At 37.6% G+C, this 72,089-nt stretch overlaps 1 pseudogene; it reads left to right on the forward strand.

Annotated features, from left to right (window-relative positions):
* Positions 1 to 23,040: 23,040 nt before the first annotated feature.
* LOC127667107 (proline and serine-rich protein 3-like) lies at positions 23,041 to 29,297 on the forward strand (annotated as a pseudogene).
* The last annotated feature ends 42,792 nt before the right edge of the window (positions 29,298 to 72,089 follow it).

Raw genomic sequence — 72,089 nt, forward strand, 5'->3', positions numbered from 1 at the left:
AACAGATTTTCAGATTTAGTTTGAGGCCAAGCAGAGCAATTCAATCGGAAGCTGAGATAAGTCAGTATGAATCAGTCAGCTCTGAGAAGAGTTTGGGCCAGAAGGGCTGAATTGAAACAGCCAGCCAGAGCTAGAAAGAACTAGAAAGGGTGAGTTTATTTAGTCGTAAGCCTCTGAGAAGACAAACCACCAGGCAAATAAAAGATACTTTTACATTCTATAATGCTGTTCCTTTGTTATTTTTTTAATTTTTATTGGTAATTTTATTTATTTACATTTCAAATGCTATCACCCTTCCCAGTTTCCCTCCACAAGCCCCCTATGCCCTCCACTATCCCTGCCTCTATGAAGGTGCTCCCCCACCTGCCCACACACTCCTGCCTCAGCACCCCAGCCAAGCCTCCACAGGACCAAGGGGCTCCCCTCCCAGTGATGCCTGTATATCCAGCCAGTCCTCTGCTGTATATCCAGCTAAAGCCATGGGTACCACCTGTGTATTCTTTGGTTGGTGGTTTAATCCCGGAAAGCTTTGGGTGTTCTGGTTAGTTGATATTGTTGTTCTTCCTATGAGGTTTACAAAGCCCTTCAATTCCTACATTGTTATTTTTAATACTTAATCAAATAAATGAACAAAACAAGTATTCATAAAACAATGTCTTAGCTATTTTCATGTACCTTCAATATTGTCTTTTTTCTTCAGTTTTGCCACATCATAGTGCAAGAAGATCTCTCTATTTACATTCAGAATCAATCCGAAGTATTCTTCTAAAACATTATCACTGATCATAAGATACTCTAATTAAAAGTACATTAATATATTTATATATTTTCAAAAGGTTTACATAACTATCCTTAATCCTGGTTAATGCCTGTTTATATCCTTATCTCCTTGAGCTGTTGAGACTTACTCTCTCATGTACTCATTTCTAATTCTTGTCTCAAAACATGATGTGTGCATTTGATGTCAAACCTCTGTTCAAACACTCATTAATAAAACCCTCTCAACTCTCACATTCCTCAAATTAAAGCACACAGATCTTTTTCTGCTTCTCATCTTCATGGATACAGGGGCTTTTATTTCCTGAATTGTCTCTCAGGGTGTGCCTTTTCAATATCACAAAATATGTTGGAAGTAAAAAGTACTTTGACACTTCCAGAGGAGCCTGCTATACCACTCCTAGGCATATACCCAAAGTATTCCCTGGCATGCAATAAGGACACATGCTCCACTATGTTCATAGCAGCCCTGTTTATAATAGTCAGAATCTGGAAAGAACCCAGGTGTCCCTCAATGGAGGAATTGATACAAAAAATGTGGTATACTTACACAATGGAGTACTATTCAGCCATCAGAAACAATGAATTCATGAAATTCTTAGACAAATGGATAGAACTGGAGAATATCATACTAAGTGAGGCAACCCAGACTCAATCATGGTATGCACTCACTGATAAGCCTAGAAACATGGAATACCCAAGACATAATCCACATATTAAATGATGTTCAAGAGGAACGGAGGACTGGCCCCTGGTTCTGGAAAGACTCAGTGCAGCAGTATAGGGGAATACCAGAACAGGGAAGTAGGAAGGGGTGGATGGGGGAATAGGGGAAGGGAAGAGGGCTTATGGGACTTTTGGAGAGTGGGAAGCCAGAAAAGGGGAAATCATTTGAAATGTAAATAAAAAAATATATCGAATAAATAAAAAAATAAAATAAAAAATATTTTGTGACTATAGAGGGATAAGATCTGGACATAGCTTCTTAGACTGTTCTGAGGCAGTACGCCAAACAAAATAAAACAAATCTACCAATATAAATACCCCTAATCTCCCTAATGAACTCCTGTAACAGAAGGACAAAGACAATAGTTTCTCATTTCTTATTGTTACCATATATCTACTGTGCTATTCATATATAAAGATGATGGCTTTTTAAAATTAATTTAATTTTTACAATCCAGATTTTATTTCCATCCCCTGCCCATCTGCCCTCTGATTGTTCCATATCCAATACCTCCTCCCTACCCCTGTCTCCAAGGGTATGTTTCCACGCCCCACAGTCTACCCCATCTGACCTCTAAACTCCCTGGGTCCTCCAGTCTCTTGAGGGTTAGGTGCATCATCTCTGATTGAACACAGACCCTACAGTCCTCTGCTGTATATGTGTTGGGGCCTTATATCAGTACATGCTGCTTGTTTGGTGGTCCAGTGTTTGAGAGATTGGTGGTCCAATTAATCTCGATGGTCCAGATTAATTGAGATTGCTGGTCCTCCTAGAGGATCACCCTCCTTCTCAGCTTCTTTCAGCCTTTCAGGAGGGGCCAGCTGTGTTTGTCCATTGGTTGGGTGCAAATATCTGCATCTGACCCTTTGAGCTGTTTGTTGGGCCTTCTGGTGTGTGCTCATGCTAGGTCCCTTTTTGTGAGTACTCCATAGCCTCGGTAATAGTGTCAGGTCTTGTAGCCTCCCCGTGAGCAGAATCCCACTTTGGGCCTGTCGCTGGACCTTCTTTTCCTCAGGCTCCCCTCCATTTCCATCCCTGTAGCTCTTTCAGACAGGAACAATTATGGGTCAGAGTTTTGACTGTGGGATGGCAACCCTCTCCCTCATTTGATGCCCTGTCTTTCTGCTGAAGGTGGGCATCTTAGGGCATTTTTCTAAGGTCCTTCCCTTTGAGTCCTGAGAGTCTCTCCCTCCAAGGTCTCTGGTGCATTCTGGAGGTCCCCCCCCCAAACCTCCTACATCCTGGAGGTTGCCTGTTTCCATTCTTTCTGCTGGCCCTCAGGCTTCAGTTCTTTTCCCTCACCCAATACCAGATCAGGTTCCCCTCTCCCCTCCCACAGCCCCCTGTCCACTTTCCCTCCCAAATCCCTCCCTCCCTCCCCACTTGTGATTGCTTTCTTCTCCCTCCCTGTTGGAACTTAAGCATCCTTACTTGGGCCTTTCAGATTGTTGAACTGTTTGAGTTCTGTGGACAGTATCTTGGGTATTCTGTACTTTTTGGTTTTTGCTACTATCCACTTATTAGTGAGCTCATACCATGCATGCCCTTCTGGGTCTGAGTTACCTCGCTCAAGGTGATATTTTCTAGATCCATCCAGTTGCCTAAGAATTTCATGAAGTCATTGTTTTTAATAGCTGATTAGTATTCCATTGTGTAAATGAAACATATTATCTGTTTTCATTCTTCTGTTGTGTGACATCTGGGTTGTTTTCCGCTTCTGACTATCACAAATAAGGCCTCTATGAACATAGTGAAACAGGAGCTCCTGTCACATGGTGGGGCACCTTTGGGGTATATTCACAAGAGTGGTATTGGTGCGTCTTCAGGTAAATCTATTCCAATTTTCTGAGAATCTCCAGACTGATTTCCAGAGTATTTATACAAGTTTGCATTCCCACCAGCAATGGAGAGAGCTCTTGTTTGTCCATCATAAGAGGATGGCTTTTATTCAGTGCTAATTTAGAGTAGACACTTCTAGGTAAGAAGAAGAGCGATCAAACACCACTGAATAAAGCAGACTTACTCTTAGATAAAAGATATTAAGTCTTAGTCTTCCTTCTTTTATCCAGCATTTTTGAAAATATATTTCATACATTAATTTATTAAACAAAATGAGAGTTTTTATTATATTTTATATGACACAGTTATTTTTTAAATTGCAAACCAATAATTTTGTAAAGGTAATATTTGGACAAAAAATCACATAACTCAAAATTTCCAGACATTACAGTGTAAGAAACAATATATACATGGTTCCTTTCTGGAGACTAGGTTGAGATTACTAAGGCACTCCTTAGTGTTTTATGCTTAATGTTTCACTTCATTAATTGTTTTACGCATGGTGACATCCTTTCCCTGTAAGTTAGGTTTTCTGTAATACCTGTTACTTTCATATTGTTCATGGGTCCATTCTGTTTTGCTTTTATATTAAACACCAAATTCAGCTAAAAAAAAATGCTAAGCATTTTCATTTATTTTAATGTTCCTAGAGAAAGTTGGTGTTCTAAAGTATAAATATTTCTGTCTATAAACTGGCTACTTTAATACTTTATGTGTTTATACCTTCTTCATGAAGTTTTAGCAGATATGCTAATCTGCAACACAGCTACGCATTTTATATCCTGATATATTTGGCTTTCTATTAAAATGTAGACTTTAAGTCATGAATTGTTTTATTATAGCAATAAAACATCATAATCTTTGATCAGATGACTGTACATATAACCTATTGAAAATCCCAAAGTATGCAAGAGAGACAAGCTTGCAAGACAAGACAATAAAATCCTTTAAATCAGGATACAAAAAAAAAATAAGGTTTGTGAGAAAGGAATCCACATGAAAAAATTTAAATAATAACCAATTTATCTTTTTCTAAATCATCATGAAGTAGAAGAGCAAAGAAAGAATAGAGTAAAGCTGTACATATATATATATATATATATATATATATACATACATATGTATTTGTGTGTGTGTGTGTGTGTGTATTGGAAGTAATATGTACTTTGTGTACACACAGAAAGAGAACTTCAGATAGTTTATTGCCTATCTTCTCAATTACATATTTTGAAAGTTTATTTAGATTTTCTGATTAAGCTCTATAGTAGTCTTTACATAACATTGAATTCTTTAAAAAAAGTAAACATAAAAACATATTTCAATAGAATCCATACATTCACAGCTTTCTCATTTCTTAGATTCTACAAATTAATAACATTTACAAAGGGTTTCAGTCTTTTGTTTATTGTTGCCACAACTCAACTCTATTGGTTAGTTTGACATCAGATTCTTATATGTCAAGCAGTTTGGACTGATATTTAAATGTCTACATATAAAATGGTTTATTAACAACAGACACAGCTTTCTTGTTGTTTAGGGGGCTCTGACCTCAAAGACCAAGCCTCGGTAACTTTAGTCCTTCTTGATTCATAAGTGGCAACTTCTGTGTTCCAAGGTGAATAGGGCTAACAAGTTCTCTTAATATTTTTTAAGCTCTATAATTCAACATTTCATCTATTCACTTCCAAATGGCCTCAGAGTATCACACTAGGGAAATTAGAGTTCACCATACAAATACTAGGACAACACAATCATTTGTGCCATTAATGGAGCCATAAGAGATGTATAGATAAATTATCATGATTCTTGCAATTGTTTTTACAAACCTTAATTTTTATATGTATGAAGTTTGCCAATTAATGCTGTTTTAAAAATATTTTCAATCATTCAATAACAGAAAAGCCTTTTTAGCTTGTAGTTATATAGATATAGACCATAGTTTGGAACCTGATCAATATCTACAGACAGGCTCCTTGTGTAGATATTTCCAAAGTAGAATAATGATCTCTGTTCATTACAACCATTTCAATAATGAGAATTGTGTTCGTTTTTTCTTTCAGTTTGAAGAAGGTATTTCATTTAAATTAATTGAAGCCTTAATTGTTTTTTTATTCGATATAATTTTTATTTACATTTTCAAATGATTTCCCCTTTTCTAGCCCCCCCACTCCCCAAAAGTCCCATAAGCCCTCTTCTCTCCCCCCTGTCCTCCCACCCACACCTTCCCACTTCCCCATTTTGGTTTTGCCGAATACTGCTTCACTGAGTCTTTCCAGAAAAAGGGGCCACTCCTCCTTTCTTCTTGTACCTCATTTGATGTGTGGATTATGTTTAGGTATTCCAGTATTCTAGGTTAATATCCACTTATTAGTGAGTGCATACCATGATTCACCTTTTGAGTCTGGGTTACCTCACTTAGTATGATGAGTCTCTAGCTCCATCCATTTGCCTAAGAATTCATGAATTCATTGTTTCTAATGGCTGAATAGTACTCCATTGTGTATATATACCACATTTTTTTGCATCCACTCTTTTGTTGAGGGGATAACTGGGTTCTTTCCAGCTTCTGGCAATTATAAATAGGGCTGTATGAACATAGTAGAGCATGTATCCTTATTACATGGTGAGGAATCCTCTGGGTATGATGCTCAGGAGTGGTATAGCAGGATCTTCTGGAAGTGACGTGACCAGTTTTTCGGAGGAAACGCCTGACTGATTTCCAGAGTGGGATTGTACCAATTTGCAACCCCACCAGCAGTGGAGGAGTGTTCCTCTTTCTCCACACCCTCTCCAACACCTGCTGTCTCCTGAATTTTTAATCTTAGCCATTCTGACTGGTAAGGTGAAATCTCAGGGTTGTTTTGATTTGCATTTCCCTAATGACTAAGGAAGTTGAGCATTATTAAGATGCTTCTCCACCAAGAGGAACACTCCTGAACTGCTGGTGGGGTTGCAAATTGGTACAACCACTCTGGAAATCAGTCTGGCGGTTCCTCCAAAAACTGGGCACCTCACTTCCAGAAGATCCTGCTATACCACTCCTGGGCATATACCCAGAGGATTCCCCATCATGTAATAAGGATACTTGCTGAACTATGTTCATAGCAGCCCTATTTATAATTGCCAGATGCTGGAAAGAACCCAGGTATCCCTCAACAAAAGAGTGGATGCAAAAAATGTGGTATATCTACACAATGGAATACTATTCAGCCATTAGAAAAAATGAATTCATGAAATTCTTAGGCAAATGGATGGAGCTAGAGAACATCATACTAAGTGATGTAACCCAGACTCAAAAGGTGAATCATGGTATGCACTCACTAATAAGTGGATATTAACCTAGAAAAACTGGAATACCCAAAACATAACCCACACATCAAATGAGGTACAAGAAGAAAGGAGGAGTGGGCCCCTTGTTCTGGAAAGACTCAGTGAAGCAGTATTCAGCAAAACCAGAACGGGGAAGTGGGAAGGGGCGAATGGGAGGACAGGGGAAGAGAAAGAGGCTTATGGGACTTTCGGGGAGTGGGGGGCTAGAAAAGGGGAAATCATTTGAAATGTAAATAAAAAATTATATTGAATAAAAAAAAAAAAAAAAAAAAAAAAAAAGATGCGACCATTGAGAGAGAAGGCTGCGGTGGCGGCGGCGGTAGCAGTGGGCTGCTCCAGCTGAAGGGCCATCAGCGGTGGAACCAAGGCGACACAGGGTCCAGTTAGGCCCTGCGCCCACGACCACTGACCTTCGCTGACCAGCCGGGCGGCAAGCAACTGCGGTTCTGCGGAGCCTTTCGCTGCACGGAAGCCACTTCAGAACTCAGCTGCACGCCAGTCAGGAGAGACTCACCGCCATCTTGATCCCGGGCTCCAGAGATCGGTCAGACTGAGGTACACAAACATAATCCTAGGCCCAACACCGCAGGGGTCGGAGCCAGACGGGCGTTGGCCTGCACCCAGGCCCTGGGCTGTTCGAGTGGCCATCGGGGCGCCAACCCAGCCAGGAGTTTTTTTTTTTGCCCCGGCCGGTGCACGCGCCGCCATTTTGCCTACAGGAGCCAGAGTGCTCGGGAGGGCAGAGACTGCTAACAAGCGTAGCCTGAGGCTAACAAAACGGGGGTCTAGGCCCCAAAAGGCACAGGACTGACCCCAAGAACTGGGCGGCTGGGTGGGTCATCTGTGTGTCAACCAGCCCAGGAGGTTATTAGCACAACAGACTCTCCCGGTGCTTTCGCGGAGCGCGGACGCGCACGCCCGCCATCCGGGTCACCTGGCGGACCCAAATAACAGACATAGCCCTAGGGGAACTTTGCTCGGACCTTGGCCTCCCAGGCGTTTGCCTGGACTCAGGGCCCAGGCGACAAGGCTAACCTAGTGTGCGCCAGCCCGGTTGGGGAAATCGGCTGCCCAGCGGAGTGAGCGGAGCACAGGGGAGATCACAGCAACATACACCTTCGGAGCTCCCTGGGGGTGCACACGGGTTCCACCTGGTCCACAGACACAATCTGGGGCAAGGCCTCAGGCAGAAGCCCCCAGCCCAACTCTCTCCGCTTCAGATCAGCCTGGGTGGCCGCCACATCTCCAGGTCCCTCAAGAGGCTAGTGGGGGCTTCCGGGCGGCCAGCTGGGAGAAGTCGGTGTGCTCCAATAAATCCTGCGGGCCCCAGCGGGAGCCTTCAGGTGCCTGCTTCGGGATCTGAACAGCCTGGACAACAGCACCCTGTCTATAGGCAGTGCAGAGTGTAAGCTGTGCACCAGAGGCCAACGGGGAAGGGGCAGCTTGCACTGGTGAGTCCAGCACTGACAAGACCAAGTAACACCAGTGAGAGCTAGATGGCAAAAGGCAAACGCAGAAACGTCACTAACAGAAATCAAGGCAATATGGCAACATCTGAACCAAATTCTCCTCTACCAGCAAGTCCTGGATACCCCATCACACCAGTAAAACAAGATTTGGATTTAAAATCACTGGTCATGATGCTGGTACAGGAACACATGAAGGGCATTGAGGAGAAAATGGATCAAAAGTTAGAAGCCCTTGCAAGGGAAACACAAAAATCATTGAAAGAAATCCAGGAGAATACAAAAGCCAACAAGGAGGAAATGCAAAAAACACTTAAAGAAATACAGGAGAACTTTGCTCAACAGGCTGAGGTCATGAAAGACGAAACACATAAATCTCTTAAAGAAATACAGGAGAACTTTGGTCAACAGGCTGAGCTCATGAAAGAGGAAACACAAAAATCTCTTAAAGAATTACAGGAAAACACAAACATGCAAGGGAAGGAGCTAAGCAAAACCATCCAGGATCTAAAATCAGAAGTAGAAACAACTAAGAAAACTCAAAGGGAGACAACTTTGGAGATAGAAAGCCTTGGGAAGAAATCAGGGGACAGAGATGCAAATATCAACAACAGAATACAAGAGATAGAAGAAAGAATCTCAGATGCTGAAGATTCCATAGAAACCATGGACTCAACAGTTAAAGAAAATGCAAAGTGCAAAAAGCTTGTAACCCAAAATATCCAGGAAATCCAGGACACAATGAGAAGACCAAACCTAAGGATTATAGGCATAGATGAGAGTGAAGATTTACAACTTAAAGGGCCAGCAAATATCTTCAATAAAATTATGGAAGAAAACTTCCCTAACCTAAAGAGAGAGATGCCCATGAATATACAAGAAGCCTACAGAACTCCAAACAGACTGGACCAGAACAGAAATACTTCCCGTCACATAATAATCAAAACACCAAATGTTCTAAACAAAGAAAGAATACTAAAGGCAGTAAGAGAAAAAGGCCAAGTAACATATAAAGGAAGACCTATCAGAATCACAGCAGACTTTTCACCTGAGACTATGAAGGCTAGAAGGTCCTGGGCAGATCTCATGCAGACTCTAAGAGAACACAAATGCCAACCAAAACTACTATATCCAGCAAAACTCTCAATCACCATAGATGGAGAAACTAAGATATTTCACGACAAAACCAAGTTCACCCAATATCTATCCACAAACCCAGCCCTAAAAAGGATAATAGGAGGACAACACCAATACAAGGAGGGAAACTCCACCCTGAAAAAAGCAAGATAGTAACCTTTCATCAAACCCAAAAGAAGTTAAGCAATCAAATTAAAAAAATAACGTCAAAAATGATAGGAAGTAACAATCACTATTCCTTAATATCTCTTAACATCAATGGACTCAATGCCCCAATAAAAAGACACAGACTAACTGACTGGATACGTAAACAGGACCCTACATTTTGCTGCTTACAGGAAACACACCTCAGGGTCAAAGACAAACACTACCTTAGAGTAAAAGGCTGGAAGACAATTTTACAAGCAAATGGTCTCAGGAAACAAGCTGGAGTAGCCATTTTAATATCAGATAAAATTGACTTTCAACCCAAAGTCATCAAAAGAGACTCTGAGGGACACTTCTTGCTGGTCAAAGGAAAAATACAACAAGAAGAACTCTCAATCCTGAACATCTATGCTCCAAATGCAAGGGCACCCTCTTTCATAAAAGAAACTCTATTAAAACTCAAAGCACACATTACACCTAACACAATAATTGTGGGTGACTTCAACACTGCACTTTCCTCAATGGACCGATCAGGAAAACAGAAACTAAACAAGGACACAATGAAACTAATTGAAGCTTTGGACCAATTAGACTTAACTGATATATATAGAACATTCTATCCTAAAACAAAAGAATATACCTTTTTTTCAGCACCTCATGGTACCTTCTCCAAAATCGACCATATAATTGGTCACAAGACAGACCTCAACAAATATAAAAAGATAGAACTAATCCCATGCCTCCTATCTGATCACTATGGAATAAAAGTGGTCTTCAATAGCAACAGAAACAACAGAAAACCCACATACACGTGGAAATTGAACAATACTCTACTCAATGACACCTTGGTCAAGGAAGAAATAAAGAAAGAAATTAAAGACTTTTTAGAACACAATGAAAATGAAAACACAACATACCCAAATCTATGGGACACAATGAAAGCAGTGCTAAGAGGAAAACTCATAGCCCTGAGTGCCTCCAAAAAGAAAATGGAGAGAGCATACATTACCAACTTAATGACACACCTGAAAGCCCTAGAACAAAAAGAAGCTATTTCACCCAGGAGGAGTAGAAGGCAGGAAATCATCAAACTCAGGGCCGAAATCAATCAAGTAGAAACAAAGAGAACCATACAAAAAATCAACAAAACTAGGAGCTGGTTCTTTGAGAAAATCAACAAGATAGATAAACCCTTAGCCAGACTGACCAAAGGGCACAGAGAAAGTATCCAAATTAACAAACTTAGAAATGAAAAGGGAGACATAACAACGGAAACTGAGGAAATCCAAAAAATCATCAGATCCTACTACAAGAGCCTGTACTCAACACAACTGGAGAATCTGGAGGAAATGGACAATTTCCTTGACAGATACCAAATACCAAAATTAAATCAGGACCAACTAGACCATCTAAACAGTCCCATAAAGCCTAAAGAAATAGAAGGAGTCATAGAAAGTCTTCCAACCAAAAAAAGCACAGGACCAGATGGTTTCAGTGCAGAATTCTACCAGACCTTCAAAGAAGAGTTAACACCAATACTCTTCAAACTATTCCACAAAATAGAAACAGAAGGAACACTACCCAATTCCTTCTACGAAGCCACAATTACGCTGATACCAAAGCCACACAAAGATCCAACAAAGAAAGAGAACTTCAGACCAATTTCCCTTATGAACATCGATGCAAAAATACTCAACAAAATTCTTGCCAACCGAATCCAAGAACACATCAAAACGATCATCCACCATGATCAAGTAGGCTTTATTCCGGGAATGCAGGGTTGGTTCAATATACGGAAATCCATCAATACAATCCACTACATAAACAAACTCAAAGAACAAAACCACATGGTCATTTCATTGGATGCTGAAAAAGCATTTGACAAAATTCAGCATCCTTTCATGCTTAAAGTCTTGGAGAGAACAGGAATTCAAGGCCCATACCTAAACATAGTAAAAGCAATATACAGCAAACCGGTAGCCAGCATCAAACTAAACGGAGAGAAACTTGAAGCAATCCCACTGAAATCAGGGACCAGACAAGGCTGCCCCCTTTCTCCTTATCTTTTCAATATTGTACTTGAGGTACTAGCTCGGGCAATTCGACAACATAAGGAGGTCAAAGGGATACAAATTGGAAAGGAGGAAGTCAAACTATCATTATTTGCAGACGACATGATCGTCTACCTAAGTGACCCAAAGAACTCCACTAGAGAGCTCCTACAGCTGATAAACAACTTCAGCAAAGTGGCAGGTTACAAAATCAACTCAAGCAAATCAGTGGCCTTCCTATACTCAAAGGATAAACAGGCTGAGAAAGAAATTAGGGAAATGACCCCCTTCACAATAGCCACAAACAGTATAAAGTATCTTGGGGTGACTCTTACCAAACATGCGAAAGATCTGTATGGCAAGAACTTCAAGACTCTGAAGAAGGAAATGGAAGAAGACCTCAAAAAATGGGAAAACCTCCCATGCTCATGGATCGGTAGAATCAATATAGTTAAAATGGCCATTTTGCCTAAAGCACTATACAGATTCAATGCAATACCCATCAAAATCCCAACTCAATTCTTCACAGAGTTAGAAAGAGCAATTATCAAATTCATCTGGAACAACAAAAAACCCAGGATAGCTAAAACTATTCTCAGCAACAAAAGAAAATCTGGGGGAATCAGTATCCCTGACCTCAAGCAATACTACAGAGCAATAGTGTTAAAAACTGCATGGTATTGGTACAGTGACAGGCAGGAGGATCAATGGAACAGGATTGAAGATCCAGAAATGAACCCACACACCTATGGCCACTTGATCCTCGACAAAGAGGCTGAAAACATCCAATGGAAAAAAGATAGCCTTTTCAACAAATGGTGCTGGTTCAACTGGAGGTCAGCATGCAGAAGAATGCGAATTGATCCATCCTTGTCTCCTTGTACTAAGCTCAAATCCAAATGGATCAAGGACCTCCACATAAAGCCAGACACTCTGAAGCTAATAGAAAAGAAACTGGGGAAGACCCTTGAGGACATCGGTACAGGGAGAAAGTTTCTGAACAGAACACCAATAGCGTATGCTCTAAGAGCAAGAATTGACAAATGGGACCTCATAAGGTTACAGAGTTTCTGTAAGGCAAAGGACACCATCAAGAGGACAGATCGGCAACCAACAAATTGGGAAAAGATCTTCACCAATCCTACATCAGATAGAGGGCTAATATCCAATATATATAAAGAACTCAAGAAGTTAGACTCCAGAAAACCGAACAACCCTATTAAAAAATGGGGTACAGAGTTAAACAAAGAATTCTCACCTGAAGAACTTCGGATGGCGGAGAAGCATCTTAAAAAATGCTCCACTTCATTAGTCATTAGGGAAATGCAAATCAAAACAACCCTAAGATTTCATCTTACACCAGTCAGAATGGCTAAGATTAAAAATTCAGGAGACAGCAGGTGTTGGAGAGGGTGCGGAGAAAGAGGAACACTCCTCCACTGCTGGTGGGGTTGCAAATTGGTACAACCACTCTGGAAAGCAGTCTGGCGGTTCCTCCGAAAACTGGGCACCTCACTTCCAGAAGATCCTGCTATACCACTCCTGGGCATATACCCAGAGGATTCCCCACCATGTAATAAGGATACATGCTCTACTATGTTCATAGCAGCCCTATTTATAATTGCCAGATGCTGGAAAGAACCCAGGTATCCCTCAACAGAAGAGTGGATACAAAAAATGTGGTATATCTACACAATGGAGTACTATTCAGCCATTAGAAACAATGAATTCATGAAATTCTTAGGCAAATGGATGGAGCTAGAGAACATCATACTAAGTGAGGTAACCCAGACTCAAAAGGTGAATCATGGTATGCACTCACTAATAAGTGGTTATTAACCTAGAAAACTGGAATACCCAAAACATAATCCACACATCAAATGAGATACAAGAAGAAAGCAGGAGTGGTCCCTGGTTCTGGAAAGACTCAGTGAAACAGTATTTGGCAAAACCAGAACGGGGAACTGGGAAGGGGTGGGAGGGAGGACAGGGGAAGAGAAGGGGGCTTACGGGACTTTCGGGGAGGGGGGGGGCTAGAAAAGGGGAAATCATTTGAAATGTAAATAAATTATATCAAATAAAAAAAAATAAAGATAATATAAAATTAAAAAAAAAAAAAAAAAAAAAAAAGATGCTTCTCCACCATCCGAAGTACTTAAGGTGAGAATTCTTTGTTTAACTCTGTACCCCATTTTTTAATAGGGTTGTTTGGTTTTCTGGAGTCTAACTTCTTGAGTTCTTTATATATATTGGATAGTAGCCCTCTATCAGATGTAGGATTGGTGAAGATCTTTTCCCAATTTGTTGGTTGCCGATTTATCCTCTAGATGGTGCCTTACAGAAACTTTGTAATTTTATGAGGTCCCATTTGTCAATTCTTGATCTTAGAGCATACGGTATTGGTATTCTGTTCAGAATACCAATGCCTGTACCGATGTCCTCAAGGGTCTTCCGTAGCTTCAGAGTGTCTGGCTTTATGTGGAGGTCCTTGATCCATTTGGATTTGAGCTTAGTACAAGGAGACAAGGATGGAACAATTCGCATTCTTCAGCATGCAGACCTGCAGTTGAACCAGCACCATTTGTTGAAAAGGCTATCTTTTTTTCCATTGGATGTTTTCAGCCTGTTTGTCGAGGATCAAGTGGCCATAGGAGTGTGGGTTCATTTCTGGATTTTCAATCGTGTTCCATTGATCCTCCTGCCTGTCACTGTACCAATACCATGCAGTTTTTAACACTATTGCTCTGTAGTATTGCTTGAGGTCAGGGATAATGATACCTCCAGACTTTCTTTTGTTGATGAGAATAGTTTTAGCTATCCTGGGTTTTTGTTATTCCAGATGAATTTGATAATTGCTCTTTCTAACTCTGTGAAGAATTGAGTTTGGGTTTTGATGGGTATTGCATTGAATCTGTATATTGATTTTGGCAAAATGGCCATTTTAACTATATTGATTCTACCGATCCATGAGCATGGGAGGTTTTCTCATTTTTTGAGGTCTTCTTCCATTTCCTTCTTCAGAGTCTTGAAGTTCTTGTCATACAGATATTTCACATGTTTGGTAAGAGTCACCCCAAGATACTTTATACTGTTTGTGGCTATTGTGAAGAGGGTCATTTCCCTAATTTCTTTCTCAGCCTGCTTGTCCTTTGAGTATAGGAAGGCCACTGATTTGCTTGAGTTGATTTTATAACCTGCCACTTTGCTGAAGTTGTTTATCAGCTGTAGGAGTTCCCTAGTGGAGTTTTTTGGGTCCCTTAGGTAGACTATCATGTCATCTGTAAATAATGATAGTTTGAATTCTTCCTTTCCAATTTGTATCCTCTTGACCTCCTTATGTTGTCAAATTGCCCAAGCTAGTAGCTCAAGTACAATATTGAAAAGATAAGGAGAAAGGGGGCAGCCCTTTCTAATCAGTCTAGTCCCTGATTTTAGTGGGATTGCTTCAAATTTCTCTCCATTTAATTTGATGCTGGCTACTGGTTTGCTGTATATTGCTTTTACTATGTTTAGGTATGGGCCTTGAATTCCTGTTCTTTCCAAGACTTTAAACATGACAGGATGCTGAATTTTGTCAAATGCTTTTTCAGCATCCAATGAAATGACCATGTGGTTTTTTTCTTTGAGTTTGTTTATGTAGTGGATTGTATTGATGGATTTCCGTATATTGAACCAACCCTGCATTCCTGGGATAAAGCCTATTTGTTCATGGTGTATGATCGTTTTGATGTGTTCTTGGATTCGGTTGGCAAGAATTTTATTGAGTATTTTTGCATAGATGTTCATAAGGGAAACTGGTCTGAAGTTCTCTTTCTTTGTTGGATCTTTGTGTGGTTTTGGTATCAGCGTAATTGTGGCTTCGTAGAAGGAATTGGGTAGTGTTCCTTCTGTTTCTATTTTGTAGAATAGTTTGAAGAGTATTGGTGTTAACTCTTCTTTGAAGGTCTGATAGAATTCTGCACTGAAACCATCTGGTCCTGTGCTTTTTTTGGTTGGAAGACTTTCTATGACTCCTTCTATTTCTTTAGGCATTATGGGACTGTTTAAATGATCTATTTGGTCATGATTTAATTTTGGTGTTTGGTATCTGTCAAGGAAATTGTCCATTTCCTCCAGATTCTCCAGTTGTTTTGAGTACAGGCTCTTGTAGTAGGATCTGATGATTTTATGGATTTCCTCAGTTTCCGTTGTTATATCTCCCTTTTCATTTCTAAGTTTGTTAATTTGGATACTTTCTCTGTGCCCTTTGGTCAGTCTGGCTAGGGGTTTATCTATCTTGTTGATTGTATCAAAGAACCAGCTCCTGGTTTTGTTGATTCTTTGTATGGTTCTCTTTGTTTCTACTTGATTGATTTCAGCCCTGAGTTTGATGATTTCCTGCCTTCTACTCCTCCTGGGTGAAATAGCTTCTTTTTGTTCCAGGGCTTTCAGGTGTGTCATTAAGCTGGTAATGTATGCTCTCTCCATTTTCTTTTTGGAGGCACTCAGGGCTATGAGTTTTCCTCTTAGCACTGCTTTCTTTCATTGTGTCCCATAGATTTGGGTATGTTGTGTCTTCATTTTCATTGTGTTCTAAAAAGTCTTTAATTTCTTTATTTCTTCCTTGAGCAAGGTATCATTGAGTAGAATATTGTTCAGTTTCTACGTGTATGTGGGTTTTCTGTTGTTTTTGTTGCTATTGAAGACCACTTTTACTCCATAGTGATCTGATAGGAGGCATGGGATTAGTTTGATCTTCTTATATTTGTTGAGGTCTGTCTTGTGACCAATTACATGGTCGATTTTGGAGAAGGTACCATGAGGTGCTGAGAAAAAGGTATATTCTTTTGCTTTAGGATAGAATGTTATATATATATATATATATATCTGTTAAATCTAATTGGACCAAAGCTTCAATTAGTTTCATTGTGTCCCTGTTTAGTTTCTGTTTTCCTGATCGGTCCATTGAGGAAAGTGCGGTGTTGAAGTCACCCACAATTATTGTGTTAGATGCAATGTGTGCTTTGAGCTTTAATGAAGTTTCTTTTACGAAAGAGGGTGCCCTTGCATTTGGAGCATAGATGTTCAGGATTGAGAGTTCTTCTTGCTGTATTTTTCCTTTGACCAGCAAGAAGTGTCCCTCAGAGTCTCTTTTGATGACTTTGGGTTGAAAGTCAATTTTATCTGATATTAAAATGGCTACTCCAGCTTGTTTCCTGAGACCATTTGCTTGTAAAATTGTCTTGCAGCCTTTTACTCTAAGGTAGTGTTTGTCTTTGACCCTGAGGTGTGTTTCCTGTAAGCAGCAAAATGTAGGGTCCTGTTTATGTATCCAGTCAGTTAGTCTATGTCTTTTTATTGGGGCATTGAGTCCATTGATGTTAAGAGATATTAAGGAATAGTGATTGTTACTTCCTATCATTTTTGACGTTATTTTTTAAATTTGATTGCTTAACTTCTTTTTGGTTTGATGAAAGGTTACTATCTTGCTTTTTCCTGGGTGAAGTTTCCCTCCTTGTATTAGTGTTTTCCACCTATTATCCTTTGTAGGGCTGGGTTTGTGGATAGATATTGGGTAAACTTGGTTTTGTCATGGAATATCTTAGTTTCTCCATCTACGGCGATTGAGAGTTTTGCTGGATATAGTAGTTTTGGCTGGCATTTGTGTTCTCTTCATAGTCTCAAGTGAAAAGTCTGCTGTGATTTTGATAGGTCTTTCTTTATATGTTACTTGGCCTTTTCTCTTACTGTCTTTAATATTTTTTCTTTGTTTAATACATTTGGTGTTTTGATTATTATGTGACAGGAAGTATTTCTGTTATGGTCCAGTCTGTTTGGAGTTCTGTAGGCTTCTCGTATATTCATGGGCATCTCTCTCTTTAGGTTAGGGAAGTTTTCTTCCATAATTTTATTGAAGATACTTGCTGGCCCTTTAAGTTGTAAATCTTCACTCTCATCTATGCCTATAATCCTTAGGTTTGGTCTTCTCATTGTGTCCTAGATTTCCTGGATATTTTGGGTTACAAGCTTTTTGCATTTTCTTTAACTGTTGAGTCCATGGTTTCTATGGTATCTTCAGCATCTGAGATTCTTCCTTCTATCTCTTGTATTCTGTTGTTGATATTTGCATCTATGTCCCCTGATTTCTTCCCAAGGCTTTCTATCTCCAAAGTTGTCTCCCTTTGAGTTTTCTTAGTTGTTTCTACTTCTGATTTTAGATGCTGGATGGTTTTGCTTAGCTCCTTTACTTGCTTGTTTGTGCTTTCCTGTAATTCTTTAAGAGATTTTTGTGTTTCCTCTTTCATGACCTCAGCCTGTTGACCAAAGTTCTCCTGTATTTCTTTAAGTGATCTTTGCGTTTCCTCCTTATTGGCTTTTGTATTCTCCTGGATTTCTTTCAATGATTTTTGTGTTTCCCTTGCAAGGGCTTCTAACTTTTGATCCATTTTCTCCTGAATTTCTTTAAGTATGTTTGTCATGTGTTCCTGTACCAGCATCATGACCAGTGATTTTAAATCAGAATCTTGTTTTACTGGTGTCATGTGGTATCCAGGACATGCTGGTAAAGGAGAATTGGGTTCAGATGTTGCCATATTGCCTTGATTTCTGTTAGTGATGTTCCTGCATTTGCCTTTTGCCATCTAGTTCTCACTGCTGTTAGTTGGTCTTGTCAATGCTGGACTCACCAGTGCAAGCTGCCCCTTCCCAGGTGGCCTCTGGTGCACAGCTTACCTCCTGCACTGCCTGGAGTCAGGGTGCTGTTGCCCAGGCTGTTCAGATTAGGAAGCAGACACCTGAAGGCTCCTGCTGGGGCCTGCTGGATTCACCGGAGCACACTGACTTCTCCCCGCTGGCTGCCCGGAAGCCCTTCTTGCTTCTTGCAGGACCTGGAGATGTGGTGTTGTAGCCCAGGCTGATCTGGATCCGGAAGCTGAGAGATCTGAGTGCTCCTACTAGAGGCCTCAGGACTGGAACCTAAGCTCCTTGCCACAGGAGCGAGCTGTGCTGTGAGTTCCCAGACTGCCTCTGGGTGCACACCAGGTCTCCCTCACTTCCTGGAGACTGAGTGCTGTGGCCCAGGCTGTTCAGATCCCAAAGCAGGCACCTGAAGGCTCCTGCTGGGGCCGGCTAGATTCACCAGAGCACACCGACTTCTCCCTGCTGGCCGCCTGGAAGCCCCTCTTGCCTCTTGCAGGACCTGGAGATGTGGTTTTGCCGCCCAGAAGCCTTAATTGTTTAAGCAGTTATTTTGTGTTTTGGAAGTCCATGACATTTTACTGAGTTTGTTTCAAGAACGTTTGTCATATTGTCCCTCAGTAGTTTGTATTTACTATGTTGTGTACCATTTTTACTTTAAAGAAATTTTCATGACTCTGTCTAATATCATAGTAGTGTGGACATGTTTAGAAAGTTTATATCATGTTTCATTAAATTCAGTTGTATTATTATCTTTCTTTTCCTAAAACTTTCTACATCAAAGTCTTATAATAAACACAAGCCCAGGTAACAACATTTACCAGTTCCTATGATGAAACAAGAAATTGGTATGCAAATTTTGATTTGAAAACTTCTGTTATAACATCCAACAAATACTTAGAGGTTAATAGCAAATTATTAAAATATGTCAAACTAAGGTTTGTGATTGGAAAATAATTGCATCTAATAAACATTGTAAACTAAATCTTTCTTGAGAATAGAATAGTCTCAAGCATTCTAGTCTTGGGTGTCTAGTATAATAACCATGACCTTGACATACATTCTTCAACAATTATTTTGTTTGAAAACAGGATGTTTTAATATAGATATATTGTTAAGGATATTTATTAAAAGTATGAAATATTGCATTTTACATAGTATAGGTAATTAAACATTTTGAGGAACGCTTTCTTGGATTATCACGCAGTTGTTTTCTTATGATGCCATCTGGATATATATTTTGAGAAGAAACTTTAAGGAGTAATGACAGTTGGAAGAAATTCTACTGGACGTTACTAATTTTATAGTCTTCCTCTGAAAATGTGCTACTGATGATCAAAAACTGATAAGTTCTCCAACAAATTAAAAATATTTCAGAGTTACATTTAAATGGTATAATGGTATATATATATAAAACAATTTAGATTTTTACATGCCTAGCATGCTTGTTATTAAAATTTAAACTAATATTGAGTATGTATTTTATTCAATGAGGCCTATCTACTCAGAAATCATGGTTGCTTTCATGCACATATCCCTTAGTAAAGTCTGCCCGTTCTTTATTTTCTCCCAGTCTCAGATACACATAAGACCCTGATCCAGAGATAACTAAGAATATCTTACAGCTTTCAATGCCAATCTATTTATTCATATTTGAATAAATGCAGCATTTATTCATATTGCCCCAGATCACGCAGCCTCTGCTTCAAGGAGAAATGGATGGCTATTTTGTTCAGCTTCTCTTCTTCCCCAACACTCAATGTGATCATCTTCAATATATTAATTTAATTGTCTAATTGGTGGGATGATAGATTCTCTAGAGAGTCACATCTCAGACATACTGTCTACTTGTGCTACATAACTGCTTTCACACTGTCTGATTCTTAGCATAGGTTGCAAATTTTAGGTTCCAAAAAGGGCTCCTGAATACTTATCTTACTAATTCTTACATTTGTTTTCTCCCAGATATATGAAATGAGAAAGCAATACTGATATCCATATTTCTTACTGACTTTAATTTTCATCCTTTTTTCTGTTAAATCATTTGGTAATGCTGAAGACAGCATCCACATGTCTTCTCTTTATCTTTATTACTTCATTATGTGGCAATTTTGGTTTAATAACTAAGTTTCATTCGCAGGTAATGTCATCTATCTCGGTGTCCATGTAATACCTTCCCTAATTTTCTTTGGTTCTGTAGATAACTTTTAGGATATATTTATGATGCATATTTTTACTAAGAATCTGTGAACATTTTTCTAAGAATGTTGGTTCAACTGAACAGTACAAAATTGGAACACTGAAAACAATATATTTTAACAATATCTGTCATGTTGCCTCAAATACATTAATGAGGATAACTTAGGTAATCATGGGTTATTATAGGATTATGGGTTATTTGAAGCTTGCCGCACCATCAAATTACCCACCCCAGAGTAGTGATAATTTCAAAGGAGAAGCATTGTAGCCCCCTTGCCCATTTCAAGTATCCAGCCACAAAAATATCTTTTCCCTAGTGTACTCCTTATATAATATTTATATGGGTAGCTTGAATATTGTAGAAATTCGAGTATCCCTAATCTTGTACATTGTTTGAGTTTTCTTATTTGTGTCTTCTAAGAGGTTTGTGGTTTGCCACTGTTAAAAGTCTTGGTCTCCATGACCAAGGCAAACATTTAATTGGGGACGACTTATATGTCCAGGGGTTCAGTCCCCAATTAAATGCATCCTGGCAGGAAGCGTGGTGGGCTTCATACAGACATGGTGCTGGAGAAGGAGCTGAGAGCCCCATACCCTGATCTGATCACGGCCAGGAGGAAGGTGTTCTCCACATTTTCCACAGCTTGAACATCAGGAGTTCTCCAACTCTGCCGATACAGTGACATACTTCCACCAAAAAGTCCACGTCCACAGTAACACCACTTCCCATGGGCCAAACATATTCAAACCACCACCCTTAGCCTGGCAAGGTTTACTACCTTCCTGAGTATTAGGATTCTCCTTCCTATCCTCAGTAAAAAATAGTCTAATTTGAAGGAAATAACTACAAAAGAGCCAATTCATGTATGACTGTACTTTATATTAGCTTCATATCATGCAATCATTAACACCTTGGGATCAATGTGTAGATTATTTTTGAATATAATTATCATTTATAAATAGATTCAATTGCTGCTTAGAGGAAGAATCAAATCTGTTCTAATGCACCATTTTAATCAGTAAAATTAGCTGACAAATTGCATGCATTTGCCAATTTTAGGCATGACTTATTTCAGCAAAAGTTTATAATGCTTAATAAAATTATTACCCAGTCAGCATTGTAGAGTATTCATTTACAAAATGTTACAACTTGATTTTCAGATCTGCCTAATAAATGGTTCTTTTAAGCATTATTTCTATTGATAATAGCTTTCAGATTTCTAAAAGATCCACATTTTAATATATTTGTTCATTTACCAAAGTAGATTTAAATAATTTTTACTTTACACTTCTGTTCTGTTGACCATGCTATATAATTCAATCACTGTTACTACTAACATAAAATACCACTAAGGATTTTTTTTATAAACATGACAAGTTATAGTAAGACGGCAATATGAATAGGCTAAGAGTTATACATAAAAGTAGGCATAGTTTTGTGTCCAAAATATTTTTCTTGTGGAGTTTGTTTACATTTAGCTATGAATTTGTTGTATATATATATATATATATATAGATGGAGAGAGAGAGAGAGAGAGAGAGAGAGAGAGAGAGAGAGAGAGAGAGAGAGCATAAATTTCTCTGTGTGGTTATAGGGATCAAAAGAAGCTCGTGAGATTTCTAGGCAATTGTTTTACAACTAAGTAATACCCCAAAACTCGGACTCATTTACTTTTATAATCCATTTAATAGCCCAACATTCTTTGCTTTTCTAATTCTACTCACATGAGAAAACATTTTCGTATGGACAAACAAAACCAAACACGGTCTAGGCAGTTCAGAGCTATTACTGACAAAATCATGTATGCTTAGGGTTTACAATATGATGTTTAGTCATACTGATTTATTATGATGAAATTAATAATCAAGCTAGCTAATATGTTTCACATCATGCTTAAGTTTCATAATACTATTTAAGATTTAGTCTATAAGCAAAATATATCATTAGTTCCTGAGAGTCATCAAACATTGTTTCATCTTCCTATAGTTACATATGATATACCTTGGGAGTGTCTTTTCCTTTTTATTTTTTAATAATTATTTTATTTATTTACATTCCAAATGTTGCCCCCGTTCATAGCCACAACTCCATGAGTCTTTACCTTCCTCCCTCACCCCACTGCTTCTGAGAGGGTGCTCCCCCACCCACAGGCTCACCCCTACTTCACCCTGCTAGCATCCCTTTCTCTGGATAATCAAGTTTCTACAGGATTAGTTGCATCCTTCCTTACTGAGGCTAGACTAGGCTGTCCTCTGCTACATACATAGTGGGGACTAACCAGAGAGTTCTATTTTTAGCACAGATTTATTACATACTTGTCTATTTCAGACATGAATTATTTCATTGAATATTTATTGACTTGATGACAAGTAACCAATAAGTCACTAGGGATTTAGCCTTATGTGTTATTTTAGTGAATTCAATCTCATTAGAGTGCTTTGAATATCATGGACATATTCTCATAGACATATTTCCACATGGTTTAAACAAAACAAAGCATCTCAATTTTCTGAGACAATGTTCTCAAAATGTTAGTAGGTGTTTTCGCAATAAATGTTATTTTTCATGAAACCATTATGGGCAGGAACTGGTGGAAGTGATGATAACTATAACTGTTGTTACAGCTTTGTCATGCCGTAACAAGTGCAATATTTAAAAAAAAAATAAATGACTGCATGAGAAGTCACACAGATGGCTGACCAGGTGGCTCAGCAGATAAAAGCACTTAAGACAAACCTAGATGCACTTCTCAAACATCAGCTCCTAGACGTTTGGAGAAGTGAGCTGACTCCTGCAAGTTGTCTGAACTATGTACATATGTTGTGGCATGTGCTCTATTCCTACCATGAAGCAAGCAAGCAAAAACAAGTAAATAAATGCACTTTTAAAAGAAAAAGAAAAAATAAGCTGGACGGCGGTGGCACACGCCTTTAATCCCAGCACTTGGAATGCAGAGGCAGGCAGATTTCTGAGTTCGAGGCCAGCCTGGTCTGCAGAGTCAGTTGCAGGACAGCCAGGGCTATACAGATAAAAGCTGTCTCGAAAAACCAAAATAGTAGTAATAATAATAATAATAGTTGTAGTAGTAGTAATTAAAAATCGAAGGTAGGAGCAGATCCATTCTGTGAAGGAGCTCAGCTGCCACTAAGGTCGCTGTAACTGCCAACACACTGACTATTTTCATCTCCCAAGACAACCCCTTTGGAAATGTTCCCCCAGGTGGACAACCCTTTGGGCCATTAAGAAGCCAGAACTGGAGCCACAAGCTCCCAGGGCCACAGCAGCCAGTTACTCTGAGCTGTCTGAGGAGGCCTGGCCATCCTATTCAGGGAACCCTTCCCTACCCAGTACCACTGAGGGACAAAGTACCTCCACCCCTCACCTTAATTAACATTCAGTAGTAACTCAGTAGTAGCCAAGTACATGAACAGGTTCCGTCAAGCTCAACCCAAGATGTGAGAGGACCACCAGCTTACCAGCCTGACCCCAGTTGACTTCTGATGGATACGGCCTGTGTTAGACTTGAGACCTTGCAGCAGGAGCTACTGAACCTACAAGAGGATTTGCCGTGACAACTCCATCTTTCATTGCCATGTCCAACATATAAGAGGTTTCTGCGCTGGAAATCAGTCTGGCGGTTCCTCCGAAAACTGGGCACCTCACTCCCAGAAGATCCTGCTATACCACTCCTGGGCATATACCCAGAGGATTCCCCACCATGTAATAAGGATACATGCTCTACTATGTTCATAGCAGCCCTATTTATAATTGCCAGATGCTGGAAAGAACCCAGGTATCCCTCAACAGAAGAGTGGATGCAAAAAATGTGGTATATCTACACAATGGAGTACTATTCAGCCATTAGAAACAAGGAATGCTTTTTTCCATTGGATGTTTTCAGCTTCTTGTCGAGGATCAAGTGGCGATAGGTGTGCGGGTTCATTTCTGGATCTTCAATCCTGTTCCATTGATCCTCCTGCCTGTCACTGTACCAATACCCCATGCAGTTTTTAACACTATTGCTCTGTAGTATTGCTTGAGGTCAGGGATACTGATTCCCCCAGACTTTCTTTTGTTGCTGAGAATAGTTTTAGCTATCCTGGGTTTTTTGTTGTTCCAAATGAATTTGATAATTGCTCTTTCTAACTCTGTGAAGAATTGAGTTGGGATTTTGATGGGTATTGCATTGAATCTGTAATTGCTTTTGGCAAAATGGCCATTTTAACTATATTGATTCTACCGATCCATGAGCATGGGAGGTTTTCCCATTTTTTGAGGTCTTCTTCCATTTCCTTCTTCAGAGTCTTGAAGTTCTTGTCATACAGATCTTTCACATGTTTGGTAAGAGTCACCCCAAGATACCTTATACTGTTTGTGGCTATTATGAAGGGGGTCATTTCAACAAATGATGCTGGTTCAACTTGAGGTCAGCATGCAGAAAAATGCAAATTGATCCATCCTTGTCTCCTTGTACTAAGCTCAAATCCAAATGGATCAAGGACCTCCACATAAAGCCAGACACTCTGAAGCTAATAGAAAAGAAACTGGGGAAGACCCTTGAGGACATCGGTACAGGGAGAAAGTTTCTGAACAGAACACCAATAGCGTATGCTCTAAGAGCAAGAATTGACAAATGGGACCTCATAAAATTACAAAGTTTCTGTAAGGAAAAGGACACCATCAAGAGGACAAATCGGCAACCAACAGATTGGGAAAAGATCTTCACCAATCCTACATCAGATAGAGGGCTAATATCCAATATATATAAAGAACTCAAGAAGTTAGACTCCAGAAAACCAAACAACCTTATTAAAAAATGGGGTACAGAGTTAAACAAAGAATTCTCACCTGAAGAACTTCGGATGGCAGAGAAGCATCTTAAAAAATGCTCAACTTCATTAGTCATTAGGGAAATGCAAATCAAAACAACCCTGAGATTTCACCTTACACCAGTCAGAATGGCTAAGATTCAACCCTATTAAAAAATGGGGTACAGAGTTAAACAAAGAATTCTCACCTGAAGAACTTCGGATGGCGGAGAAGCATCTTAAAAAATGCTCAACTTCATTAGTCATTAGGGAAATGCAAATCAAAACAACCCTAAGATTTCATCTTACACCAGTCAGAATGGCTAAGATTAAAAATTCAGGAGACAGCAGGTGTTGGAGAGGGTGCGGAGAAAGAGGAACACTCCTCCACTGCTGGTGGGGTTGCAAATTGGTACAACCACTCTGGAAAGCAGTCTGGCGGTTCCTCTGAAAACTGGGCACCTCACTTCCAGAAGATCCTGCTATACCACTCCTGGGCATATACCCAGAGGATTCCCCACCATGTAATAAGGATACATGCTCTACTATGTTCATAGCAGCCCTATTTATAATTGCCAGATGCTGGAAAGAACCTAGGTATCCCTCAACAGAAGAGTGGATGCAAAAAATGTGGTATATCTACACAATGGAGTACTATTCAGCCATTAGAAACAATGAATTCATGAAATTCTTAGGCAAATGGATGGAGCTAGAGAACATCATACTAAGTGAGGTAACACAGACTCAAAAGGTGAATCATGGTATGTACTCACTAATAAGTGGATATTAACCTAGAAAACTGTAATACCCAAAACATAATCCACACATCAAATGAGGTACAAGAAGAAAGGAGGAGTGGCCCCTGGTTCTGGAAAGACTCAGTGAAGCAGTATTCAGCAAAACCAGAACGGGGAAATGTGAAGGGGTGGGTGGGAGGACAGGGGAAGAGAAGGGGGCTTACGGGACTTTCGGGGAGTGGGGGGCTAGAAAAGGGGAAATTATTTGAAATGTAAATAAATTATATCGAAGAAAAAAAATTAAAAAAAAAGAAACAATGAATTCATGAAATTCTTAGGCAAATGGATGGAGCTGGAGAACATCATACTAAGTGAGGTAACCCAGACTCAAAAGGTGAATCATGGTATGCACTCAGTAATAAGTGGATATTAACCTAGAAAACTGGAATACCCAAAACATAATCCACACATCAAATGAGGTACAAGAAGAAAGGAGGAGTGGCCCCTTGTTCTGGAAAGTCTCAGTGAAGCAGTATTCAGCAAAACCAGACCGGGGAAGTGGGAAGTGGTGGTTGGGAGGTCAGGGGGAGAGAGGGGGGCTTACGGGACTTTCGGGTAGTGGGGGGCTAGAAAAGAGGAAATCATTTGAAATGTAAATAAAAAATATATCGAATAAAAAAAAACACAAGAGGAAAAAAAAAAAGTAAAGCAGAGTCTGAACTCTTGATACTCGCCTTTGCTTGGCCTGGAGATACTAAGCCTATAAAGCTAAGCGTCTACGCTGCTCAAGCACATTAGACCTTGCTCTCCTCCTCCTCCTCCTCCTCCTCCTCCTCCTCCTCCTCCTCCTCCTCCTCCTCCTCCTCCTCCTCCACCTCCTCCTCATTCTCCATCAATCCCAACGATGCCAGCAGCTCCTGCTTCCCCATCAGCTCTGATGGCCCCTCTCCCTGCTCTATGACCTTCAATCCGGACTCCAACAAGAGTTCTAATCCCGAAGTACCTGTACTGGAAGCAGCCTCTGTGCTATACCAGGCCACCTTACCCCACCCAGCCTCCTCCCAGGCAGCCATTTAGGCTGAGGAAGACATTTTTTTTAATTAACCTTTCTTTTTTTTTTCTTTTTTTTTATTCCATATATTTTTATTTACATTTCAAATGACTTCCCCTTTTCTAGACCCCCCACTCTCCGGAAGTCCCATCAGCCCCCTTGAAAGTCCCCATCAGCCCCCTTCCCTTCCCCAGGTTTTCCCACCCAACCCTTCCCACTTCTCTGTTCTGGTTTTGCCCTATACTGCTTCACTGAGTCTTTCCAGAACAAGGGGCCACTCCTCCATTCTTCTTGTTCCTCATTTGATGTGTAGATTATGTTTTGGGTATTCCAGTTTTCTAGGTTAATATCCACTTATTAGTGAGTGCATACCATGATTCATCTTTTGAGTCTGGGTTACCTCACTTAGTATGATGTTCTCCAGCTCCATCCATTTGCCTAAGAATTTCATGAATTCATTGTTTCTAATGGCTGAATAGTACTCCATTGTGTATATACATTTTTTGCATCCACTCTTCTGTTGAGGGATACCTGGGTTCTTTCCGGCTTCTGGAAATTATAAATAGGGCTGCTATGGACATAGTGGAACATGTATCCTTATTACATGCTGGGGAATCTTCTGGGTATATGCAGGATCTTCTGGAAGTGAGGTGCCCAGTTTTCAGAGGAACTGCCAGACTGATTTCCAGAGTGGTTGTACCAATTTGCAACCCCACCAGCAGTGGAGGAGTGTTCCTCGTCCTCCACATCCTAGCCAACACCTGCTGTCTCCTGAATTTTTAATCTTAGCCATTCTGACTGGTGTAAGGTGAAATCTCAGGGTTGTTTTGATTTGCATTTCCCTAATGACTAATGAAGTTGCGCATTTTTTCAGATGTTTCTCCGCCATCCAAAGTTCTTCAGGTGAAAATTCTTTGTTTAACTCTGTACCCCATTTTTAATAGGGTTATTTGATTTTCTGGGGTCTAACTTCTTGAGTTCTTTCTATATATTGGATATTAGCCCTCTATCTGATGTAGGGTTGGTAAAGATCTTTTCCCAATTTGTTGGTTGCCGATTTGTCCTTTTAATGGTGTCTTTTGCCTTACAGAAACTTTGTAATTTTATGAGGTCCCATTTGTGAATTCTTGATCTTAGAGCATATGCTATTGGTGATCTGTTCAGCAGCAGCGAAGAACACTTGAGTAGGCTCTAACAGATGCAGATGATGGAACCTCAGTGTTGCTTTGGACTGCAGCCCTCACCACTCAAACTCCTCCTGTCTCTGCAGTGCATCTTGGTTCCCAGGGGACCCAGCCTAACTGTTCTCCACCATGGGACAGTGTGGCCCAGACTCCTCCCCCACAGGTCTTCTATGAAGAGAGAGCACCTCTTTCAGGGCCCTCTCCACACATCTGGATCCCCAGCACCCACAGTCTTCTCTGGGCTCTGGGTACCTGTCGGGATGCTTCCTATCCCCCTGCTAACCTCCAGCCTTGCTCTGGTGACCTCCTTTCCTGTCCCACCCACCTCCATTTCAACTACTCCAGTCCCCACCCCTGATACCCAGGTCTCCATCCCAGGGCCCCCAGCCTCTACTCCACCTCCCTGCATGTCCACCCTCTTGCTTCCACCCTCCCACTACCACACACACACACACACACACACACACACACACACACACACCGGACCAACCACCCCTGTCCAGCCTAAAAACTTGAGCCCCAAGTCTCGGAGGGTAAGTGTTTATCTCACTAAAAGACTGCTGGACCAGACAGTGCAGCTTCCTAGGGTCCCTGCTCGAAGCTCAAGGGAGGCCTGATCCCGGACAGGCAGGAGATAGGCCTCCATCTGAGGCAGATTCCAGGAAAGTCAAGGCCATCCACCTTCAATCCAAAGTTCCGGCCCCTCCATCCTAGTCTCAGTGTGGGTCCAAGGCAGAATCCGGCAAAGTAAAGTCATTCTTTCTGCCTAAGCTGGGGATCCACCGCCGGCAACAGCCCCAAAGACATCCACACTGTCAGAGGTCCAATCACTTGAATTCAAGAGTTCACACCCAAGACCAGATCTGGTTATGTCTTGATCCTTGATCGTGGCCCCACCTGCCTCAAGCCACGCCCCTTCCGAGGACTTGCTGTCTATCCAAGGCTGCCAGATATCTGCAGGCTGCAGAAAGTTTCAGGAAGACCCTGTGTTGCAGATGCTAAGGGCTCAGAGGGCAGAGCTCAGGCAGCAGAAAAGTGGATACCCAATTATCCCTCCTCTTGGACCACACTGAAGACCCAGGAATCTTCATTTTCTTTAGCCAGGTCACCTGTCAGGTCCCCAGGTCTGACCGTGAGAAAGGTTGAGCAGGGAAGGAGAATCCCTTGAAGCCAGAAGATTTTGAATTGGAAAAAATTTGTTTTACCTGGTCTGAGAATATGGCTCAGTGGGCAAAGAACTTGCAAGCGTGAAGACCCTGAGTTTAGATCTCCAGAACCCACATAAAGGTAGTTGAAAGGCGAACTGGCCCATGAGACCGGGTCTCAATCAGGGTGGAAGGCAAAGGGACACACATATGCGCGCGCGCGCGCGCACACACACACACACACACACACACACACAGTAAAAATAATGTTGTCCCCAATCAAAAAGTTAGATCAAATCATGAATTTAACTATGCTTACACTAAAATTTTAATGCTTACATCAAAGTAAATGAAATAGTATATTTTGTGTATGATTTGTTGATATTTCCCGACATATAATTAATATAAGTATACTAACATAAATATACTAAAATCCATTATGTAATAGTTCTTTGGTGTCCTGCATAATATAAATATTTCAAGTGGAAACCCTAGGCTTTTCTTCTCGGCCATCATTTTATCCAGAGCATCATGCTTAGAAAAGCTTAGGAATGGACCTTAATTTCCTTTATGAAATGTCTGTTTTTCTTTCTTCATCATATTGTAATAAATGCAATGAGAAAGGAAGTAATAATCTCTCCTTTAACAGTTCAGGAACAGAGTACAGTGTTGTTACAGACGTGCTCATATGTTAGCACTTTCTAGTGTTAAATGTGTTTGTCCAGAAATCTCTATGGAAGTCCTCATCCAACAACCTCGTTACTCACTGAGTTGATCACATCTGAGAAATGCTTAACCAGGCATTATTTCCTTGTTCTATGCCCTGTGTTCAGAAGGAATATTTCTTCCAGCTATGACCAGTTCATTCAGAGACAATAGTGATGTTGAAAGTCAAGTGACATCTTGTCACATTCTTTGTTACATGGCCGCAGATACTGTGTCAGTATTCTAGGGGTCCAAACAGAAAATGTCTAAAGAAAAATCTCTGCCAAAATGTATATGTCGTTTTTTATTCTCCTTTAAAAAATTCTTTCTATTGAAAAGAATAGATTTGTAGTTTATCTTTGAAATTTTACAATGATGACACGTATGTAGTATGCTTAAAATTAGTTGCACCTAGTTTATTTTTCTATGAAGTCAATCCCTAAAAACTGAGAACCCAAAGCAGAAATATAATTATTAAAATTCATCTTCTTTTCTGACCATATAATGTTCTCAAAAAAAGGTGTCATTCTAGGGTTGACAGGAGCTGGAGACCTTGATCTTAATAGCATATATTTTGTCTAAATATCTGGGAGTCAAAGGCAATGGGATTTTCAGGAAGAGAAAACGTAAATGTCTGTGTCACAGCATGCTAGATCACTCTGGAAGCAAAACTGAATCTAAGATTCAAGGGAAGCAATTATGTTTTCAGAACTTTGATTTTCAGTTGCATAGTTTATAATAAAAGTTGAACTTTGGGGATGGAAGCAGATGGAAGTCTGTTTGATGGGCTCTTCTTTTTCTACCATTCCATAGTCATTTCTGCAGATTCTGATGGGCTTGCAGAGCTGTAAGAAGCAACATATATTATGATGTAAATGCCATCATTATGACATATGCTTAAACTTCTGCTGAGAAATAAATAAAATATCTTGAGATGCCTGCTGTTTACCCCAGCTGTTTATTTCTCACAGCCCATAAATGGAAAAGTCACACAGTTTAGCATTTATATGTTACCACGGCATTTGGAAATAATTAAAATTCTTTCAGAGAGTACTTTCTTTTCATTCTGAATTAGAACTTGCAATTTCCAGAAGAAAGGGCAAAGCAGGGCATTAACTAGGTTAAACTAAGTGTATTTTTTTTTCTTGATTTGTGATCTTGCTCGATTTTTTTCCTCTTCTTATTTCAATTTTCTAACCATTTAATAAATAACTGAGGAGACAATCTGAAATAAAAATGTGATTCTTAATCCAGTCTTTAGTTCCAGTGGAGTCACAATTACTACTGGGAAAGTGTGTGAACTGGCTTGACAGAAATGGGTTTAGCTTGTGCAGTCACTATTGCACACCAAGAAACGAGAACCAAGGGAGGTACAGTTCCTCCACAAAAACATGCTCTGGTATCTTAAAATTAAAAAAAAATAAAAAACCAAATGAACAAGTCTGCATTTGTAATCTAACAGATGTATTTATTTGTGAATACTTAATTAATATTTACTTTCATAATTCTTATACAGCTATATGGTTATAATATACAAATTCTATGTCTGCACACCAGTTAATATTTACCAGCAGAACAGACAAATTCTATCATAATTGTGGGACATACTATTGTTTAAAAAGTTCATATTTTAAAATATAATTATCAATTTGATTTTTCTTCATTGTTTAAAATGTTTTCAATAAAATGATATGAGAACTTTATTAAATTTGCATTCATAAGTGGTTAATATAATCAAGTAATCAAAGTAAGTCAAGTACCTGTTGAAATGAGTATAATAATTTGTATAACATTTGCTGTCAAATTAATTCAAAATTTTAATCCAGTTGTATTTCAAATACATTCATTGTTCCAAAAACTGAAGAGTCATTTAATATTGAAATTTTCAAAAGTGAATGTTTGTGAGCATTAGCAATAGTAAAATTATCTATATTTTTGAAGTAATTTTTATCCTTAGGAGACTGGGAAAACTAAATTTGTACCCTCTCTAAACAGAAGATTGAGACTGAATCACTTATTATCATAAAATCACTTAAAATAGCTCTAGAATTTATAGTGTAATCATGAGTGTATTCATTATTCGCATGTTAAGAAATACAGTAAAACTTTCACAAATTTGTCATTGCATATAAATTTTATTCTGATGCTGGGTGAAATAACATTAGTTCAATTTAAATACTTTTTTAATATAGGAAATTAAAATTTTCTACATACCAATGGATTGGATGTTTTATTTTTACTGTCTAAATATGATTATCTTACTTATATGTTTTGGTGGGAGAGGGCAAGGAATGGAATCATTTGGTTTACAATTGCACAACACTGTTCTTTATTGAAGAGATATAGGACAGGAACTAAAATAGAGCAGGGACGGGACCTGGAGCTGATGCACAGGCCTTGGAGGGATGCTGCCTACTTGGTTGCATGCCATTGTTTGTTCTGCCTGCTGTTTTTTAGTAGAACTCAGGACTACCAGGCTGGAGCAAGCAGAACCACAATGGGCTGGGCCCTCCCCATCAATCACTGGTCAATAAGATGCCTTTCAGCTGGAACTTATGTAGGCATACTCTCAATTGAGGTCCCTCCCTTTCAATTATCTCTAGCTTGTGTCAAGTCGACACAAAATCGACCAGCACAGGGACCCTAATTTGACTCTAGATTTGTCTTTGGGATGGGATTCTTGATGTCTCCTTGTGCCTTTGAACTGGAGAGCTGCTGTCTTTCAGACGCTTTCTACTGTCTTCTTACCACCTGCAGTTGTCCTTGGTGATCTGAAGCTTGAGGAGCCAAAAAGAAAGCCCTCTTCCAGTGGATCTCTCTGCAGTGACAGACAAAAATCTCTTCCTAATTTTATTCAGATAATCAGGCTTCAATGTATCAAACTGTTTAAACCACAAACAACCTATTTAAAGGCTGTCCTAAATGCTCTGTAGAAAAATATCTTTAAGCTTTTGAACACTCATCACCAGGAGGCAAGTTTTAAAACTTACGAATAAATAGGACAATGCAAGAATACTGAATGGTTGCTGCGCACATTTTTTCTTTTTTCTTTTTTCTTTTTCTTTTTTCTTTTCTTTTTTCTTTTCTTTTCTTTTCTATTCTCTTCTCCTCTTCTTTTCTCTTCTTTTTTTTTTTAATTTTTTACTGGTTCTTTGTGAATTTCACACCGTGCACCCCAATCCCCCTCATCTCCCTTCACTCATGCTCCCCTTCCTCTTGCAACCTCCCCCTCACCAGTGAGAACCTAAATCTCATTGTGAACACAGTTGAAAGTCATAGCATGTCCCACATCTTTGCTTGAAAAGTGTTCTTTGAAATGACACTTTGGTCTGGTTGGAGGCTGCTGGCTTCTGCTTCTCTATCCATCTTGGAGCCTCACTGGACCCGGTGTTACTGAGATCCGGTAGTTTAGGATCTGTGGGACTGATGCCTTTTTGTACCCCAGCAGTTCATCAATGACTAGATGTTTCGGTGGGCCAAGTCTGAGCCCTGAATCTGAGCCTGAAAGGTACCTACATGGGCCAGCCCACTGGCTCTCCCACTCTTAGCCCCTCAGAGCCAGCTCACCAGCAACTGCCAAACTACCCTGCAGCAGGCAAGGGACAAGGACACTCTTCTGCTCTCATGATCCTGCAGTCAGCTCTTCCTGCCTTAGCCAACAAGGGTCAAAGGAGTGGAAGGTGATTATTTTCTACCCACACTGCTTCACTGCATACAAGTTTTAGTGTCAACTCTCCCAGGATCTGACTCCAAGTGGTAGCAAAGGCCAGGACACTCCGTGGTTATATATACAAATGCATATACATATCTTCTGCTTTTTCCTCCATTCACAGCATTCATTTAACCTTCACCCTTGCTTGCTTTCACCTAATAAACTTGGAGAGCATGACAAATATGATTTAGCGTTAAACATTACTTACATTAAAATTAACATTTCCCATAAAAAGTTTTAGTTGAATATTTTGAGTTGCTTATTTGTTGTAGGATGATGGGAAATTTTATTTATCCTATAAGTAGTTTAAGTCTGAAACTAGAATCTTTGTGTTACAGTTTAAACCCTGATAGATTGTCCTTGATGCTCCTGCCTGTGTACTAGTACAGACTAGTGCTTTCTCTGGTCTTTCTTTATGATTCCATTCTTAGATTTTATTTTCACTGGTATTGAACAAGGCAAATATTTGGATAGTGAATTGGGAGTTTGACATTCTTTTCTTTTTTAAAGCTGAATGCGTATTTTCTGTTTTTTATTTTCTAAATTCTTTGTTTACATTCCAAATGCTTTCCCCTTTCCCGGTTCCCCACTCCCAATCAGTCTCATAAGCCCTCTTCCCTCCACCCATTTCCCACATAATTATATGAGAGTAAGATAACAGGTCCTGATTATCCAGGGTCAAGCTCTTTTAGTGTAAGGTTTGCAAAGGCAACCTTGCTTTCTTGTAGTCTGCTTATATTTCATCTTGCAGGACATAATGGCACCAGTGATGCCTTCAAGTTTCTACTGTGAATTAGTTATGAAAATGTAGACTTTTTAAAAATTGAGAAAGCAGCTATTCCAATGAAAATGTCAGAAACCTGGGGAAAGAGACAAAGAATTGATATTAAGTTGTAAGTAGGAAAGATAATCTGAGACCATCTATGATACTGGTAGGATGCCCTTTGGCTACAAATAGTCTGCTTTGAATATGAAAATCATATACAAGATTTTAGATCTTTCATCAAACTACGATTCTAGCTGAAGTTTTAGCAGAAACTGAACTCTGAATTCACACATTCTAACAAATGTTTGCTTACACAGTGTTAATATCAGGACCATTTGACTTTGATAGACATGTTCAAAAAGGACCATATCCGTTATGTGTTAGATCTGGAAAGTCACCCTAGGCCCATGTCAGGAATGCTCGCTCTCCACCTGGCTGCTACTATTTTGAAATATGCTTAAAACTTTTGTGACACTTGGAGACAATGTGTCATTTCCTCCAAGCACACTTGTTGATACTTCGATGTGTGTGAAAACTCCTGATACTTCAAGCCAAATAAATCTTTTCTCCTTTAAATTGTTCTCTGGGATACATGTTGTCACTATAACAAAAATCTTGCTAACATAAGTCCTAAAATACAGTGCTGATTCTATGGTGCACTATATTTTCTGTGGCTACTATAGCAAATTGTAAAATCTTGGAGACTTAAATCAAAATAAATGCAGTTTTCCATAGCTGTGGATTCTAGAAGTCTGAATTATGGCATGACTGTGTTCCCCAGAGGCTCTAGAGAAGATATGTTTTCTGCTTCTTGTAGTTTTTTTTTTTTAATAACTGTTGGAAATTCTCTGGCTTGGTCTACTAAATTCCATCACTTCTCTCTCTCTCTCTCTCTCTCTCTCTCTCTCTCTCTCTCTCTGTGTGTGTGTGTGTGTGTGTGTGTGTGTGTGTGTATGTGTTTACCATGATCTGAATCTTGCCTGTAGAAATATTTATGGTAGCATTCACGATACTCCTTACTAAGCCAGGTTATAAACTTTCTAAGAATCTTTGCTTGATTAGGTTGTCTGACTCTTCACTTATAAATTATAAAGTAATATTTAAATATCTTTTGATTATAAGTTGGACTTTTTGGTTTTGAGAAATCAGTCGGGTCTGTAGAGACAAGGACAGGATAATTTTATATGTGTTCATTTTAGGAAACCATGGGCAAAAAAGGAAAAGCACACCAGGTTGATAGGAATTTTGAAATCAGACCAGTCACATCCATCCACTTCCTCCCCCCACGAGGGAAGTCTGGGAAGTTAATTAGAGCAAGTCTCTCATCCTTGAAAATAGTTCATTTCAGTTCTTTCCTCTAAATTCCAGGTTCTTGCGGGTTAGCCCACAGCTGTATCTTTTTTCACAAAGTAAAATATACCTGCTTCAGCTAGAATTTTGTCAATCTTCTTTTTATCTTAAGGTAGTCTCAAGGCTGTATTTATTTTAAAGTGTTAGAGTGCATTCTATTTTCCAATATAATAAAAGATACTACGAGTAACTGGGTCTACAGTACAAGTTTTGTACCTATTGTACGTAAATATTGCTGACATTAACTTCTGTGTAGAGAAATCTTAACTATACACCAGGAAGGCTGATTCAAAGATGCGTTGAGTTTTGGGCCAGCCTGAATACCATAATAATTTATAGTCCCAAGGGAGAAATATATTGAAGGGCAATCTGGTAGAAGATTAAATTCAGCTTCTGAAGTAGGCATAAAAAGAGGAGGTAATGGATATGCTATGGAAATATGTTGGCTGTGTGAAATTCTAAAATCATAGCCAAGTTTCCAGTGATAAACTTGTGGATGCTAATGTCAGCAAGTCTAGCAGGAAGGAGGATGGAGTAGTTGTCAAAGATGGGAAAACCAGAATGATATGAAAGCTTCCTGTGTCACCATCCCAACTTATAATGAATTCCTGTGAGGAAACACTGCTGCTTCAATTCCACCCTTTGTGTCTCATAAAAGTTATTTTCACCTCTTTTCTTCCAGAGAAAGAGTTCTGGTAAAGTTTCATTTTGTGGTGTCAAAATGAACAGAGCTAGACTTTCAGTTTTTAGGCTAGAGCAGATGCTATTCAAGAACTCCTGACAGGACAGGAAAAGCTGAGATGCTCTTATGCAATTGATTGGTGTCTTAAAGGGAGAAGCAGATAGAGCTCATTAAAGTGAGTGAAAGGAAAGACTACAAAGAGTGGTCAGTGGAAATGGACTAACTACACCTGCTGGCTGGCAGCTGTCAAATGAAGGATGCCATTCTCCTGTCTAGGAGACAGAGGAGACCTATCCTTGATGAAGATAACACTTTAAAGACTGGCTTTAAGCTCTTGAGTTATAGTCTTCTGAGTTTTAAAAATATTTTCTCATGATTACAAACTTTTCTTAAGTAAATGTTCTAAAAATAAAAGTAGTGAGGAGTCTATCAAGGGACTTTGTCTACAGCAAAGATAAGATCTGCTGGCAGCATCTGCAGTGAGCTTTCTCAGCTATATATGTTAATGAGAGAATGAAGTCATCCTTAAAGCATGATCCTTGTATCCTAGAAGCCATGTTAGACGGGGCTAGGTCCATGGGGAACAACATGAATTAATTACTTACATGCATATAGATCTCCATTACTTAAAATATGAGGAACATGTACTGTTATAATAAATTTAGTAAAGTCATTTTAAGATATTGCTATAGACAGACCAGTTACTAGTATTACTATTTCATTTGAGATATTTTAGTTTAAAACCATGAACTCTAAAATGTTAAGCAAGGGATAAGTAATTTCTCCATTTGTCCATTCATTTGTTTTCATCCTTTCTTTCTAACTGCTTTGCTCTATCTATATATCTATCCATCATCCATCCATCCATCTAATCTATCTATCTATCCATCCATCCCTCTAATCTCTATCTATCTATCTATCTATCTATCTATCTATCTATCTATCTATCTATCTATCTATCTATTCATCCATCAATCCCTCTAATCTATCTATCTATCTATCTATCTATCTATCTATCTATCTATCTATCAATCAATCAATCTATCTATCTATCTATCTATCTATCTATCTATCCATCGATCCCTCTAATCTATCTATCTATCTATCTATCTATCTATCTATCTATCCATCCATTGATCCCTCTAATCTATCTATCTATCTATCTATCTATCTATCTATCTATCTATCTATCTATCTATCTATCTATCTATCCATCCCTCAAATATATCTATCTATCTATCTATCTATCTATCTATCTATCTATCTATCTATCCATCCATCTAATCTATCTATCTCTCCATCCATCTATCTATCTATCTATCTATCTATCTATCTATCTATCTATCTATCCATCCCTCAAATCTATCTATCTATCTATCTATCTATCTATCTATCTATCTATCCATCCATCCATCTAATCTATCTATCTATCTATCTATCTATCTATCCATCCATCTATCTAATCTATCTATATCCATCCATCCATCCGTCTATGTTATCTATCTGTCTGTCTGTCTGTCTATCTCTATCCATCCATCCATGTATCTATGATCTATCTATCTCTTTTTACATTTATGAGAGAAAATATCTTTTTCTAGCCCAGTATGAACTTAATCTTGAGGAGATATTCCTTGCTTAGTCTTACACATTCTGAAACTAGAAGGGTGAACAACCAAGCACATCTAGATTAATATTAATTTATTTCTCGTAGTGATATTTAGGGAACTCTTGAACTCTTTTGTGAGTTCCCTAAATAATCTAAATAACATTCAGAAATTTTCATACCTCAAGGAAATTACTTTTAAGGATGATTTGATTCATATTTAATTTAAGGAATACTATGCCTTAAGATTTTCTAAATTTATGTGACAAGGAGACTCAGTCTTAAAAGACATCATTCCTTTTTCAAATTTGTTTATTTATTCAATTTAATACTACTAAAACTCATTTTGAATATTTCTGATTAATTCACTTAGAAGACTAAACAACCTTGAAAAGTGAGTTAAAAGTAGACTTTAAGCTAAATAGTGATAGAAATGACTAAGTATTTATTCAAATTCTTTCCATTTATACCACTGGGTTTTTGTACACATCCTTAGACAGTGAAATGTCTGAAATATCTGAAAATATGTACTTCACTGAAGTCTTATATTCTTTGTTATATCTAAAGAAAAATAAACCATTCCATCATTTTTTCATTCACTGTAACAGATACAGTCTTAAAACAAGTTCTACAACAGACTTTGTAATGTATACTTGTCATATCACTTGCTTATTAAGAACCCTGTACTCGACAAAACTGGAAAGTCTAGATGAAATGAATAATTTTCTAGACAGACACCATGGAACCAAGTTAAATGAAGATCAGGTAAATTCTTTAAACAGTCCCATAACCCCTATGAAAATAGTATCAGTCATTAAAAAAACCTCCTAACAACAATAATAATGACATTAAAAACAACAAAAACAAAAGCAATGGCCAGATGGTTTTGGTACATCGTTCTACCACACCTTCAAAGAAGGCCTAATACAAGTATTTCTCAAACTATTCCACACAATAGAAACACAACCTAATTCATTTTATGAAGCCATAGTTATTCTGATACTTTAACCATGCAAAGAACCAACAATGAAAGGAAATGTTAGACCAATTACACTTATGAATATTGATGCAAAAATACTCAATAAAATTCTCAAAAAAAAGGATACAAAAACATAGCAAAACCATCATTCACCATGATCAAGTAGGTTTCATTCCAGGGATTCAGGAATGGTTTAATATACAAAAACTTATCAATGTAATCCACTGTATAAATGAACTCAAAGAAAAAAATCACACTATCATCTCATTAGACAACAAAAAAAGCTATTGACACAATATAACACCCCTTCATGCTAAATGTCTTAGAGAGATCAGGAATTCATGGCAGATAAAAGATGATAAAAGAAATATAGAGCAAACCAACAGACATGAAATTAAATAGAGAGAAACATGAAGCGATCCCACTAAAAACAGGGGCAACACTGCTCTCTCTGTCCCTACCTGTGCTATATAGTACTCAAAGTTCTACCTAGAGCAATTATACATCAAAAGGAGATTAAGGGGATACAACTTGGAAAGAAAGAAGTCAAGGTATCACTATTTGCAGATCATGTGGTAGTATCCATGAATTGATAAGGCAGAAGATTAGCAGGTTAAGTAGAGAATAACTCTGCAAAAGTAGAGAATAACTCTGCAAAAAAGAAAAACGTCTCGATTTAGGCTTTATATATTTATACTTAACTTTGATACATCAATCATGTATAACAACAGGATTGGGCTATTGTTTTAAGTATAGTAGTTTAAAAACATTTTTCCTTTTTCTGAAATTTGATTTGTCAGATATGAGATTTTATGTACAATCATTGTGCTTTGTAAGAGTTTATATAAAAGTCCATTGAGTCCATTTAAAACATTAACTTAGCTGCATAATACATTTGACATTATTGCCTACACACAAAGGAAAAAAGGTAAATGGATTTACTGTAAATTTTCACTGTTCTGGATTCTGGAAGTGTCTGAAAACCTACTGCTTTACTTTAAATCCACCTGTAAAGAGTTCTCAAAGCACCAAAATTTTATTTCATATATTATTTCATTATATTTTTCTTGTTACAATCATATCTGATAAAAATTTGCAATCTAAACATAGGACTTAAGGCAATAAGCATCCCCTTTTCCTATTTTTGTATTCTAAACGATGATTCCATCAAGACAGAATATTTAACAGGCTTATTTCTCCAATTAAGGAAAATGAGAGGGTCCAAGTTGCTGCTACATTGACTATGTTAGCTTATTTCTGATTAGCAATGCTTTATTTATCAAAATATTATGTTGCCCTGCCATAGAGTTTCTATTGCTGTCACATAACACTATGACAAAGTGCAACTTGGAGAGCAAATCATTCATTATAGCTTACAGATCTTAGTTCATAATACTGAGAATTTCTGGGAGGAACCTGGCATCGCAACCATGGAGAGATATTGATCACAGAGGAATGATATTGACCACAGGCCAGTCTGGTGGGACAATTATCTCAAAAAATGTTTCCTCTTTGCAAAAGACTATAGCTTGTTTGAAATTGACATAAAAGTTGCTGATAGATAAGACACCAGAAAATATGAAATTGTCTATGTCAATAAATCTTCAATAGAACTATATGAAAAGATTAGGCATACTGTGATATAATATGGATTTCACTGTAGTGGCAATAAATGACAGAACCATAGGGATAAGAGAAGGTAAGCGTTCGTCAATGCTTATATAAGCCCTGGAGCTACTAATGAGTAATGAATCTTGCTTAGATAGCACTTTCTTTGAAAAGCAGTCACTGCTTTTTTGACTGTCATTTTCTTAACTACATCATCCTGATGAGTTATCTCCACTTAATCCCTGAAAGATTGTTTAAATACCCATAATGCTTTCCCTATGACTTACACTGTAGAAAGAGTCTATGCCCATTAAATTTAGCACGGCACTTTCAAGTACTTAAGATATCATTCAAAATGAAGAACATGTAAATCATACAGTATTTAGAAAAAAAACTAGTGAATTTGAGATAATTAAAAGGTATTTCTAGAAATATGTATTAAATAAATAATTAGAATTTTATGCTGAGGTAAAGGATGAAGATGAGAATTGCTGCAGTAATGAAAAGCCTAATTAAATTATTCATCTTAATCCTTAAGAAATTATGTAAGGAAGAAAACTTTGCAATGAGCTGCTCAGTGGCTGTAAATTTCAACAAGCTCAAAAATAAGCATGAGCACAGTCTAGTCAAAAGCTGTGTGATTAAGTCAATCATAAAATATTAATAACAGGCCTGGAATTGCTAGATCCACTGATTGAACTTGGAGAGCTCAGCTGAGGTTTACAAACATTTTCTGTTTTGTTTTGTTTTGTTTTGTTTTGTTTTGTTTTTTCCGAGACAGGGTTTCTCTGTATAGCCCTGGCTGTCCTGGAACTCACTATGTAGACCATGCTGGACTCGAACTCAGAAATCCACCTGCCTCTGCTTCCCAAGTTCTGGGATTAAAGGTGTGTACCACCACCTCCTGGCAAGGTTTGCAAAAGTTAATGAAAGAGATAGAATGGAAGTATAAAGCTATGCTCCAGAACTATTATATATATTTGGTTGATGTTACTAACCTTGTCAAGGTTGACTTTTCTATCCCAACCTAAAGACACTGAAGACATGTATATGCATATTTCAATAATAAGACAGCATGATTAAACTATCTGGAACTGTTATTTATAGTCATTGTAACATGCACCTATTCTCCATCATAAAATCACCCAAAATTTGTGAAAATTCTTCTATCTATCCATTTATTTTGCTTCATTTTTATGCCAGTGGTCCAGAATAGTACTGAGTGTTTAAAACCAGGAAATGTAACATTTCTAGAGTATAAGTCACCTAAAACTTTGGAGAGAACACATTTCTTTACCAATCCAATAACATCTTAACATCTCACACCAATTTAAGTCCACAGAAGATGTTGAATGCAGAAAACAAGCTACATAGTATGATAGATATATGGTCTTTGTTCACAACTGAAAATTATACAGTTTTAATGGCACTAGGGAAAAAAATCTTCATGTAGCATATTCTCACAATGATCAAGCGAAGATTCTAAACTCTCTTCCATAGACTTTGTGGGAACGGAGAGAGCTAGGTTTTGCTCCAGTTTCAATAGATATACTGTATTGTTTGATAAGTGGAGAAGCACACCCTGGCCTCAGTGTCCAGCTGTGCCCAGATATTTAACTGCTCACATTTCTGACTTAACTTCTGGAGTGCATGATACTGTGTGAAATGAAGTCCATACCTCCCACCGAGTCACAGGATTGACTGTATAGTTTATCCCATAGCTAACTCATGTGCTAAGAAACCATCTTTTATGAATACATTCTTGCATAGCATGGTAATAAAAAAAAAAGCACCATTTCACAAATCAAAGGGAAAACAAGAGTTATATTTTGGGAGTTAAAGTCCCTGTTAAAGAAATACACTTACAAAAATCATGCTGAGCTTACAACTTTTAAAAAATTAGCAGAGATCTCAAAACTCCAAATAATATTATCTCAATCACACCAATATTATTTTTCTTCCAAGTTTTTAATAAATGATTACAAGATAATAGATACTTTAGTTTCCCAAGAAAAATGTGATATTTAGACATACTACTGTTTGCATGAAAGTTACCACAAGTCTTTTTCTTGTTACTCTTCTCAGGGTATCATTAGACCAATGGCATCTTTGATTTTTTTGTTTGTTTGTTTTTTGCAATCTTTTGTATTACCTTCTATAACTATTTTCTGCTATAACATTACACATTATTTTCTGTGCTTAGTTTATTTCTATGGTATATGTTTTATACTATTTAAAAAGACTCACTTAATGCAAACCAAGTAAATCAAAATATTTTCATTACCCATAAGTCCAAGATTTATTTAGTAATAGCTTTATCATCATGGGATGTTTTCCTATTAAATAGTTTGACATATGAGTTGCCACCATAGAAATGATTTGGAAGACAACAGCAGTAGCCAAAATAGATTAAATTATTGTGTTATGTTTAGTGTTCACACAGCATGCTTTACTTTAATTGATTACTCTATGACCAAATTTAAATTAGTAATGTGCATGCTGATAGAAGAAAATTAATTTTTAATAACACCCTTTACATCATGGTAGCAAGTTAATCTAAGCAAAAGGATATTATTTGCATTAAGCTTTTAAGACTTCTTTGGTAATAGCAATACATACTAGGTTAAAGAGTTTATAAGCACAATGAACAGAATAAGCAAAAATTAGTAAATTTTTTTCAATTAGCATTGGATTATATTGTGTTTATGTTATAAAAGTAAATAATATAACAAAACTTTAAAAATGCATATAAATTCCTTTAAGCTTGAAATTGCAAAGATTATTTTTGTTATGCCTAAAGTTAAATTATACCAACAATCAACACTAAATGAATAAGTCCAAACATAGCTGATTTGAACATTTCTCTCAATGAGAATTGGGGTCAGTTTGTTTCAGATGGAGATAATTTTAACAAAAATTGCTCATCATCCTCTTTCTCCTCCTCCTCCTCCTCATCATCATCACCACCACCAATAATCATTAAATTCCTATTTTCAGCCATTAGAAACAATGAATTCATGAAATTCTTAGGCAAATGGATGGAGCTAGAGAACATCATACTAAGTGAGGTAATCCAGACTCAAAAGGTGAATCATGGTATGCACTCACTAATAAGTGGATACTAACCTAGAAAACTGGAATACCCAAAACATAATCCACACATCAAATGAGGTACAAGAAGAACGGAGGAGTGGCCCCTTGTTCTGAAAAGACTCAGTGAAGCAGTATAGAGCAAAACCAGAATGGGGAAGTGGGAAGGTGTGGGTGGGAGGACAGGGGGAGAGAAGGGGGCTTATGGGATTTTCGGGGAGTGGGGGGCTAGAAAAGGGGAAATCATTTGAAATGTAAATACAAATATATCGAATAAAAAAATAAACAGATAAAGAAACTGTGCTATATATAAAAAATTCCTATTTTCCATGAAATACATTTTTGGAACAATAAATAAATAATAATGAAGTGGTAGCTTGAATATAGTTGGCCTAGTGTGTGGTACTATTTGGTGGTTTTATTGGTGGAAGTGTATGGTTGTGGGTATGGGAGCCCAACCACATGGTACTGAGACAAGGCTTTCAGATGAAGATACAGAACTCTCTGCTCCTTCTGCACCATGTCTGCTTGGGTGCTGCCATGCCCCTATGGATCGTGTCTCTGAACCTGTAAGCCAGCCTGAATCATTGGAAATAGTCCTTATGAGAGTTGCCTTGGTGTTGGTGTTAGTTACAGCAGTAAACCCTTACTAAGACAAATGATAATTGTTATAATGCTAGGAGCAATAAAATATAAATATATATGAGTATTTGTATATAACTAAAATAGCAGTAAGCTAGCAGTAGTATAGTAACACAATAGACAAAATAAATGCAGTAACTATATTTACCAAGCATCTCTTTAGCTCTCAAGTATAACTCTATTTAAATATACTAGTATATTGTTATATTGTAAAATAGAATCCTGTACACTATACAACCAAGTATGAAAAGCTTCCATGGGCTATTATGATGACAAAGCCTCACTGGTAGTTTTCACTCTGGGTTTTACTACAAGAAATGTTAATGTTGAAAGTCTAGGACTGGGAAGGAAAAAGCAATTTGAGAGATTTACTGGAAGTAATTCTTTCCAGTTCAGTATGGGCAGAGATGAGAACACATGGACAATACCACACAAAACTATAAGACACAAGGAATGGCAGCATCAGATACTGGCATTGCTGTCAGACCAGCTATGCTTTTACAGAAATTTATTTGTACAGTGGCTTTATTATGGCCATTTTATAATTCTCAGAAACTCTGTACAAGACCCTGAAATTTTACTTCCTACTATGCTGCATATGTTGTTTAACAAATTGCATGCAGACAGAGGCATGGCTGTGTCAATCCTGTTACATACACAATTTTAGTTTATGTGCTGTTGAAGTGAGCACCTGCTATATTCACAGATGTGGAAAGATGTCACGTCTGTTTGAAGAATATTTCAAGAAGTTTTTGCTGTTCTTGTGCTTAAAGGAGCCATAGAGCATAGGAATGTCTGGTCAGAACTTGTATCTTTTGTTGAAACTTTCCTTAAGCTCATGCTACTTAAGCCCTTTGTTACTAAGTTATACTGGCTCAGACACAGATGCTACTAAATAATAATGAATAAAGCCTCCTGTATTTTGTGAAACCAAAGAAATAGACCAAAATCAGAATTCTATAATTCAAGCTTTAATTCATGGAATAAGTCCATAGAAAAATCTGAAATAACACAGGTATTAGAAAAAAAAGAATTAAAAAACCTGATCTAATAGGTCTATGTGAAAATTTTAGTCTACACCAAATACATGTGCAAATAAACTTAATATTACCAGAAATACTAACAATAGATATTTCAAAAAACTAAATAAGTTTTAATACATTACAAATTCCGAAGATATCATATGTTATGGTCTTAGCATACTCACTTAAAATTAACATGTTTAAATTCAGGAGATTACCAATGATACAAGTGGTAATATAAAACTTATCTAAATAACTCTAATTGTTCAGAGAGGAAATTAAAATTGGAATGTCTCTTTAGAATTGAAGGACTGGGAGAACACCGCATATCAAATTCATTAAATATCTGGTAAAAGGTATATTAAAATCAATGAAGCCCTTTATTAAAAGAGCTCATATGACATATTATATAATCATTAAATTTCAGGTCATTTACTGGAAAAATTGGGTAAATTTTTTTGTATGTGTGACACTAAGTATGACTGGTGGTTTTGAATAAATATGGTCCCAGCAGGCTCATAAGGAGTAACACTATTACTCTAGGTAGCTAATTTCCTGCCTCCTAAACTTTCATTTGTAGAATTCTCAGCTCCAATTCTCCAGCATCCTGTCTGTCTACCTGTTACCATGCCAACTGCCATCAAGATAATAGACTAAATCTTTGAACTTTAAGCCAGCCCCTATTAAGTGTTTTTATTTATAAGCGATGCCATGGTCATGATTACTCTTCACAATAGTAAAATCCCTAACTAAGACAGAAGCTGATACCAAGAGTGAGGTTTTAGTGTGATAAGCCTCACAATGGTCATGATTACTCTTCACAATAGTAAAATCCCTAACTAAGACAGAAGCTGATACCAAGAGTGAGGTTTTAGTGTGATAAGCCTCACAATGCTTTTGTTTGAAGGAATGTAGACTTTGAGATTTAGGATTTGAAAATCACTGGACATTTCAAGTTGAGCCAAATGCAATATACTATTAGGAGCATGGAAGACAGTGGTACTGAGTGTGACTTGAACTATGGGGTTTAGCACAAGAGGTCACAGAGAAGTATTTTAGTATGTCGGGTGGAAACTGATCTTGTGATTTTTGTTTTTACAGAAGAATGTGACTCCTTTTTGGAGTCACTTCAGGTTATTGAGTTAACAGAAGAAATACAGCATAGGAAAGAGCCTAGTGTTGATGCTGGTATATGGTTATTAGTGGTCACTTTTATGCAGATTTATAATGTGAAGGAGAAAGGAAAAATACAAAATGTACAATTAAGAGGAGAAAAGGAAGAAAAGGACAGAAGAAAGTGAAATGGAGCTTAGTCTAGTATTTAAGAAACTAAACAGATTAACCCAAAGCCTGATAGTAAGTAGAATAGAGTTGGGACTACAGAAAAAGACCCCACCCAGCTAGGTTTCCAAGTTTTGAAAAGAAATTAAAGGACAACTTACAGCAAGGCGTTATAGTACATAACTTTAATCCCAGCACTCAGAGGCAATAAGATTTCTGAGATGAGGCCATCCTATTCCATAGACCTAGTTCCAGGATCGCCAATCTTAGGCAGTCAAGAAAACTATCAAAAACAGAAAGCTAATGAATGTTCCTAAATGACAAACCTATGTAATTGCCTCCACAGTTTTCAGAACAGTCCATAAAAAACTCATATAAGCCATACTTGCTGAGCCTGAGTATCCTACATGTGGCTCCTACACTGGGGTAAAAGAATGCACCTACCTTACCAACTATTAACTGCCTATAAAGCTTCATGAATAAGTGTGGTCTACCGAGTCACTTCTCCATAGCAGGGTGTTGATGGGCCTAATCCTCTTTAAACTGTAGCTCTTCATGAGTGCAAAATCCATTTCATGACTGAAATATAGCAAAAGATGAAGATACACCCATTGGATCCTACATCACTTCTACAGCCTTCGGGGCCATTTAGGGAGCTGTGAAGGCACTGATATAGGGCTGTTATTTATGAATATTCAGCAGACACTTCTTTCTCAGGATGTGGGGCAGTAACAAGTTTCTGCATTTATTGTTACTAGAGAAAGAATTTTGTCAGAATAAAGTTGGCAGCAGCTATAACGTGTTGGAGTACACATGGTTAGTTAAACCTCAGTGGAAAAATACATTAAATCCATTTACTAAAAGATCTGCCGTGGCTTCCTTAATGGGGAGATGATTAGAGCTTTAGAGATCATTCCATCATTTCACAATATCATTCTACATGTATCAACATTTGAAAGAAAATTTCTGTGAAGTCAGTTCTATCATGATAGTTCCCTTGATCTTAAGCTAAACTCTGAAAATTTCCACAAGAGATCATAGGTTATTATGTGTTCCACACATAATATTTATTTAAAGTATAGCATATCCTATATTTTGTATACCTTATTCATATGTAAGAGATGGCTGGGATTTGTGTCATATAAAGATGTAAAAGCAAAGATGAATATTAATATAGTCAAAGAATTATTTTCATTTTCAAACTTTCAGCTTTTTATAGCACATGTGTGTTTGGTGTGTATATGTGTATGTTTCATAGTATATGACTACAGGTGAGGTACTTATATTTTGGGAATTGTTTTTCTCTCTTATCATGTGAGTCTCAGGGATCAAATTTAGGCATTAAGTTTGATTGCAAGCACTTTTAACTGCAGTCACCTATTTGGTCACATGGTCAATATTTTATACAGCCTGTATAAATTTTAAAATATTACCGCATAGAACCAAATAACCCTATTAAACATAGGACACAGAAACAGAAGAATGGCTATAGAAAATGTGGTTCATTTACACAATGGAATACTTCTCGGCTCTTAAGAATGAGTACATCATGAGTTTTGTAGGTAAATGGATATAACTAGAAAATATCATCCTGAGTGAGGTAACTCAGAACCAAAATGACATGTGTGATAGGTACTTACTAATCAGTGAATATTAGCAAAAAAAAAAAGTACAGAATACCCAAGATATAGTCCATAGAACTCAAAAAGGTCAATAAGCCCACGGACCCAAATGAGGACACCTTGGTTCCACTTGGGAAGGATAAGACGTTAATTACGAGGGGGAGGGAGGGAGCGACCTGGGAGGGGAAGGGAACAGGGGGCAGGGCAAAGAGTGGAACCTGATCTGGTATTGGGTTGAAGAAAAGGACTGAAGCTCTGATGGCCAGCAGAAAGAATGAAAACAGTCAGCCTCCAAATGTAGAATGTTGGAGAACCCTCTAGAATGTACCAGAAACCTGGGAGGTGAGAGACTCTCAGAACTCAAATGGAGGGATCTTAGATGAAATGCCCTACAGTGGGAAGAGGATACTTGTAGAGCCCACATACAGCAGAAAGACAGGGAATCAAATGACGGATGGGGTTGCCATCGCACAGTTAAAACCTCTGACTCATAATTGTTCTTGTCTGAAAGAACTGTAAGGTCAAAAGTGGAGAAGAACCTGGGGGAAAGGAGGTCCAGTGACAGTCCAAAATTGGGATCCAGCTCAAGGAGAGGCTCTAAGACCCGACACTATTACTGATGCTATGGTGTTCTTACAAACAGGAGTTTGCATAACTGCCCTCCAAAAGGCCTGACAAGCAGCTGAAAGAGTCACATGCAGATATTTATATGCAGTCAATGGACAGAAGCTGCTGACCTCTGTGGTGGATTTGGGGAAAAGCTGGAAGAAGCTGAGGAGGAAGGAGACCCTATAGGAAGACCAGCAATCTCAGTTAACCTGGACCCCAGAGATTGCTCAGACATGGAGCCACAAACCAAGCAGCATATACTAGCTGATATAAGACCCCAGCATATATACAGCAGAGGACTGTCAGGTCTTGGCTCAGTGAAAGAAGATGCACCTAACCCTCAAGAGATGTAACGCCCCAGGGGAGCAGTAGGTCTGGTAGGTGGAGGAAGGAGGAGGGGGGAGGAGGTATGGGAACAGTCAGAGGGCAGACCAGAAAGGTAATATAAAGACTGGACTGTACAAAAAGATCAAAGAAAAAAATCAAGAAATGTAAAATAATGACATGATCACTTAACAGTCATTGTACATTTTCTATAAAATAGAGGGAAACAAAAAAACGGGGTATAGAGCCAAACAAAGAATTCTCAATGGAGGAACCTAAAGAAATGTTCAACATCCTTAGTCAGTAGGGAAATACAAATAAAAAGGACCCTGAGAATTCACCTCACACCAGTCAGAATGGCTAAGATCAAAACCTCAGGTGACAGCAGATGCTGGTAAGGATGTGGAGAAAGAGGTACACTTCTACATTGCTGGTGTGATTGCGAAGTGGTGCAACCACTCTGAAAATCAGTATTGCAGTTCCTCAGAAAATTGAACATAGTACTACCGAAGAACCAGCTGTACTCTCCTGGGCATATCACCAAAAGATGCTCCAACATATAACAAGGACTCCCGCTCCACTACATTCATAGCAGCCATACTTATAATAGCCAGAAACTGGAAACAACCTAAATGTCCCTCAACAGAGGAATCTATATGGAAAATGTAGTTCATTTACACAATGGAGTGCTATTTAGCTATTAAAAACAGTGACTTGAAATTTGCAAGCAAATGGATGAAACTAGAAAATATTATCCTGAGTGAGGTACTCCAGACCCCAAAGGACACACATGGTAACTGATAACAGATAACATGGTAAGTGATAAGCAGATATTAGCCAAAAAGCTCAGAATACCCACAATGAAACTCTAAGAACATAGGAAGCTTAAGAAGAAGGAAGACCAAAGTGTGGCTGCTTCAATCCTACTTTGAAGAGGGGATAAAATAATGGTAGAGGTAGAGGGAGGGAGGGAGGGAGGGAGGGAGGGAGGGACGGAGGGACCTGGGAGGAAGAGTGGAGTGGGAAGGCAAAGAGTTGGCTTGATCAGGTGTGGGAGGAGACAGGGGAGAAGTACAGAGGTCAGGAATAGGTTTGTTGCGGTGGGGGATTTGGAACTTGGAGTAACCACTAAAAAGTCCCAGATGCCATGGAAGCAAAAGTTTCCCAGGACCCAACGGGGATGACCTTAGCTGAAATACCCAACAAAAGGGAGAAGGAAACTGTAGCAACCATATCCAGAGGTTAGGCATCTCAAAAATATTAACCCCGAATTGCTCCTTTCTAAAGGAAATGCAAGGACAAAGAGTGGAGCAGAGATTGAAGGAAAGACCATCCAAAGACTGTCCTACATGGGATCCATCCCATCTGTAGACAGCAAACCTGGATACTTTTGGTTATACCAAGAAGCACTTACTGACATGTTATAGCTGTCTCCTGAGAGGCTCTGCCTGAGGCTGACCAATACAGATGCAGATGTTTGCAGCCATCCATCAGAATGAGCATAGGGATCCTAATGGAGGAGTTAGGGGAAGGACTAAAGGAGCTGAAGGGGATTCCAACCCCATAAGAAGAAGAAAAATATCAACCAACCCGATCACCTAGAGCTCCCAGGGACTAAATCACCAAAGAATACACACAGGACCCATGGCTCCAGCTACATATGTAGCACAGGATTGCATTATCTGGCATCGATGGAAGAAAGGCCCTTGGTTCCGAGGAGGCTCTATGCCCCAGCAAAAGGGAATGCTTGGGCAGTGAGGTGGAAGTGGGTGTGTGGGGAAGTGGGGGAGCACCCTCATACAAGCAGAGAGAGGAGAGAGAGGAAAGTTGGTTTGTGGAGAGGAAACTGGGAAGGGACACAATATTTGAATATTTGATATGTAAATAAATAAAATGACCAATAAAAAATACTATGTGTCAGCATGTGCTGAAAACCATTAATGAAAGCATATATATATATATATATATATATATATATATATATATATATATATATATATATACACATATACATATACATATACATACACATACACATATACATATACATACACATACACATACACATACACATACATATACATATACATTTATTTTTCGTAAAAAATTTGACTTGCAACAACCATTAAAGTATTACTGTGCTGAACAAGAGTCCCACATTTTCCTGTTATTCAACCAAGGAAAAGAAAGTGATCAAGGAAGAGAGGGAAACACAGAGAAAATAGATGAATGTAATCAAATATTACATGAATGTATGTGAAATGTCACAAGGATTCCTATTAATTAGTTAACTTAAACACAATAGCCATATCTTCAATGATTAAGCAGGAAGCATGGAATTAAGAGTATAACACTGATAAATGAATATAAAAAGATTGTATGGAACTATAATAAGCTATGCTTTCAATAAACTTATTTTATATATAACTTATACTACAATAAGTATTCTACAGTAAAAGTCTGCACTGAATAAGTGGAGTTCAATGTTTTTGTTTTTCTAAATGTGATCAGACAATTGAGTAAATTCTTCAAGGTCCAATTATGGTTTTTTGTTTGTTTATTTTTTTAGCTTTCTCATGCAACATCTGGGTTCCAGTAGGATAAATATAATTATATAATTATCTCATATTCAAAATGATCATTTAAGAAAATCTTTATTGGGTATTATTAAACTATGTTGATAAAATCCTTGACTGTCTAAATGAAACAATTAGTGAATGAATTATTCAATGCAGAATCATTCTTAAATTCTTATTGTTCTCATCCATCAAATAAATGAAGCATACCAATTAGTTTCAACACACATATACATATAGACACAATGGCATCAACACACCCAAATATACATCTCTTTTTAACCATCTGTAATTTATAGGGACATTTTACAATTGATCTTATAGTAACCAAAATGTAAAAGAAAATCTATTCACACTGAAAAGCCAGAAGTTTTCAATATAATGTTTATGTATTGTTGATACTGTGTATTATTTCCTACAAAATGAAGAATGACAAACTGTAAATTACATGCCCCGAGAAATACACTGTCATTACCATTGTGATCCTCCCAGGTTTTTCAACTGTAGAATGAATATGCCTATCAAAAGAAGAAGTAACACAAAATTGACATCAAATTGAATGGCCGATTTTTGTATGAAGATTTTCTTTGAATAGGAATGTTGACAAATATAGGCAATGAATTTGAAAGAGAGAAAGGGAGGCTATGAAGGAGGGTTTAGAGGGATAAAGTGAAAGAGAAATTATGCAATTATTGTATAGTCTCAAAATAAGAGAAATAATTGAGAGAAAATGTTGAATATAGTACAAGAGCAATGGCTGAGCAGTTAGAAGACCTGGGTTTGGTTCTCAGGAAATACGATAGTACAAAAGCATTCATAGTTCTATTTCCTGAAGATCTGATGCCTTCCTTTTGACCTCTGTGTTTCCTGGAGTCACATGTAGTTCACATCCATCCATGTAGACAATTATGAATGAAATACTTGAACATACATCTAATATTTAAATGGCAATATAATATGCATCTTGGAAGGGTATAGTATGCTTACATCTCAGTTGCTTTGAAAATATATCCAGAGGCTTGAAATTGTACAAGATTGAGTCTGAAAGACTTTAGGTATTATTATTGAAATTCTTGGAAGATCTTGCAGGACAAACATATTACAGTATAAAGAAGGAGATCCATTAACACAACCTAACCAAGAATATAAAGGTGAAACTAGAACTACAACAAAAAGTAATGTGAAGGTTGCACACATTGTTAAGAAATATACAAAAGTTTAAGTTAAAGAACTGTAAATTGCAATACATTAGAATATAGCTCTAAGGACTTTAATAATTTGAAAACTTATGATTAATAGAAATACATTGTATTTTTAAAAAGTATCTGTATTATATTTTTTGAAATTACATTGAAAATTACTTTGTTTTAGCATAGAGATGTTTTAAGTTCATTCAGCTACTAATAAAGCATTCTGTGGGAGGTGGTGGTGAGGAGAAACAAATAAAACCAGATCAAAAACTCTGTGTGTGTGTGTGTGTGCGTGACACCAATGAGAGGAAAGTCCGTTGGACCTGTGAAGGTTCTCTGACCTTTACTGATAACTAATAAATTCATAGATATATTTGAGCTATACATTATAATTTAATTTGATAAGTTTCTTTATTTGGTTTCTAGGTTATTGCCAGTTATTCTGAATTTTTAAGTGGCCACAGGGGCAGGCTGTACCTGAAAGTGCTGTAGTATTGGTAGATTGGATGTTTTCGAGAATGTCTATCAGGAGAAGTGAGTTATAGCTTAGCCAGAGTACATGAGAAAAGATGCTTAGCAAAGACAAGAAACTGACAACCACAAGTCACCTGCCAAGAAAATCTACCTGTCTTCACTACAGCAGCACATAGGCATATTGCCTAGAGATTCTCTAATACTATAGGGACTTTCTGGGAATCACATATCATTTTTTGTATTAACTCTAGTTTCTTGTATATATATATATATATATATATATATATATATATATATATATATATATATGTATATTAGTTGATACAACTGACTCATACAACTTTGTTTTTTCCTTTGGTTATATTATTTATTACATTTCAAATGTTATCCCCATTCCCTCCCCCTTCCACCCTGCTTCTATGAGGGTGCTTCCCCACCCTCCCTTTTCCTTTTTGCTTTCTAATCTGTCTCATGCCTGCACTTTTTCTTATTCATAGCTTCTTTTACTTAGTAGTCCTTGATGGTAGTATGAACAATGGTGGTGGTGGTGGTGGTGGTGGTGGTGGTGGTGGTGGTGGTGTGTGTGTGTTTGGTGTGTGTGTGTGTGTGTGTGTGTGTGTGTGTGTGTGTGTGTTTAAATTCTGAAGTACAATATGTTCAGGTTGTATAATCTTTCTTACACATGCATTTCTATGTATGACCATTTGGTGTTGGGATAATCAACTGGTGTGCTTCTGTCCAGGAGGTATTTCTACAGTTGTCAGCAATCTTCTTCCACAGAGGCCTCTCAGGATGTCAATCTTTCACATTAGCATGTCTATTAGTATCTTTCTTGTTCAGGTCTTTCTAAGGTAACCATGTTGTTAAGACTTTACAGGTTAAGATACTGACCTATTTCACACCAAACTTCATGTTCCTCTGTTTCTTACAATCTCCCTTGTTTCTCTTCTAAATGATCCTGGAAAGTTGGGAGAGAACTTGCATAGAACACACACACACACACACACAAATAGATAGATAGATAGAGAGAGAGAGAGAGAGAGAGAGAGAGAGAGAGAGAGAGAGAGAGAGACTAATATATACAATGAGATGGTGAATGGGTAGAGTTTTAGTAATGGTCTCCATCTCTTGCAAACAGAAGTTACCATGATGATGGAACTACAGTTAGCTAAGCCAGCATAGTTCCTATATAAATTCTAATGGTTTTTCTTGGACCTATCAATAATATAGATATGATATTTGGTCCTTTTCATAAAGGACCAAATTTATCAAATATTCTACAAGTCTGAAAAAACTTTTTATATTTATTTTTATATTGAATACATGCAAAATACATTTATGTATATATTTATAGTGAATTATTTTATAATTAATTAAATAAATATATGTTCAAAAAGTCATTAAACCCACGATATAATGTCCCTTCATTTTTACCTAATATATAGTATTTTCATTATATACAATAATTCTTAGTTACTATTTATTTGACAGTTGAACCAGATTTTTTTCCATTGCATCTGTACATGTCATTTAGATTCACCTCCTTCTTCTTTTCTAAACTATATTTTTGATCAGACCACACTGAGAGGAAGTTGAAAGTAATGAAATTGGAATAGTTTATCAAAGAAGGATCTTCTAGTACCACATGACTAGAATTCACAGCTTGTCTACTAGGAGAGTAATAGAACTTTCAATGATGGAAAGAGGCCAAACAAGATAGATCAGTTGCTAAAGGCTTTGCTATATAATTCTAGCAACCTGAGTTCAGCTTGGAAACCACTAACAGTAAAAGGACAGCCCAGTCCTTTAACTTCCATGTGTGCTGTAGCTGAAGCCTCTCCTTACTCACACACACACACACACACACACACACACACACACACACAAATACAATATCAGGCATATGCACACTATCAATAATGTTTTTGTTAATAAAAAATATAGAAGGCAGCCACTGCTGCTAGTGCTAATACATAGTATGAAGGACAGTCCATTTCTACTTTCACCCCTCACCACCTTACACAGGAGAATGGAGTATCATTTTCCTATAATTTTAGAGGCTGTGGATATAGCTTACCAGATAATGAAGATTCACTGAATTTCCACATGGTAAGAAAGGCAAACAGGAACCTGCTTCCTTTGGAATAAAAGAAACTGACAAGATTTCACAATTTGAATGTTTACTATAAGGTTTGAGCTTATTTGGAATCTGTCTAAAGCAAGTACAGCAACATCATTGAACTCGAAGTCCCACAGAACTTGCTCAAAGTATGTTTTTAAGGAACTCCTCATCTCATACCAGCTTCAGTATCTTGAATACCACATTAGTTCTTCTGTCACAAAAAGAAAAATAAAAGCACAAGGGAACAGGAGCAGCACTCCTACAAGGCTCTCAAAGCACTTTATTAAACACAGTATCTTATCAAGTACTGTAGGAGTATTTAGAAATAATAATTTCAAGAAAATTAGAATCTGAGGACGGCTGGAGATTTTATGCACTATTCTAAGTATACAGAAGTTTGCTTAGTGTCAGGAAGACAATGAAAATAAATATATGGTCCTAAGTATTCTTAAAACCTGAAAATATCTATGGTCAAATATAAGTTTCATAAAGTCTTTAGAGCATCAGGTTTGTTAAACTACAAGTGCAATGCCAATGTAGGTCACCAACAACAGTAATGAGGCATTATATAAACATGTTGTTGTTAGAAAAAATATAAACTGCCCTTTGAAAATGCAACATTGCAGAAATGGCATGTGACAATAATATCCAAGCAAATAGAACTCTGCTAGCTATAGCTATAAAAATACATAAAACTCTTATATATAAAAAAACAGGCCATCAAAAATAGGCAGATAATAATAAAGCTTCTTTCAAATCACCCTGGAGATTTTTATCCATTTTGTTCATGCACTGATTTATTAACTTGGACATGTACAACATAACATAAAAATAGCAATATTGAAATTGGAGTATATTTATTCACATAAAAATATAACAAAGGTCTACTTTGAAGTAAAAATTATGAGTCATATGTGCAGAACGTTATGAGTAAGTATGCATATCTATGTGGTACAAAGGAATTCACAAATTGGTGACCCAAAATATTAATAAATATATCTAAATAGGATCTGTCCTCAATAAGTGTGAAATAAACTAAGGAAATACTAAACATCTACTTAAAGCAAGTTAAGGGGGAAAGAATATATCTGACATACATTTGTAGGCCCTACTCCATCAGTAAAAGAAAGTCAAGATAAGAAATCCAGCAGGAACCGAAGCACAAACCACTGTGTGAAGCTGTTTCTTGGCTCAGCTAACTTTCTCATAAAGCCCAGCCTCACCTGACTCGGGGGCCGGCCCACATGGTATGGGCCTTCTCACATTAGTCAAGTCAGTGTACCACAGACATCACTGCTGGCCAGTACAATATAGTTCTCCAATTAGGATCTACCATCTCAGGTAACAAAATATCTCTTCAAGTTGATTATTAAACCAGCCAGGAAAATCTTGTATAAGATAAGGTAAAGAATAACTTATCCATACATATAATTTCATTGTCTGTCATGTAAGTGTTGGGATGTCTCCCATAACATAAGCATATGTTAAGGGTGTTAGCTCCAAAAGTATTGGACTTTTATTTTTATTTTTTAATCGATTTTTAGAGTTCAGACTTTATCCCCCTCCCTGCCCACCTTCTGACTGTGCCCCATCCCACACCTCCTCCCAACCCAACCACCATAACCCTCAGTCTCCAAGAGGATGTACCCTCCAACCCCCACACACCTTGGGGCTGGAACTTAAGGAAAGTGGATGAAGTAGGAAGTGTTTGTGTCACAGAAAACATAACAAAGAGAACTTCTTGCAAGACAACTTTGTAGTTCCTCTCTTAATTTTGAAATTCTCCTAAGAAGATTATTACAGGAGGAGTAATTATGGTATGAACTTCTTTTTTTCTTTCTGCTCTGATCAAGATGTGATCTTCTGCTCAAAAAAATACGTATTTCTTTTTTTCTTTTACATTATTTTATTTATTGATTGATTGATTTTTATTCAATAAATTTTTATTTACATTTCAAATGATTTCCCATTTCTTGGCTCCCCACTCCCTGAAAGTCCCATAAGCCCTCTTCCCTCCCCATGTTCCCTCATCCCTTCTTTCCCATGTCCCTGTTCTGGTATTGCCCTATACTGCTGCACTGATATGTATTTCTGATCATCACCTTCATCAGAAGAAAAAACATTTGTGAGTAATTTTATATGAAATCCTTATTTCCAAATCTCTTGACCATAAAATGTTTCCCTTCACAAGAAGCAGTCTTAGAGATTTTATAGTAGTATTTCACAATTGATTGATACGTTTATTTATTTAAGATCAAATAATAAGAAAATGCTGTGATATTGTTTTGTTTGGGTGTGCATTGTTATGTTTGGGTGTGTGTGTGTGTGTGTATGTGTATGTGTGTGTGTGTGTGTGTGTGTGTGTGTGTGTGTGCTCTAGCAGGGGAGAACAAAATTGAGAAATAGGGATTGAAAAGAAAAACAACCATTTCAAATTGTATTTTTCCATGTAAAGAACAAAAATATAAATAATTTTCTAAAAATCATAAATGGGAGTTAAAATTTCACAGATTTAGCCAGTTAAAACTAAGCTCAAAATGCACAAGTCATTGTAGGCATAACATACAATTTTTTCACAGTCACATAACAGAGGTTCTTCTACAGCAATTAACTACAATACACCATTCAGAAAGTTTTTCTGAAAGTACAAATTTGAATATACTTAAGTAGTTTCAAATTTTCTTTTCTTTGGATGAAAGATTCTTTTATAGTGCAAATATGTTTTAATTAGAATTTCCTTTGAAAAAAATCACAGTAAAATGAAGTTATATTTAATGATGTAAGCCAGAGGGTAAATAAAATTAATGCTAAATGTGTGTCTTTCAAAAAAGAAAGGAAATTTACTGTGACATGCCTTTGTTTAAGTACAATGATCCGATGGCTGACAATAGTTCTTTGAATGAAGGTTGAATCAGATTCTCTCTTGGAGCATGAAGTCTGTGGACTTTGTGAGATAAACAGTGATTCTTTGATGCTTTATTTCAAAGCATCCAAAGGAAACGAAGCAAAGTAATCCATTCTCTTTCTATTGGCAAAGGCTTCTTTGCACATTAGACTCAGGGCACTTCATAACATCCTAATGAGTATTTGAAAGCGGAAAAAGTATTAAGTATTACATTACAAGAATACCAAGCACTCAAACACTTTTTCCAGACAATGCTGAGAATGGGAATGTGTAAATGAGATCCCCAAATGGCTCAAGAATGTGGCAGAGTGTGTGGCCAGCTTAAAGGGGACAGATTACTACTCTGCTACAATGGACTTGTGCTTTTGCCACAGTGAAATTCAGACTGTTTAGAGGACATACCTACTTTTTGAGAAAAGACAGACACTCAAAGTTTCCTTTAATTTTTTTCATGATTTGTATAGGAATTTTATTTTCTAAAAAAGTAGCTTTGCTTATCCAAACAAATATTTGAGACTCCCACCTTTGCTAGGTGAAGGGATTTTGTTTATAGAAGGTCAGAATACTTGACCTGAGAACTGTTTCTCCCTAAACTGTTTTAATCAGAACCTTGAAATATACTTTGAAATCTTTTGTGACCATTTTTTTCCATCTAGTACAACCCTGGAGATCATAAGCCTACTCTTTGCCAAGTTATTAGTCGAATACCAAGGAGTATTTCTCATGTAGTAAATACAAATAATGATTTTGTTGTTTGTTTGGCTTTTGGTATTTTAGTTCTGTATGGTTACCTCTAACTAATTTTTTACTTTCCCTTTTAAATAAAAACTAAACTTGAAAGATTGTTTGAAACTCACTACAGTTCACTCATTTTCTGAAATGAAGAAAACTGTTTCTAATGTCTTCATCACTTGTTTCATGTCTTTCCATAATTATTCTAAAATCTATAAACTAATAACAAGAATTGTTCTTAAAACTTCTAGAGGTTAGGAGTGCTTATTTAATATGAACTCTGTAGGCCGAGCCTTGAAACCTGTGTTGCAGTTCTGCTGTTTGCTGTTTGTCTTACTTAAGCATTTTGATGATATCCCAGACCCCTGGAACCCCCAGGGAGTAATCCACCAACTAAAGAGCTTATATGGGCTTATCCACGGCTCCTGCTAAATATGTAACAGAAGACTGCCTTGATTGGCCTTGTTGGTGGGGGATGTGACTAATGCTGTAGAGACTTGATGCTCCAGGGGATGGGCGTGTGGAGTTAGGATGTGATATGGAAATTGGCAGGTAGGTGAGGGGTTTGGGTGGGGAGCATCCTCTCAGAGACAAATGGTCTGAAGAACTCTTGGAGGGGAGACAGGGAAGGAAGAAACATTTGGAATATAAATAAATAAAACAATTTTAAAAAAGAATAGAGGAATGTGAAAACAAGGTAGAAGAACAAGTATGATTTGTACTCACTAGTCCAAGTGTGAGACAAACATTATGGGAATAATAAACAGACTGTTGATTTCATCTGAGATCTATCCTACTATCAGAACTCATGCCACAAACTTAGAAATAGGCTAAAAACTATGGGTGCCTGGTTCATAGAGGAAGTCCTAATATTATTCTACTCAGAGAACACAGCAATAAAATGCCTTCAAAAATTCTGGTTCTTTATCTTCATCAGAATTTTTTTTTCAGTACTTGGAAATTCATACAGAGATTCAAAATAGATAAAGGTGCATATAATCAGCAACTTTTGAGAGGTTAGCTTAACTAAATTTGCTATCTACCTCCTCCTCCTCTCTCCAAGTTTCGAAGATCATCTTAGAAGAGGAGATAAAATGATTATAAGAGAAGATGCATGGACCTGCAGCAGAACAATATTTCCTGGGCTCATATCAAATTATCACCAATGTTGTCTGCAGCTGGGATTGCATATAGATGATCTTCTCACAATTAAGGAATGTAAAATTTTCAGTGTGGATTGAGGAGGGACTGTTGAATTCCCACTTATGCTTGAGATGATACTGTCAATGGGTGGCTTCTGAGCAAGTGAATGCCAATTTTCTTCAATGATTCAGGACCTGAAAATATATTCATGTTCCAGGAGATGGTCATAAACTCATTCATACAGGCAGCACTAAATGGACAAAGTGGTAGCACAAAGGGGGATTATGAAGTTATGGAGAAAATAGTAGATGTTAGGGAAGGAGATGCGAGGGAAGGGGATGGAGTAGATTTGACCAAAAGATATTATTTGTATATATAAATATTAAAATATTTAAAAAGCATTTCCTTATCCCTACTACCAGTGTGTAATGAATAATTATTAAACCTTTTTCTGTTATTTCTACTTACTTTATAGCATTATAAATGTCATTAAAATTATCACTTATTAAGTCAAAATCTTTTAACTTAGAGATATGATGTTGGCCTAGTAATATCTATGTAAAATATATACATCAGTTTATATAATACATATCACACACATATGCTATAAGACTATGGTGTGATTAAGAGAAAGAAAATGCTTTGAAATGTGAATTGTACATGTGTTTGTATGTTAATTATTTTAACAGAGTATATATTTATAATGCTTTGTTTCAGAACTTCTTGTTAAGTCAGGAAGTAAGGGAAAATCAGTAATAGAAAATCCCTATTTTAAGTAGTCTACAATGTGTACACCAATACATTACTTCTAAATGGTTCATACAGTTTGCATTTATACATATACCCATCTCTGCACTTTCTAGTCAGAATACATTTTCCACATTGACAGTTAATATAAATGATAAATAGAAAATCATATTTCAGGAGGATTGTAAATAAAGGTCAACAAATTTGTTGTGGTTTCCTCTAAGCAAATATTTCTTAAAGGTCACATTTGCACAGCATTAAACATTTTAGCAAACACTTGAGAAGAGTGCCCTCCTGACACTGATGACTGAATATATTATCATGTGTTTTTCAAAAGAAGAAGACAGTAAATTTACCAACTTTATTTGAATGAACAGATGTACTCCGAACATATGAGGTAGAATTTATTTAGAAAGATTAGAGAATGTTAAAGTAATACTTCTCTATACTAAGTAAACATCAACAAGGGCAAAACATTTAAGAAAAGTTCTTATTTTAACACTATATTCAACACAGTAAAGGACATACAGAATTTTGAAATGCTTGCTACATCCCGTGGTCCTGATGTTAGTATTCTGGAGCATTGGAACTTCCACTTCACACAATATATCCACCTAATGAGATTGCACAGGATTCTGCTCTCCATCATTTCCTTATCAGTGACAGTCAGTCCATTAAACCGCTAACCTCAGGAACGAAATTTCAGTTTTAAACCTTTGTATTCTGAGAATGATCTTCCCCAGACTGTTAATAGATAAGATTGATACCGTATTTGGTGACAACTCATGACACTCAACCTTTACAAACTCTTTTCAAACCAACTACAGGCCCATTATCGTTTTCTACAAAGAGATTTTATTGTATATTTAGTGAATGGGGAAACTCTGAAGTAAGCTTTAACTATTGTTTACCTGTATTATTGCTTCTATATACAAAGTAGAATAATATATACAATAGATACTCAAATCTTCATTTCATTTTTGTCTTTTCATAAAAATTGTATAGGTCTCTTAAATGTAATCTTCCTTTAGATCAAAGCTCTATTTGTCCTTGTGAGAACAATAAGGCCATGTTTTATTTTTTGACCCTTAACAATTTAGAGCACAATAAGTTAGACATCTAAACAACTGAAAATCAGAATTGCAGGCTAATAACAGACTTCCCTTGTTTACCATGAGCCAATATAAGTTGCAGTAGAAATTTAACCATCCACACATAGTTCACTTTGTAACAAAAGAGAAGATTCTTTTCCAACTATAAAATCCAAGTAAATAAACTGGATTGTAATATGTGTTCTTAGTATCATGGGTCAGTTTTATCAATAGAGCATTATATTATTTTGTTTATACACAAGTCAAAGAAATCAGGCATAGAACTGAACTCAGCTTTGAGATCCAGCCTAATTAAGGTTTTTGTAAAGTACTATGGAAAAGTCTTCTAACTCATTGAGCCTTTAAAAGCAATATAGTACAGATTATTGCTTTATCTGATCCTCAGCAGACTTGTCTTAGAGAAATGGATGAAGATGTAGATTGTTGGAGCTATAATCATTATGTGTCTTTGAGATATAAAGTAAGTCAAGAATGAGACCATCAACACTTTAATGACTTAGTAATAAAAAGCAATATGTAGAAATAAATATTATTGGTAAGGATGCTATATAAACCAATGTATAATACATAGAAAACGATGCAAAAAGTCAATATGAGCAAAGATAAATCTCGGGTCCTAAGGACGGCCTTCCATATCCAGTTCTGAGATGAATATTCTTGTAAAATAAAGACAAAAGGGTTGACTCTCTGAAGAATTATTTGAACAGATGAGGATGTTACTATCTACAAAGAGGATCAAAGATTCCTTTTAATTCAGTTTGATGTTTTTAAAGATGAATTATCAACCACCTTAATGGAAATAGCTCTGAAAATACCTCAAGGATTAAAAATACCAGGCTGGCAGCACATTATTATTAAATGATGGTTCTGTATTTAATAATAATTAAAACAGGATGGCAGCAGCGGCGGCAGCAGTGGCTGGTCCAGTTCAAAGGCCATCTGCAGTGGAACCAAGGTGACAGGGTCCAGGCAGGCCCTGTGCCCATGACCACTGGCCATCGCTGGCCAGCAAGGCTGCAAGCAGCAGTGGATTTATGGTGTCTTTCACCTCACAGAATCCACTTCAGAAATCTGCCTCCCACCAGTCACGAGAGACTCGCCTCCATCTTGGTTCTTGGACTTCAGAGAGATCAGACAGAATGAGGTACACAAATATAACCCGAGGCCAACATCGCGGGGTCTAAGCCCAACGGGCATTGGCCTGCACCCAGGCCCTGGGCTATTTGGGGGGGGGCATCGGGGTGCCAACCCAGGCAGGAGGTTTTTTGCCCGGGCATGGCATGCGGGCCGCCATTTTGCCTACAGGACACCAGAGAGTTCTAGCGGGCAAAGCCAGCTAACAGGCATAGCCCGAGGCTAACATAGCGGGGGTCTAGGCACCGAACAGGCCCTGGACTGACCCCAAGAACTGGGCACATCAGCAATCTGCAACAGAGGAAACCCAGCCATTCAGTGTTGCATAAATAGCTCTAGAGCCTCTCAGGAGGCTCTAACACCAGCCAGAGAAAAGACCAACTAACTCCACAGAACAAGATGGCAAAGGGCAAACGCTGGAATGCTACTAACAGAAATCTAGGCAACATGGCAGCATCTGAACCAAACTCTCCAACATCAGCAAGTCCTGGTTATGCCAACACACTGGAGAAACAAGGTTTGGATTTAACATCACTGGTCATGATGCTGCTAGAAAAACACAAAAATGGCATGCATGAATCTCTTAAAGAAATACAGGGGAACAGGAATAAGCTAGAAGCCCATATAATGGAAACACAAACATCACTTAAAGAAATGCAGGAGAATAAGGTTCAAGAGATAGAAGTCAATAAAGAAGAAACGCAAAAAAAAAAAAAAAAAAAACCTTAAAGAAATGCAGGAGAACTTGAGTCAACAGGCAGAAGTCATGAAAGAGGAAACACAAAAATCTCTTAAAGAATTACAAGAAAGCACAAACAAACAAATGAAGGAACTGAGCAAAATCATCCTGGATCTAAAAACAGAAGTAGAAACAACTAAGAAATCACAAAGGGAGACAACTTTGGAGATAGAAAACCTTAAGAAGAAACCAGGGGACATAGATGCAAATATAAACAACAGAATACAGGAGATGGAAGAAAGAATCTCAGATGCCGAAGATACCATAGAAAACATGGACTCAACAGTCAAAAAAAAAATGCAAAATGCAAAAAGCTTTTATCCCAGAACATCCAGGAAATCCAGGATACAATGAGAAGACCAAACCTAAGAATTATAGGTATAGATGAGAGTGAAGATTTACAACTGAAAGGGCCAGCAAATATCTTCAACAAAATTATGGAAGAAAACTTTCCCAACTTAAAGAGAGAGATGCCTGTGAATATACAAGAAGCCTACAGAACTCCAAACAGACTGGACCTGAGCAGAAATACCTCTCGCCACATAATAATTAAAACCCCAAATGCACTAAACAAAGAAAGAATATTAAAGGCAGTAAGAGAAAAAAGCCAAGTAACATATAAAGGAAGACCTATCAGAATCACACCAGACTTCTCACCAGAGACCATGAAAGCTAGAGGATCCTGGGCAGATCTCATGCAGACTCTAAGAGAACACAAATGTCAGCCAAGACTACTATATCCAGCAAAACTCTCATTCACCATAGATGGAGAAACCAAGATATTCCATGACAAAACCAAATTTACACAATATCTTTCTACAAACCCAGCTCTGCAAAGAATAATAGGAGGAAAACTCTAATACAAGGAGGGAAACTACACCCTGGAAAAAGCAAGATAGTAACCTTCCTTCATCAAACCCAAAAGAAGATAACCACTCAAATATAAAGATAACATCAAAAATGACAGGAAGTAATAATCACTATTCCTTAATATCTCTTAACATCAATGCACTCAATTCCCCAATAAAAATACATAGACTAACAGACTGGATAAGGAAACAGGGCCCTACATTTTTTCTGGAAACACACCTAAATGTCAAAGACAAAAATTACCTTAGAGTAAAAGTCTGAAGACAAATTTACAAGCCAATGATCTCGGGAACCGAGCCGGAGTAGCCATTCTAATATCAGATAAAATTGACTTTCAACCTAAAGTCATCAAAAAAGACACTGAGGGACACTTCTTGCTGGTCAAAGGAAAAATCCACCAAGAAGAACTTTCAATTCTGAACTTCTATGTGCCAAACGCAAGGGCACCCTCATTCGTAAAAGAAACTTTATTAAAGCTCAAAGCACACATTTCACCTAACACAATAATTGTGGGGGACTTCAACACTCCACTCAATGGACAGATCAGGAAAACAGAAACTGAACAGGGACACAGTAAAACTAATTGAATCTTTGGATCAATTGGATTTTACTGATATTTATAGAACATTTCACCCTAAAGCAAAAGAATATACCTTTTTCTCAGCAACTCATGCCACCTTCTCCAAAATTGACCATGTAATTGGTCACAAGACGGACCTCAACAAATACAAGAAGATAGAACTAATACCATGCCTCCTATGAAATCCCTATGGAGTAAGAGTGGTTTTCAATAGCAACAAAAACAACAGAAAGCCCACATACACATGAGGCTGAACAAAACTCTACTCAATGACACCTTGGCCAAAGAAGAAATTAAGAAAGAAATCAGAGAGTTTAGAACTTAATGAAAATGAAGGCACAACATACCCAAATCTTTGGGACACAATGAAAGCAGTGCTAAGAGGAAAACTCATAGCCCTGAGTGCCTCCAAAAAGAAAATGGAGAGAGCATACACTAGCAGCTTAACAACACACCTGAAAGCCCTGGAACAAAAAGAAGCCAATTCCCCCAGGAGGAGTAGAAGACAGGAAATCAAACTCAGGGCTGACATCAATTGAGTAGAAACAAAGAGAACCATACAAAGAATCAACGAATCCAGGAGCTCGTTCTTTGAGAAAATCAACAAGATAGATAAACCCTTAGCCAGACTGACCAAAAGGCACAGAGAAAGTATCCAAATTAACAAACTTAGAAATGAAAAGGGGGATATAACAACAGAAACTGAGGAAATCCAAAAAAACATCAGATCCTATTACAAAAGCCTGTAACACAAATGGAGAATCTGGAGGAAATGGACAATTTCCTTGACAGATATCAAATACCAAAATTAAATCAGGACCAAATAGATCATCTAAACAGTCCCATAACCCCTAAAGAAGTAGAAGGGGTCATAGAAAGTCTTCCAACCAAAAAAAGCACAGGACCAGATGGTTTCCGTGAAGAATTCTATCAGACCTTCAAAGAAGACATAACACCAATACTCTTCAAACTTTTCCACAAAATACAAACAGAAGGACCACTACCCAATTCCTTCTACGAAGCCACAATTACGCTGATACCAAAACCACACACACAAAGATCCAACAAAGAAAGAGAACTTCAGACAAATTTCCCTTATGAACATCGATGCAAAAAATAATAAAATTCTTGCCAACCGAATCCAAGAACACATCAAAACGATCATCCACCATGATCAAGTAGGCTTTATTCCAGGGATGCAGGGTTGATTCAATATACGGAAATTCATCAATGCAATTCCCCTACATAAACCAACTGAAAGAAAAAAAACACATGGTCATTTCATTGGATGCTGAAAAGGCATTTGACAAAATTCAGCATCCTTTCATGCTTAAAGTCTTGGAAAGAACAGGAATTCAAGGCCCATACCTAAACATAGTAAAAGAAATATACAGCAAACCGGTAGCCAGCATCAAACTAAATGGAGAGAAACTTGAAGCAATCCCATTAAAATCAGGGTCTAGACAGGGCTGCCCCCTTTCTCCTTATCTTTTCAATATTGTACTTGAGGTTCTAGCTTGGGCAATTAGACAACATAAGGAGGTCAAAAGGATACAAACTGGAAAGGAAGAAGTCAAACTATCATTATTTGCAGATGATATGATAGTCTACCTAAGTGAGCCAAAAAACTCCACTAGAGAACTCCTACAGTTGATAAACAACTTCAGCAAAGTTGCAGGTTATAAAATCAACTCAAGCAAATCAGTAGCCTTCCTATACTCAAAGGATAAGCAGCCTGAGAAAGAAATTAGGGAAATGACCCCCTTCACAATTGCCACAAATAGTATAAAGTAACTTGGGGTGACTCTTACCAAACATGTGAAAGATCTGTATGACAAGAACTTCAAGACTCTGAAGAAGGAAATGGAAGAAGACCTCAAAAAAATGGAAAAACCTCCCATGCTCATGGATTGGCAAGATTAATATAATTAAAATGGCCATTTTGCCAAAAGCAATATACAGATTCAATGCAATACCCATCAAAATCCCTACTCAAGGGATTCTTCTCAGACTTAGAAAGAGCAATCCTCAAATTCATCTGGAATAACAAAAAACCCAGGATAGCTAAAACTATTCTCAACAATAAAAGAAATTCTCGGGGTATCAGTATCCCTGAACTCAAGCAATACTACAGAGCAATAGTGTTAAAAACTGCACGGTATTGGTACAGTGACAGGCAGGCGGATCAATGGAACAGGATTGAAGATCCAGAAATGAACCCACACACCTATGGCCACTTGATCCTTGACAAAGGGGCTGAAAACATCCAGTGGAAAAAAGATAGCCTTTTCAACAAATGGTGCTGGTTCAACTGGAGGTCAGCATGCAGATGAATGGGAATTGATCCATCCTTGTCTCCTTGTACTAAGCTCAAATCCAAATGGATCAAGGACCTCCACATGAAGCCAGACACTCTGAAGCTAATAGAAAAGAAACTGGGGAAGACCCTTGAGAACATCAGTGCAAGGGAAAGTTTCTGAACAGAACACCAATAGCATATGCTCTAAGATCAAGAATTGACAAATGGGACCTCATAAAATTGCAAAGTTTCTGTAAGGCAAAGGACACCATCTAAAGGACAAATCAGCAACCAACAAATTGGGAAAAGATCTTCACCAACCCTACATCAGATAGAGGGCTAATATCCAATATATATAAAGAACTCAAGAAGTTAGACTCCAGAAATAACGCTATTAAAAAATGGAGTACAGAGTTAAACAAAGAATTTTCACCTGAAGAACTTCTGATGGCAGTGAAGCATCTTAAAAAATGCTCAACTTCATTACTCATTAGGGAAATGCAAATCAAAACAATCCTGAGATTTCACCTTATACCAGTCAGAATGGCTAAGATCAAAAATTCAGGAGACAGCAGATGATGGCAAGGATGTGGAGAAAGAGGAACACTCCTCCACTGCTGGTGGGGTTGCAAATTGGTACAACCACTATGGAAATCAGTCTGGCAGTTCCTCTGAAAACTGGGCACCTCACTTCCAGAAGATCCTGCTATACCACTCCTGGGCATATACCCAAAGGATTCCCCAGCATGTAATAAGGATACATGTTTCACTATGTTCATAGCATCCCTATTTATAATTGCCAGATGCTTGAAAGAACCCAGGTATCCCTCAACAGAAGAGTGGATGCAAAAAATGTGGTATATATACACAATGGAGTACTATTCAGCCATTAGAAACAATGAATTCATGAAATTCTTAGGCAAATGGATGGAGCTGGAGAACATCATACTAAGTGAGGTAACCCAGACTCAAAAGATGAATCATGGTATGCACTCACTAATAAGTGGATGTTAACCTAGAAAACTGGAATACCCAAAACATAATCCACACATCAAATGAGGTACAAGTAGAACGGAGGAGTGGCCCCTTGTTCTGGAAAGACTCAGTGAAGCAGTATAGGGCAAAACCAGAACAGGGAAGTGAGAAGGGTTGATTGGGAAAAAAGGGGGAGGAAAGAGGGCTGATTGGACTTTTGGGGAGTTTGGGTGTAGAATAGGGGAAATCATTTCAAATGTAAATAAAAAATATATCGAATTAAAAAAAAAGAAAAAATAATTAAAACAATCACATTATCCAATGGATAGGATACATCATATGATTTTCTTTGTTCAACTGTATAATTAACCTATGAGAAGAAAGTCTATCTTGTTAACATATATTGGATTATCTAAAGAGTAAACAAAATAAGTGCAATTATTAAATGTAAATGTTAATGTTACCTTATATGTATATAGCCCATTGAGACTGGTTAGCAATAGAAGATTTTAGAATTGTGAATCAAGGAAGCACCTGAATGAAGATTTAATACAATATATAACCCACTGTTCATAGTATAAAAAAAAAAAATTTGTTCCTCACCTTAGGTATGTGTTTTCTCATACAAAGAATTTAATCTTTTACCTCTGTCGTGGATGTTATGGAAAATACATTATTTTGCTACTCAAGGACTCATGTGAAAAACTATTAAATAAATATGCTCATAGATATAATTTGATTTGCTAGATTAAAAACAGTTCAATATTTTTTTGGTGCAACCTACCACATTCTAATCAATTTAAGGCAAAATTCATGAAATGGAACTCATACCAAGCACCATGGAGCCAAAACTCCAAAACCAGCAGAGAACAACCACTACTGTTCTACTAAATATATGCAGTTTTTAAAACAACTCTGAATGTTTCTCATTATACACTTAGATACGTTTTTGAAAGGGAATATCTTTTTTTTTTTTCATTAGACATTAGTTAGTACAGAGACCAACAACTTGTCAAGATGGAGAGAATAAAAGACTTCAGAGTACTCAACTCAAACTGGGACATCCAATTCACAGAAATGCCTGCCTAGTCTTAGAATACTTGTAGGAGAAGCTGTCAAAAGACGATATGAGCCATAGGCAGTTGGTGGCTACCAGGAAATCATGGTTTGTGGACATGAAAAAAGCAATTGCATGTAGGATCTCCCAGTGGTTATGACAGCATGCTCAAGGCCGATGTAAGCTCAAACTACACAAAATCCCAAAATAGAGTCTGAAGGGGACACAAGCTTTAACCTATGGCTAAGGAGTTATTGGTACTTGATGGCTGCTGGAAAAGGGAGAGGGGCTGTTTGTTTGTTTGAGGACATAGCTCCTGATGATCTACTAAAATTAAGCAGACAATCCTATACCAGCCCTGGGATTGATAGAACTAATGGGTGTCAGTGTGCATAAAATACCTAAAACATAGAAGAAAATGTTAAGGATGAAGGTAGGAAAAGAATTGTAGGAAAGGGAATAGGAGGTGAACTTTATCAAAACACACTATTTCTTTGTTTGAAATTCTTAAATGATAAAACATTAATACATTAAAATTTAAATGCACAATGCAAGATGAACTATATAGAGCATATAACGTTTAAATTTGTTAAAACTTGTTAACTAGATCTGCTTAAAAATCAAAAGATTGGCTTTCTACTTTAATTTACACACACACATACACACTCACACTCAAACATTTTAAACTTATATTATTCTTAACATTTTTATCAATACATTGATTCAATATTTAGAATGTATGAGAAGCTTGTTAATCCTTCAGTACTCAAGCATCTATAAAAGATGAGGACCTTTACTATAGAAAGACAGGTGCCTAGCATGGCCTACCTCTGAGAGGAACAACAAGCAGCAGAATTGAGACAGATGCAGGTCCTTACACACACTGGTCTGAAGTCAGGGGCACTGGTGATTGAATTAGGGAAAAGCTGGAAAAAGCTGAGGTGGAGGGTGACTCCATAGATGACCAGCTGGACTAACTTGGACTCCTAAGTTCTCTCAGATACTGAGCCACCAACCAGGCAGCATACAGGAGTTGGTCTGAGGTTTTATATATATATATATATATATATATCAGACATATCAGACGACTCCCTAGTTTGGCATCAGTGGGAGATGTGTCTAACACTTGAGAGAATTGAGGCCCCAGAGAGTGGGGCAGCCTGGCAGAGGGTGAGGTGGGGGTGTATGGGGGTTGGGGATATCCTCATATCCTCTTAGAAATGGGTCCTGGTGGGGGAGAAGGAATGAAATGGGGAACTGTGGGAGGGAGGATCAGGAGAAGGGTAATGACTGGACTGTAAAAAGTAAAATTAAAAGTTACTCTATATGCTTGTTTTCAATTCCTGAGTTTTACCTAATATACAGTGTTATACAGTTAATCCAACCAGATTGAACTAAGAGAGTCATCAATATCAGATGATATCTGTTTCATTCTTTAACAGTGCTATGACTTTAGTGGCTCATATTTAAGTTAAGGAAGGTCCCCATGTGTACCATGGGCTGACCTTGAAGTTTCTATGCTTTCACAAACTGATGAGGACTACGACTTATTTGAACCTTTTGAAAACCATCTACCAAAGTGGATAGAGGGATAATAGCTTTGCAATTTCGTAGGTTATTTAGGTAAATTGGTTGTCATCAAAATTATATTTGAAAATTCTTTACCTTTTTATCTAAAAATTTACCTTTTTGATTCATGAATCTAATAAAAAATAAACTGACCTGATACAACAGAATTTATTAGTATAGGATGTTCCTTTGGTTTCAACCTGTCTGTTGTGGATTCATTGTTATACTGTATGATTTTGCAATAGTTTTCTCCACCAAAACACATGTTTACCTGAATTATTTGGTGTAGCCTGCTCTTCAGAGGTACTACTTTCACTCATACAGACATAAGATAACCTGTTAAAAGTTAAAAGGAACCAAATGTGATTAGAAATGTCTCCAACGATTCTCCTTTCCAGCACCAAAGTTCTAAGTAACCACTTTGTTTCATTTTCAATTAATCATTTTATTTCCCTATATTCCAAATGTTGCCCCTTCTCATGGTCCTTCCTTGCAGAGTTCTTCCTTCCCTACCCCTCCCCTTTACCTATGAGAGCATCCCCAGCATCACCCCTCCATGGGGCATCAATTTTCAGCAGGATTAGGCACATCCTCTA

Source organism: Apodemus sylvaticus, chromosome 16 (assembly GCF_947179515.1).
Source record: "Apodemus sylvaticus chromosome 16, mApoSyl1.1, whole genome shotgun sequence".
Classification (NCBI taxonomy): Eukaryota; Metazoa; Chordata; class Mammalia; order Rodentia; family Muridae; genus Apodemus; species Apodemus sylvaticus.